The sequence below is a fragment of the Lutjanus erythropterus genome, chromosome 18, assembly GCF_056507025.1.
Source record: "Lutjanus erythropterus isolate fLutEry1 chromosome 18, fLutEry1.hap2, whole genome shotgun sequence".
Classification (NCBI taxonomy): domain Eukaryota; kingdom Metazoa; phylum Chordata; class Actinopteri; order Lutjaniformes; family Lutjanidae; genus Lutjanus; species Lutjanus erythropterus.
Window position 1 is genome coordinate 16,546,184 of NC_139334.1, and position 72,089 is coordinate 16,618,272.

The following is a 72,089-nucleotide window of genomic DNA, read 5'->3' on the forward strand; positions in this document are numbered from 1 at the left end:
GTGTGGGGTCTGAGAACAAAATGAAGAGTTGAATTTGGCCTTGATCACGTGCACAGACTGACCAGCTGAACTTGTCAAAATGTTCATCCAGCTTCACTCACTGCAACTTAATACACTGTCGTAATTGGTCAAAAATGTTGTGGTTGGTTTATTTCCATTTGAGTTGTCTCATTCCACCACAACTCGCAGGCTTCTCCTCCATCTAGCTTGAGTTAAGATTTAAAGGGATCTATTGATAGAATATGGCATAAACTGAATATAGTAAATAGTAAACCGTTGGTCAACTGAAATTGTAAGCACTCTTCAACCAATTGATGGGTCAATGTGGGCAAAAAATCTGCATGTTATCTCTAGATTAACTAAATCAGCCACAGTGCTCTCTACCTAGTTGCCTAAATAGGTGCAAATCAAAGTTACACAGCATTGCAAATAAATTCCTGAAGTTTGACCATTTCTTTTTCACATGTAGTTATGTTGTTACCTTTAGGGCATGTCTATCAAGTAAATCTATATGCAGCAGCAATACAAACACACACATGCACACATATCAGTGAGGATCTCAGAGCAGAACTGGACACAGGCTTCCATGACAACAAAGCTAACGCTAGCTGCGCAACCGCTGCAGTATGAACTTCCACAAAAGTCACAAAAAAACCTCTTTTAAGATACCAGCATCTGATCTATAGTTGGCTTCAAATGAGGCTTAATGTCCACAATTTCTCTTGACTGTCCCTCAAGAAGTTCATTTTTGCCCCAGCTTGTGGTAGTAGCCACATTAGCCATGCAACACGCTAACATAGTTTGACCAGATGTCCCTGTTTTTCTGGGGACAGTCCCTGTTTTTGGTGGCCTCTGAAAATGTTCCCAGAAATGTCTCAGTTTTTTATGGTGCATTAAAAACAGGCCACAAAGTGAAAAATATTTTATATGGCATGAAAGACCATGAAGCACAGCGAGTAGATGATGTCTCAATCGCATTGTGTTTCTTTTGGCTAAGAGAACAATACAACAACAAAATAAACACTAAAACAACATAAAATGTGGCCAAACTTGCAGCTTTCAAGTCTGATGTTGGGTCAGGGACAGCTGCTATTGATCCATTATTGAGCTTGAAGCATTTTTAGGTCTGCACATGTCCCTCTGGCCCCTGACAATAACAGATGAAGAGGCGCCTTTTTCCTAATCAAAGTTAACACCAGCAACTATCCGACCAATGAGAATTTGGTCAGACAAACAGCATATTGACCACCCAACTTGAGGGTATTAGTCTAACTTATGCTGTCTCCCAGCATTATATTCAACAGCAGCACTGGAGCCATGAAAGTACAGGAATAGGTTTGGATCCCCTCAAGCAATCGTTGGATCTTGATGTACAGACCAGACTTTGTGTGGGGTCTCAAAAAGTATGGACCCAGACTTTGTGTAATTATAAGGTCACAATCCTAATTCCACTGAGTATGAAGTCACAAAGGTCCCACTTGCAAAACAACAGCAATTACACAAGAGCATTTTGTAACTGTTATGGTCATCATCTGGTAGTCATCTGCAAATTGTTCCATAGGTCTTCATTTAGGTTAACGATTAAGGATGTAGCTCCACACTGAGAGACTGGATGTGGATCAGACTCGTTCCTCCCTGCCACTGTGGAGACAACTAGCAGACACAGTCAGTTTGTCTCTGTGCTGTCTGCAGACACTCATTCTGCTGTTTATTTGCAGTTTTGAAAACAGAGGAATGGTTTTAGAAGAGAGATTAGGGCCAGCGCTGCTTCCATTAATGGTCATCCAGTGGAAGCAAGTTCGCTGTCAGCAGTAGAGAGGCTGTAAATAATCATTCTGAGTCTGACTGCCTGACAGTCTGCTGGGCAGGCTGAAGAATGCAGTGATGTCTCTCCTGAATTAGTCAATTCGTTCATCGAAATACTGCTGTTTAAAAGGAAAGATGGAAGGCGTTATGACTAATCACATCTCGCCTCTCGCCTACACCAACTGGACTCGACCATGATCACCAAGTCTGACCTTAACTATGCTTACACAAAGCCAGATGTTTATCCTCGTTGGATGGCTACAGAATAAACGGACCGTTCCAGTCAGGGACGATGAAAACGCCACAACAATAGTGTGACCAACAGCTGGCAGCCTCTCCACCCGCCCAGCCACAGTGAACATTACAGTCAGCTTGTTTTGGCCCCGTGTGTGTGTGTGTAGTGGCCATGGGCTTTATGGCCTTCTGTGGCTTGTGTCCCACCTGCAGTACACTTGTATGACCTGCATGAGCCAGTCAAATATTCACACCCAAGGACACAGACAGGGACACCTGACAACATGAGAAGGACAACAGCAAGGTTCCCACAACGGGCAGCCACAGCGGTGTGAAACTATGGCCTTATGTCACTGACTTCCGCTGGGTATTATGTGTTTAAGGCTCTACCTCCAAGCACCATTTTACCAGATCACTGCCAGTATTTCTGCAAAATGGAACATTTAACTTTCTACCCATTGACTCACTCTACTGGACAATTTCAAGTGATTCCTCTTCCGTGAGAAAACAGAGATACAGAAGTCCTGTTCACACTCTTTCCATTTCCAAGTTGTTTTCAAAAAGACAATAGTCCTGGAATACTCTGCAGCATCTCCCTGTCATATCCTCCCTGGCTGTTAATGTTGCATTACACTAACCTTGGAAGTCGGAGGTGGGAAAGACATCACACCAAAGTTGAAGGCAGTACAAGTACAAGTTGGAGAACCAAGATGGACGCCTCCAGGAAAACCTTTGTTGCTATTTTGCTGGTACACAGTGCTAACACTTTAGCGTCATGTCCACTGACAGAAAAGTTGGACAGCACTCTGTGTGCGGCCGATTTAATGAGACACATAAGACACAAGTGCTAATAAACAGTATATTATACAGCTTTCACATACTATTCATGCACAGAGCAGCCATCTTGGATTTTGAGGTTGTTGTTGGTGAGGTTCATCTGACATCAGAGGACATTCGAGTTTAAATTTCTGACTGAGAATTTGGATATTCCAGCTTCCCAAATCAAATGGCATACACCATAAACTGCACACCTCCAGCTTGTGATGCAGATTTTCTGTCAAAAAAATTTTAGTCTCCAAATCCAAGCAACGGTAACCCTCATGACATCACGATGACAACAGTAGGGTTATTTCTTCAGACTTGACAAAAGCTCCTTCTGAGCCACAGAAAACATCATGCAAGCTGTTCTTACCAACTGTGCAGTGCTTCTTACAATGAGTAAACTGACCTATATGTTTCATAAGTGACCACATGTTAAGGTATTTTGTTACCGCTGCAAAGGAAAATGTGTAATTTTGGCTCAAACATACAGACAGAGAAACGGCTTGCAGTGGCACTTATCACAGTCTCTCCAATCTGCATTCAAATAACACAGCTTTACACTTTCTAATAGCGTGCAGTGCTACATCAAAGTTAAACTCTGTATGCAAATCTTTCCCATTAACTCCTGTGGAGAGCAGACCCATAGTTAGGTGACCTTATGTGGTTAAAATTGGAAAAAAGTTGCAGTTTAGCTAGGGTTAGGCTACAAAAGATCACGGTTTGAATCACAATAAATACTTTAAGCTGCATTAAGTTAGGTAAAGTACATGATGTTGAAACAAGTCACCAGTCTCCTGAGTAAAAATCCTTTTTTTGTTTTTTTATACTGTATCACCTGACATTGTTTACATGTGGTATTTGGGTGCATCTGCTCTACACAGAAGCTGAAGGATTTGTGCATCACCTGCACACAAAATTGGATAGTCGTTTTATTTGTACACAGATTGAAGAGACTGAACACAGATACAGACTAGAACTATGTCCAGATTGTCTTGTATTTTGCTGTATTATTGGAAGTCAGAGCAAATTTGTCTTTATGTTTAGATGTACATTTTGTGAACCAACAAAGTTAATCTCAGCAGTCAGATCCTTATGTTTCAAATGTGTTTGAATGTAATCACATCTGTAAAAGGCTCAATCAAGATATGGTATATTTTATTGTTAACCAGAATGTCACAATGTCATAGACATAAAGTTGCTTAAAAGTTTTATAAAAGAGACGAACAATGATCGTGTTCCTGGTGTGTAGGGTTTGAAATGCCTCCTAACAGCCACAATGGGCACATAGTGAATGAATCAATGAATGAAGTACGTGGGTGAGTTTCTATCTTAACACATCGGTTGCCCTCTCATGTAAAAATCAAGCGATATCATTATGCACAAACTTGAACAAGAGACTCAAACATAACTAACAAATGACCAGCACAAATCAACAATGTGCATAAAATGTCATGTCACCGCCTGGGTCGCCGGGGACAAAAGCCTGACATCTGTAGGCTGTTCAAAGCTGATAGAGAAGACTGAAGCGTCTTTGATGGAGGACAGAGTGAGGACAGGGAGCAGAGGAGGAGCAGAGGAATCCTGCAATGACACACACCAGGGATACAAAGAATTAAGTTTCAGTGTGTTTCTTGCCTCTTAATTACCCCCCCCCCCCCCCCCCAACCCCCTCCAAGATGGGCCTGCACTTGTGGATGAAAAAGATCCCCCTCGGTATACAACACTGCCTCTCCACATGACAGTATGGTGGTTTAGCCTCTCTGTCTCTGTCTCCCTCCCTCAAGATGACCTTCATTACTCTGCACTCTGTTCTGTTGTTAGCAGAAGTAAAAACAGACACTTCGCTTTGAGTGGTAAAGATGAGTGGGAGGGTTGAGATTTTGATCCTGCAGGTATGGAAACACACACATTCAGACATAGAAGCGGAACAGCTGTTTCGGCTTATTATTATATAATAGTATTTTTTTAGATCTACAACCATGCGATTTTAGCTGGTTATGAAACTGTCTCAATTTAATACGGATGCCTCGATATGACCTAAATAAGCAAAGAAGATCCGCAAGAAGATTGGCTATTTCTAGTTATTCTTAACGCCTGCCACGAGGTTGGATTCTCCAAGTAATCAGAAGGAATTAGTCTGTCTTTACATTTTCATAGGCAAAGTTAAAGTGAGTAGAGTGTTAGCCAGTTAAAAATTAGATTTTTATTCACATAATTTTATTGTGATGTTATATTTTGTTGTTATTACAGTGGAAACACTCACACTTTTGTCCACAGGGGTCTCCACAATCAAGAAAAATATAATTCTCTCGTCGTAGTTTTAACTTCCTTTGTAGCTGTGGTGCAGTCACAGCCGTGTCAGGGTGTTCCTCTGCCACCCAAAGACTGAGACACCCAAAAATCACAAATCTTTAGTTGTACTGAAACTTTTTGTCCAAAACTTAGGCTATTGTGGTTTAATTCTAATAATTGTTCATATTAAAGAAAGATAACTTATTTTTGTCAACAAACAATGTCCACTGTCATGCACAGCCTGCCTACCAAACTTATACAAGTTCATACATGTGCAAGTAGCTGAGATCCCAGTGAGCGTCATGGGAGATTAGCAGTGTAGTAAACAATACAACGCCTGAAAACTTCAGAGACTAAGTAGCCTCTCGTTCGAAAGGGAACTTACAGAGACTAATGAAATAATCAAATCATTAAGGCCAAGTCATGCCACCTTCCCATTTAAACTGCCAACTTGCACACATGGGCTTTGATCACTTTGTAAAGTGTCTGGCTGTGGTCTGCAGGCCCATTTTGTTTTATTTAATAAGCCTAAAGAATTATTTCACCATGGCATTTAAAATAACAATTGAAGAATGGACCGTACGATGACTACAGCACTTTCTATACTGTGTTATGGTTATGTTGAAAGCAAGCTAATATAATATAATAATATATAAATATGTTTTGTGGAGGTACACATCAGTCTAACCTACTGTGTTGTGGAGAAAATTACATGTAGTTTTGTTTTTATCATAAGAATAAAAAAAAATTGAGACAAATATAACTATAAAGACAAATACAATTTAAAATAATATTTTTTCATATTTATTTGTAGAATTATTCCTGTATATATTTATTTACATATATTTTTTAAATATATACATTTATTTATCTTTTGCATATAAATTACTTATTTCTCTGTTTTTAATGATTTTATTAATGAATGAATGAACACATGAATCATGTAAGTATTCTCAGCCTTCTCATTTATTTTTGCATTTTTTATTTAGATATTTTTAAAAGTATTTATCTTTTGTATAGAAATTACTGCATTTTTTTTCAAGCATTTTCAAATTTTGTATGCAATATCAATTCTTTATTTTTATCTCTTTATTTTTCCCCGCTGCTTTTGTGGGAACAAAAATGATTCGTGTGTGCAGGAAATGACTCATCTCAAACAGGAAGGGACGCCTGAGGCCAAATGATTGACAGTTTGTTCCTTCAAGGAAAACCAAAAACATTTTTATTTACTTATTTATTCTTTTATATGTTTCTCTTTATATTTCCACCTTTTTATTGACATATTCTTTTATTTATCTCTCTTTATATTTCTACATTTGTTTTTCTGTTCTTTTACAGATTTATTCTTTTTTTTATGATGGCTCCTGTGACTCCACAGTATTTGGCTGACAATAAAATAAAAAGTGGATTGAAATTTAATTGAGAGAGAAGTAGTAGAGAGGAGAGAAGAGGAGAGGAGGGGGCGCTGCTAATTATGCATGGCGATTGTTGATGGCTTGATTGTCTGCGTCCAGCTGCACGGAGGAGCGGGGAGAGGGAGAGGGAGGGCGGGGAGAGAGGCAGACTCACTGACGCCAGGCTCGGAATTCTCCCATCCATTGAAAGAGAGACCCGATTGTGTCCGGGGCCTTTCCGACAAGCACCTGATCCCTGCCCAGACACACTAGTGCATGTGTATGTGTGTGTCTGTGAGTGTGTTTTAGCACAGATTTACGCACTGAGAGCTCTGGAATCTGCAGACAAGCGCTGTCATGGGAGGAAAACACTCTTGTTGGCATTTTTTTTTTATATCCTAGAAATAGCTCCTAGTTCCTAAAAATGGAAAATTCAGGGGAAGAATCAGCCAAATCAAATGAGATAAAGTTTACGTCAACTCCACATGGTGGTCTGTAATCCCAAAACGCCTAATCTATTTAGCCAGCAGCTTGCTCGGTCAGCAAATACACAATTACAGTATATTCCCAGTTGACCTGGGAAATTCAGAGCGATATTTGTCCTCCCCTTGACATATTTAAGACAGATATTTAAGGGTCAAAGTCTTGTTTGGATACTCTGCGCCGCTCACACAATATATCACTAAAATAGCACTGGACCGAAGTCCTGTCTCACGGTTCAATATTGTGGTTTGCTCTAAAGTGAGCTGGCCGGGTGACTCGTCATATACAGGGTCAGTGGCTGTGGGGAAGATGAGGAGGGGTTTGATTGCCAAGAAGAAGGCAGTGTGACTTGAACATCTGTGAAACCTCTGCGTGATGAGGAGGAGTGATCTCCAGTCGCGTACATTTACGCACAAATGTGTCCAGATCCTCATTTTTGGAATTATGTGTTGAATTTACTGACAGCCTCGTCAAAAAATTAGAATGCATTTTAACCTAAATGGGACAGTTCAAACAGTTCTGTTCTGAGCTGCAAAATGTCACATTAATGCTACCATTCTGACACTCAAACACTCAAAAACTATTGCATGACGGAGTTAAGTTAGATTTGCATTTGTCCTGGACAGAGATGGAAGAAATACTCAGATCTTGTTCTTTGGTCAAAGTAATATTACCGCAGTGTAGAAAAACAAGTAAAAGTCATGCATTCAAAAGTTCAAAAGTAGGGGAGCCTGGGGACAGTTGTTACTGGAGCAGGATGATTTCACCACAGCAAAAGTTTTCAGTTGATTTGTGAAAGTTACTTTTTGTGCAAACATTATATTTCTTCTGTTGTCTTAAGTTTAGATGACTATGACTTTAAACTTATTTCAACTTTATCTGTAGTTACTGGTTAAAGTATTAACATGAACAAACTGCTAATATAGGTGTTTCTAGCTAACATACAAGGTTTTATCATGGCTGCAAGACTGAGGGGAAGTGGTAACACTGCTACAGTTGCCCCCTAGTCTCATGGCCCAATGTAAGAATCTTGTTTGTGTGTGTTGACATATTTTACTGTTAGAAAATCAACATATTTCACTAAATTTAAATTTTAAATTACTCTTAACTCAGTTCAGATAATTAGAATCTATTAGCACTTTAATAGTTGCCTCGTCCTCTACAAAAATAAAAACACACTTTTGCTTCGAAAGAATACAATTCCTCATATCTAAAAGAATTTGAACCCATTTTTTTTAAGTAATATTATTAAATGCTACAGCAGTAATGTGATTACTTCAAAGTATGTTTTTATAAAAGACTCAGTGTGAATATGACTCCTGTTTTCAGTGTTACAATTGCCCCCCCACAACATAATTACCCCCACCAATCACTTCAATGCTGTAGCATTGCTACTAAGCTAATTTCAACTACAGGGGAACTTATGAATTTCCCCTTAGCATAAAAGCTTTATCTTAATATATAACATTAGATCATAATGTATTGCATATTAATCCAAATCTGCAAAGTAACTACCAACGGAAGTTATCAAGTAAATGTAGTGGAGTAACAACTACAATATATTTCCTTCTGGACTTTAGTCTCTGTGTCATTTTAAAAGCTGGTTCAACATTAAAATGTGATGACTGACTGAATACTGGGTAGGTAATAAGTTTAAAGTCACTTTATTCTGTAAATCAGAACAGAACATTTATCAGCTCTAAGTTCTGAAATGACCTGAACATGAAAAACTAATTTAAATTAATTTAACTTAAGATTATTAGAGTATTTCCATTTTTTGCTGCTTTATACTTCTACTCCACTACACTGTAAAACCTCATACAGTGGAATAACTCTATGCAAACAAATACGTTTTATTAAAGTACACCTAAAATGTGCTAAAGTACAGCTGAGTAAATGTACTTGTAATGGTCACATGCTGACTGTCATTTCTCATAAACAGATTCGTCTCCGTGCAGGCCCTGTTGGCGTGTTCATCATTACACAAGTTTGGGAGTATTTGGACAGTTTTCCTCTACATTTCTCTGAGTGTAACTGCAGACGGGAGAAGGAGGTGAAGCGTGGAGAGGCGTAGATCCATGTCGGTGAGTGACAGCCCCGGTCAGCCAATGGGATCTCTGAGCGCCTCTGCTTCTCTCCCCTCTGCCGGTGGACGGGGGAGGGCGGGCCGTCTGCCAGAGAGGGGAGTGCGCGTCGGGGTGAATGGATGACGTCGGGAGGCTGGCGCCAGCATGTCTGGGACTGGCGCGTTAGATCAACACAGCTGGGCCGGGATAGGACACACAGCTGGCTCAGGCCTGCATTCCTCCACAAAACAGGATTGTGAGAAAAGGGGAAAATAAGACCCAAATAGGAGCAGAACGGGACGTGCTTTGATGTAAACTAAAAGGGAACAACATTTGGAATTGTTGAAATGTATTTTTCATAGAAAATGTTTCACTAAAGGGAGGTCAGATTTTAACAGCAAGTGACTTGATACGTTAAGTGCACCCTTAATATTCTCGGACTTTCAAATATTGTTAATTATACTACACATATGCTGTGATAGAAAGGCTACAAGTTACCAAAACATTTATAACCAGTCAATAAGTCCATGTCCAGTGACAGATCATCTTAATAACTCATGTTTAGCAATTAACTACTGTAGAAACTAGCCTGAAAAGCCATTGACCTTTTACCCATATTATAGAAATATCTCGTTTTCAACATTTTATTTTTGAATGCAGATTTTTTGGAGGTTAATAAGCCCTAAAATAAGCATATACTTTATATAAATATCTACCTATCTACACAGTATTATCTACAGTAGGAGTTCTCAAACTTTTTCATGTTAAGTTTGGGAGGATTTTGTGTTAATGAATGCCCTCTAATTAGTAGTAGTTTATTCATATCTCTTCTGTCAATGATGAAGCTAGGAACAATATAAATTACAGTCAATCAAAACAGCCAACACTATTTTTCCCTTGCTGTTCCAACAAGTTAAGATATTCTATTCCTCTTTTTGCTGGGGACCCCCCAAAACTCATTCAAGAATAAGACAATGAAATCTTTGTTAGCTGCAGACCTCAAATCATATCTAGTTATATACTTTTAAAGAAATGCTGTTTCCTTATGCTGTTTTCCTTAAATATGATATGATACATTACAATAAAATGTGGCACAATATGATACGATAAGATACAATACAACAGGATATGATTCAATATACTTTATTGTACCAGCAGGGAAATTAATGTAGAGTTAATTAGCTGCCTTTATAGTAAAAAGGGCTGAAAAACAACAGCCCAAGTCTGGGTTGTAAGCAGGCCAACGCTGCTGGATTAGCCTTCTCCACAAAAATAGGCTATAATTATATCAAATGTAACATATCTATGATAAACTGTCACAACTTTCTCTATTTTTGACATTGTGTGGTTTTCTAGCTGTTTATGAAAGTAAAAGTCAGAAAGAAACCGCAGTGAAATCTATCATAGAAACTCCTATAGGTTAATCAGCTGTAAAGTAAAAATATACTTATTCTAAACTTCTAAACTGTGCTCTACTTTGAGAACTTTTACTACCTATTTCAAATAAATTCCACCACCTGAAAAGAGGTAACCAATTGATTGACAATCCCCTCCAGGCATCCCAGCCTAATTTCCTCATTCTTTCCAACCCGTCCACAAGGTGATATCAGCCAATGAGAACGCGCTTGCTCTGTACACTGGCCAATCAGAGCGCGGTGCGAGGAAGTGGGCGTGAGCGGGCGTGCAGCGTATAAAAACCTAACTGTACGCTGCTGTCAGAGCACTGTAGCTGTTCAGGACAGAGACGAGGAGACCTTTACGAACTTCTACTCAAGCACCGAGTCGAGTCTTGCTTTTGTTGTTGTTGTTGTTGTTGTTTTTTTAAAAAAATGAAAGCCATCAGTCCCGTCCGCTCGGTGAGGAGCTGCTACAAGGCCGTGTGCTGCATCTCGGAGCAGAGTCTCACTATCAGCCGGAATAAACACTCGTGTCTGGAGGAGCCGGTGAGCGCCCTGTGCGACATGAACGACTGCTATTCCAAGCTGAAGGAGCTGGTCCCCAGCATCCCGCAGAACCAGTCCGTGAGCCAGGTGGAAATCCTCCAACACGTTATCGACTACATCTTTGACCTCCAGATAGCGCTGGAGGCGGAGGAGGACACAGCCGCGCCGGAGATGGTGCTGTCAATAAAGGTGAGGACGGAGAGAGATGCGGGCTGGTTGGACTGTGCATGCCTGTCCTTCAACATCAGCACACGACGACATTCACTATCAGCAATTCTTCTCCACTACAGACCTGAAAAGTAAAACAAAATAATAATTTAAGGTAGACTGACTAGGATTTTTCCGAGGTGTTCCTAAACGCACCGCAGACATAGTTAATTACTTGGTTTTTATTGCCAGGACGTCAAATATCGACGTTTTGGGCGGATAAAGCGCCCCTACCACAGCAAACTAAAGAGAAAATAAAAGCAGAATCAGAAGGATTTGCCCGAGCTGTTTGTGCACGCACCACAAAGATAGTTAACTGTTGAGTTTCGTTTCCAGGATGTCAAATTCTGATGTTTTTGGCTGGTAAAGTGCCGACTACAGCAACATAATAAGGAAATACAGGCATCACCACACACTTTTAGTGGGTCATAATTATACTATGAAAGTCATTATGTTTATATGCATCTATATATTGTATTTTTTAAGGAAAAATGTTGCATATTTTGCCTTGAATCTACTCTCTGTAGATTTTTATAAAGTGCTCCACTAGCATCTCAATATGCATGCATGCAAGGCTCTGATATTGTAATTTAGTCTATTGTGATGCAGTAGCAGATGATGTGTGATGTGGGAAACATGTTACACCCACGCACAGACAGTTATTTTTAATTATATGCAATTAAAATAAGAGTATTGCCAGCTTTTAACACTGCTTCCTTTTACTCTCTTTCCAGACAGCAGATCTTACTCGCAATTTCTCCAAAGAAGAAGGTCGGTTGTGCCATTAGGATCACAATGACATAGTATGGTATGTATTTATCCTTTCATAATCTATTAAATATTCACAATTTAATGAATTCTCTAGATAATTGTGCATAGAAACCTCATATCTTTAGGCAGCTTGCTTAGAATGACACCAGTGTCCTGTTTTGGCTTTCAAAATCAGATAAACTTTAAAAATAAGACCTTAAATAACAGCGAGAATAGTGTTGGCATTGATGTGCAGGGAGATGAAAGTGTCTTTACCCTCCACATTCACCATGGTTGCCAATTAGACAGGCCCAGTGAATGTGTAGCGGATTCGTTGCTATCTGCCTGGGGTTAATGAAAGTTCCATGCTAGGCGCCAGTCTGTCTGCTCTCCTCTGCAGGGAGGGAGGGGAGGGTGAGGAGAGGGTGAGGAGGGAGAGATCTGACTTCACTTTTCTTCCTTTCTCTCCATGCAGGTGCAGGGAAACACATGTCTCCACTTCACTCCGGGCAAGAGGACAAGAGGGGCAAGAAAGGGTGGGATAGGTATTTGGAAAAGAGAAGAAGGAGAAGAAGAAGGAGGAGGAGGGAGGTGGAGGGTTTTAAAGAAAGAAAAGACAAGAAAAAAGTGGAGCGTTTTCCCTAGATGAGTGGGGATCAACAGTAGTGCATGAGCAAGAAAACAGAGACTCATTCTTTGGCCCCTGGACAGACAAATCAACACACCAAAGCAGAAGAAACCAGGATTGGAAATCTGAAAGCGACCAACTTTATCCAAAAAACCCTGGGATTCCCTGTAGGTAGATGTAGAAATATTGGTACATTGTTGTTTTATTTTGCTTTTTTTTTTTTTAATGTGTTGCATTCCAAATTTTGTGGGTTAAAAACTCCACACACAACCTAAACCCTTTCTACATCAAGTCTCACATCATCTCACCTTAATTATTCCCCAATCTAATCTGATTTCTAATGATCTGGAGACTGTTACAACTTCATACGAATGTGTACATATCTGCTGTGGGTATGTAAGATGATGTTTTTCTGAATGGGAGTTTGGGGTTTTCTTAGGTATAATCAGAACTCTATACTAGAGTTAATTGTAACTGTTTGTAGGGATTGTGTTATTTCTACAGACCAATGTGCCATGAGTTTCATAAACTCTTTATTATAAAGTGTGCTTTGTATGTATGTATGTATGTATGTTCTTATGTAATGAAATAAAAAACAAAAACATGTGAAACTGTGTGGCCTTCATGCTGCATTTGTTTTGCGTTTGATCTCACAGTAGTGTTATTCATGAAGTTAAAGGCAATGCTGACGTGACACTCAGGCTTTGGATGACAATGAAATGCTGATACAACAGGATGTATTCAGATGAATCTTGAGGTTGAGTGGTTGGAAATCAAACGAAGGGAGTTTCCTGTGAGTGCTTCTAATTTTCCATAGAATGAGTTACCAGTAGTTAAAAGCAGTTGAAGGAAGGATGTCTAATTCTTATCATTCATAAATCTTGAAAGCCATGATTACCACATTTGTCAATATCAGCATGAGTATAAATATGTTTCGATGACCTAAGATGCTGAAGAGCACCACCAGTAACACAGCAGTCACGCATCATCATAATTAGGCCTAATGAAATAATAACTGTCGAAGAATACATTAGCAGGTTTTGGAAATTAACTGTTCTTACTGTACTTTGCTGATCTCAAAAGCTGGCCAAACTACTCCACCTTGTGGAATCTTAGACAATAAATGTTGACACAAATTATCAGGACCCCATCCGGATCATCAGCAACAGTTAACAAATGTTTTGTGGTTCCGTTACTTATATTGTTATTTACAGTCGTAGAAAGCTAAAATCTGTTTAAACAAGACAGTCAGACTCTCCAGTATGCTGAAGAGGTGCACAAATTGACCCAGTTCTAATGCTCAGCATATTGCCAATAATGAGGTTACACCCCCATCTAGTGGTAAGAGTGGGTTATTGAAATGTCACATTTCTCAGTCCAGTGGAGGGCTCTCAAACTGCTGGCCGAGGGGCCAGCACTTTGTGAATGTATTTCTGAATGAGTGCATATCACAATTAACTGATATTCTGTGTCCAGAAAATAACACTGGCAGTGTGGATCAACAAGTTATCAAGTGAAATTTATGATCAGTTACATGACAAAGCTTGAGTTTTCACCACATACTCTGTAACATTTGACAAAAGCACAGAAAAAACAGACAATGCTCAGCAAGCCAAATTCAGAGGTACTGAGGTATTAATGACCAATTCAAAGTGACAGAGTTGCAGTTTGTGTCCAATGTTACACATAGCTAATGTATATACAAATGTAGAGACACTGCTGTTTTTTTTTTTTTTTGTTCCTGTTATAAAGAAATTATATTAGTCATGGAAACAAAAAAGTACATTTTCAGAAATACTGCATTTTTTTTAAGTACCTGAATGTTGAAGTGGTTCTCCTATGAGATGACTGAAAGAATGCTATCCGAGGCCTCAAACCAATTTGAGTTTGAGACCCTTGATTTAGTAGAACACTTCACATAGACTGTTTATACTACTATAAACAGTAATACTATAATGTGGATAGCAGTACGTCACTTCTCACCTGTCATCAAAATGCCTCTCGAGGGACCATGTCCGGGACTACATGCAAATAAACACTATGTTTCAGTTGAATGTCAATTATGATTTAGGTTGTTGTAAGTCTACTTGAGCCTCAGGTTTTACTTGCGCTGTCAGCAGCGGGCAGGAGAGATACTCAGTGGTGCGCTGGGATTTTACCAGTGAATTGTGAACAGGACACACACTTTTATTTCCTACGATTGTGTGGAAATCCCATGTTTTCACATCACAGATTACGAAGAAAGGCATTGATGCCAAAGCCAGAGAAAATAAAAGTGTGAGTCATGCTCATGGGTATAAATTCCCAGCACACCACAGTGTTTCTCTCCTGCCTGTTCTTCACACTAAAATAATGTTTAACAGGTAAAGACACAACTGTGTAATGTGTTGCATTTAATGCCAAATTTACCAGAAAGCACAAATTATTAAGAATTGACCCAAGCTGTTCCACAAAGTTTATTAAGTTTCTCCCCACTCAGCAACTCAAAATTGTGTGACTTTTTTTTTACGTGGGTTTGGGGATATTGTAGTTACTAGTTCAGTGGTGAAATCAGCTGAAACAGACAGACAGTTTGTTCACAAACATCTGGTGTTTATCTTGGCAGGTAAGAGAGCCGAAACACATAATTTGCATCACTGTGAAACCAAATGGAAATCATGCAGTTCTTTTGTGTGTGCTCACAGGACATTAGTTGAGTGGAGTTGCTCCTGCCCCTGGTGCCCCCGTGTTCGAAAAAAAATCTTGCAAAGTGCCCTCTTGGATGCCCTGTATAGTGCCCCTCCAGTGGACAAAATGTGATAAAATGTCCTTATAAAGTGCCCCAGTGTCTAAAACAACATGATGAAATGCCTCTAGGGCACCGTTTCAATGGACAGAACATGAGAAAGTACCCTCCAGGGTGCCCTTCAAATGGATAAAACGCGATGAAGTGCATCACAGCTTTTGTCATTCTGGTGCCTCGCTGCATGCAGCTGGCAGCCTTTTTATTTTTATTTTTCAGTCTGCCACTTTCCAGGACACATTGTGTTCACGCTGCTAAAAGAATGTGGTCACATGTGGTCCAGACCACCTCTGAATGTGGTCTGATCATTCAAATCTCACCTGTACTTAGTTCTGTCCAGTTGTGATTGGATCACCCCGAAAGCATGTTAATACCAGGCGTAAACCGCCTCAGACATACTGTATAGATTAAAGAGATTTTAATGAGATAAGCTACAAGATATGAACAAAATATAATTTCACTTTGCAAGCATTTCTACCTACTTGAATGTCTTTTTTTTTATTTGTTTATTGCAGAAAAAAATCATTGGTGCTAATCCACCCTCCATTCAAGCCCTGTACATTTCCACTGCAGTCTGGTTCAACTTCTCCTTCATGGTAGGTGCATCAGAGCGCTGTACACTGAACAGTCACGACACAAAAACAGTTGCTTTCCACAAGCCATCACTCAGTCAAATCTGTAACACTGTAACACTAAAACATCCGCTGTCCCTAATTATAAACCATATGTTTACAGTTTGATACACACTGTTTTTATGTTTATTTTTATGATTGTTTTAGTTTTAACAGACATACTTAACAGGCTTCCTTTCTGACAAATTCAGTATTTTTGAGTGAAGACTCATGTAGCTTGTGTTCAGGTCTTAATGTTACCTTTATACTGTGATATCTTAAATATTAATCTTAACTTAAAATAAACAATTACACTCAGTTTTGTTTGCAGAAATTAATTAAATGTTGAGATATAAACATATATCTTTTTAAAAGAAAAAAGTTTTAAGTTAAAATCAAGAAGGCATTGTGACCCCCCTCATGAAGCTTTAGTGACCCCTAGTGGGGGTTGTAACCCTCAGGTTGGGAACCAGAGGATGTATGCATCTATTTTTCACCTACTTGCTACGTTATATTTAAATGATTTGGTGTACCTGTCTTTGTTCAGCTTTGTTGTCCTTGTTTTTAAGTGTACGTCTATGTCTAAGTATCGAGAACAGCTTGAAACCAGAGTTAAAGTTCCTTGTATCTGTACACATACTTGGATTCTTCTGATTTATGTACCCACTGTTCCAGAAGTGTTGAACTCTGTGGTAATTTCAGGTGTGTAGTTTGATCAGGTGTTGTATTGGTTTGCACTGTTTTGCAGGTCATTGTGTCATTTGCACCTCAAGTACACAAATGATGCGACAATGTACCTTGAACACTTCAAGCATATCACAGTTACAAACAATGGGCTATAAAGTAGCATAGAGGCTAGTCAACACCTAACTGACACTGTCTCAAAAGTAAACTGTGATTTTTACAAAGACATTATTTGGTGATTAATATATTTTAGTCAGAATAAATAGATAATCTGAAATGACAGCTCACACCATTTGTTTTTCCATTTTTTTATTTAATTAGCAGTCTTTTAAACAATATATACATAACAAAATGCCATACAATTACAAAGCCAAATGCTATTATTAGTCCATACAAATACATTAAAGGAAAAGATGGTTAACTGAAAGAAGAAAAACAATGCTTGTGGCTTCAGCACTGAAGAGCAGATCCCAGTCTACACCACAAGATGGGGCTGTTGGATAAAAATGCAACAACTCCTGTCCTGCTGATATGCCAGGAATGTGAGCTCTCTGGGTACAAGATAAACTTGTTGCTTTGGATTCTGCAGGTCAAGTGGTGCATTGACATAGAAATGCAACTCTTTGACCCTGCAACAAATCCAACTTTGGTTTGATCCAAGACAGAGATACGTGAGCAGAAAGTGATGAACAGAGCAACTTGGGCCTAATCCAAGGAATAAATCAGTCACATAAACTACATAAAACCAACTGGCTATTTCATGAACAAGTTGTGTAAAAAAAAAATCCTGCAGTGAACATTATACATGTTGATGTGACAGCCCTTCTTCTGTTTGTTGGGGCCCCGTAATGAGCCCCCAGTGTGAGCTATTTCACACCATATTTACAACGACTTTAAACACACATGACATATTTACTCTGCGCCATTTAAATCCCATGTGAACTTGGTGGTCAGGGTAATTTTATGTATGTAACCCAGTGTATCATTATGCTTTGCAAGCTCATATCAAAACTGGGTCCTGATCCAGCCCAAGATTTCTAAAGAAGACAAGGTAAAAGTACATTATCAGAGAGTTACCTTATCATTTTATTAGTATTTTATAATTCTGACAACTACAAAATGGTGTCACCCAATCCGGAAAAAACAGGAATCAGAACTCACATTACAACATCTCTAAAAAGTTGGACAGCATTTTGTAGTTTGGTGCGAAAGAGGAAGAAACAGAGGGTGGAGATGATTTATTACTATGACATTTCTGTTTGTAATTCTCATCTCTAACATCTGTTAAATTTTGCAATATCATGTGCTACAAAGCAAATTTCTCAACGGGCAAGACAATTAAGAATTAACTTACCTAATCCCATGTAATAAGCAGGCAACTGTGTCAGCTTTTCCCATCAGCCTTAGCTCTTTGTGTATACTGTTTATAAAGTCATTAGGTGTTAGCTGAAGTGACTAAAGCATAATTAACATTTTTAGATTTTACCATTGCATTTGAAATGTAGTTCAAATAGAGGCATGACAATAGGCTTGCTTTGGTTGGGAGTCGTCTTGGCCAATGGGGGTCAAGTCATATGGCTTGGGTCTAAAGGCTGTGGGTGGGGGAGGGGTTGTTTTCTTTCAATATCTCCTCTGAGCCAATAAGCAAGAGTGCTACTGAATTGAATCCAATTATCATCTACAAACTATCCCCAGTTAGCACCTTGTACCACCAGGCCACAATACACTTTCATCCAGTTAAATATAATATGGCTGCCTTGTCAACAATGAAACAGACCCTGTCATACTGCAGAAAATATCCAGGAAGGTCATTTTTACACACAATTACTAAATATTTATCAATTGAACACAATTGTTGGCACAATTTCTATTAAATTTCAACCAAAGTGTCTTCAAAGGAAGATAACTGAGTCGTTATTAATGGACATTTTAATAAATATTAAATGTAAAGTATGATTTGTAAATATGCTAAATATATTTTAGCATGGTTGAGTGAAAGACCAATCATCAGTATACTTCAAGGTGTGTTCATGATTAGTTAACTTAAGGTTGACTGTTTTGGAACAACAAATTTTGTACCAAGTACAGTTTAGTTGTAACTGAATTGTAGAAAAGCAGAATTTTAATTGTATCTAATACGACATTTTTATGTGCTGAAGTGGAACAACTTAAAGTTCATGGCTGCATATGTACTAATATACATGCTGAAAGAACTTTAAGTTAGCCTTGTTTGTGCTATTTTTTAAAATAAAGTTATATTGTGGTGCACTTTTTGGAAGCATATGTAGATACATTTCTAATGAAGTGAAATTCAAATACACTTTAATGAAGTCGTACAAAGGACATGTAAATAATTACACCTTTCAACAGTAAACTTACCACTATGATTATTTCATGCACTATTGCCCAATTTACAATACACTTACAAAAAAGTACACTTCTTGTAAGTACATTGAAATACCACTTTAAATATTGCAGAATTTTTAATATTTACTAAAACAAGTTTTCACAAGTTTTTGTAGTTTTTGTTTGTATCACATTGAAGTTGAACTTAATAACATCTATTTTGAAGTACATTTTTCAAAAGTAAATATACTTTAAATCAAACAAAAGTACAATTATACTTGTAATAACTTTTGTATACTTAAATTAAGTTTCTAATACACTAAAGTATACTACTTTTTTTTTTTTTACCTGAGTGTGCATTGTTTTTTTTCCCTGTATAATAAGTCTTTAGGTTAAGTTAAATCTTTTGTGGATTCACTATTACAGTCAAAATATTCCTATAATTTTCCATACTTGAAAACTCTAACCCTATTCTGGAGTTAGTGTCGATGGACAGGCAAGGAAATTTAAATTAGTTGTATGATGCAAGATATGGGCTAAAATAGGGACTTAATAATAATAGTAACCGCAAAATGTGTTTTAACAACAAGGTTACAACTCTCCTATTATACATCTGATTGTACAGACTAGACTCACTCACATTCAAAATAATAAGAGGTCATTGTCTCCATCTGCAGCCTGCAAATAAAAGAACATTATGTCCCGAAATCGTGCTACTGTCCCTTTAAGATGAGCAGGGCAACTGTTTTATGCAAATATGACAAGCCGAACGTGCCGCGCGCCAATCAGAGGCGAGTTCCAACCGCGGGAGATCTAAATTTCGCGGGACGAAGTTTGGCGCTAAAAAAGCTGTTCTTCCCCAGCTCTTGTCCCCTTGAATGGAGAGCGGAGCTGTGAGGTGGACGGACAGACAGGAGTCACAACACCGGGTCGGATTCCACATCACAAGGGAAGAAAGGGGGTCGCAATAAGCTGAAGGTTGGAATCTCAATGAAACCTAGAAACCTTCTGGTATTGGACTCTTAAAATACTGGATGTTTGATATTTTTTTTATTTATTTTAGCAGCATTTTTTTTAAAAACCTGTAAGGCAAGTTTCTCCTGCACTTTGTTACCGGACAAAGGATCAGTCCGTTGTATTTACTGATGAATATTGTGAGAAAATACAGCTGAATTATCTGTTTAACTTATGCATTTTACATTTAATAGCTCGATCTCGGCTGTGTGAATTGCTCCTGTTCGTTCTGTTATTATTAACACAGGTTAGACTTACATTTTCGCACAAAATCTTGAGTAGCAGCAACAATTTTGCAGAGCATTTGCAGTGCTCATAAGCCCCAGCACACTTCTTTTCCCCTCGCTTGCTTGACCAATCCGGTTAAATAGAGTTTACTCAGGAAAAATGATGCGGATGCCTAAAGGCGTTTCTCCGGCATCGACTCGGGCAGCAGTGGGGCTGCCGTGCTCCCAGCAGCAGAAGATGAAGGTTTTGTCCACCGCAGGAGGAGTGAAGACCGAGTTCTTCAGCAGCTCGGGACTGTCCAGCCCGCTCATGACAACGGTACCGGCCGGTTATTTCACCCAGATCTGCAACACGGCCGCGGCCGAACAAAGAGCCAACAGCCTGTACTCAACCCCCCACGGACCAGAGGCTAAACCCATCAGATCATCCTCCGGGAGACTGCCGGTAAAGAATCAAACACACACTGCCTGCACTAATACACACTTTATGATAACTACATGCCGAGTATGTCCAGTATATGGGGTTGTGTGGGCGGAATAATTCTTGATTTCCATTGGTATGCATGTTTTAACCACATTCAAATATGTTTTGACCTGATAAGCCACAGAGGAGTCACTGTGACTGCTGCTGGATGTGTTGCCAGCTTGGGTTAATGTTTTCTGCTCAGTTATTTGTCAATATCAACCCAAAATGGATAAAAACACGCCCAGATATTACCTATAATAATCAATACAAATGATCAGGAGTTCTGCAGGCCCGTAAACAGCCTAAAATTCAGTAATCTGAACTTTAGGTCTCAAAATGTATTAAAGTGTTTTTAAATATGATTTTGACAGGTCTTGAAATTTGAATTATGAAGTTAAAATTGCTTTTATAAAGTTGCATCAGTCAATGTGTTTTGGGAAAATTTGTATCAATCACACTGTAAAAACTACAAAACAAAACCGACATTGTCCCAATAATCACTAATGCAAATTGCGCTTGTACTTTTTTGTCAGTATGGACATGAAATAGGTCTTAACTTTCATTCATAATGGTCTTAAAAAGGTCTTAACTTGTTAAAAATCTACAGAAACCCTAAATGAAGTTATAAACAATAGCATCCAGTGCTGTGGTTCATCACATTTTCTTCAACATGACATAGTATTGACATAACTTTTTAAGTGTTCACAAGTTCGCTGCAAACCAGATAGGAGGAAACAATGTAAACTTTTTTTCCATTTCTGCCCTTAAAATGTACCCACCACACATACTCAGTAGAGCCTGACCGATATATTGGTTGACCAATATTATCAGCCCGATACTGGCTTATCACAGCTATATCAGTATTACGGATGTTCCTGGTGAGTAATTTCCCTGTGATGAAAAATTTAAATTAGACTAGTCTAAAAATAAGAAAACACTCAGAAAACAGTTAAAAGTGAGTACAATCTATTAATTGATAATATTAAACACTGTCCAAAAAATAGTGCGCATACTAAAAGCCATTTTAAGCCGCTAATCACACTCTTCAATAAGCAAACTGTGTAATAAATGATACTAAAATATGTGGCACTTTGCACCGTGCATTATGAACATTGCAAAATATTTTACAAAACGTTACAACAACTCACTAAATGCATCAGCTTTTCAGACCAAGCCAGATCCCAGCATCTGCAGCTAGCATTAGCTGCTACTCAGTGTGGCTAACATTAGCAGTACTAGCAGCACCAGCAGCCTGCTCTCCTTGCAGGTTAACCTCCACATGTCTGTGCTGAATGTGGTTACACTTTGCTCCAGATGAGTGTTTATATGCGACTTCATTCTGACATGGCCTACATGCAACCTTTTATTTTTAGATCAAAATATGTCTAAACTGTGCTGGTTATGCACTGTTATCTTTTTTTAACAGAACACAACGCAGAATGATTTTATTTGTTAGCTATATAGGCAGAGGTACACACAATCCCATGCTATCAACAAATAATAATGTTGTAATGTTGCAAGCATAGATGTTTCTGTCACAATGAATAGGCCGCCATATACTGTAATTTTTACTGTATTTAACAACCAGCCAACTCATGGTAAACCAGCCTGAATCCTGTCATCCCGCCCAAGCTCATTTTAACCCTCACAATACAACCCAAATCAGCCCAGTAGGCTGGAAAACTGCCCAATCTGGCGACACTGGCTGTTGATATGTGTGAACAGCGTCCTTTTCTCCTGCCATGTAAAGTTGTGTGACATCTTTCCCCGCAGTCCAGCTGTAGCCAGACAAGCTCAGACGCTGTGTGTTTGATGATTTTGGTGAGGGGTGGGGTGGAGGGGTGTAGTTGATAGTGTTTGGGGCCCCTCTGTTGTGAAAAGGAAGGGATGAGTGGCCCCCACAGTGGGAGATAGCCCGGGTGGATTTTACACAATCAAACAATGACCAGGCTGGTGAAAGACACTAATGTAAACACAGCATTTCTGCTCTCGTTTCATTCCATTAACCATTTGGTGAACTAAAAATCAGCTCTAAATGTTCTCGAGTCATCGGTAACACATGTCAGCTTTTTTTGTGATTACACCCACATGACAGCTGTTTCAACTTGCACCTGTCATTAAGGCAATACAGGACCTGTGTAACCTGTTCATATCACTGTAGGAGGGAGGGAGGGGGGTCAGAGGTCATTACAGAACAACTGGTGTGTTTTCCTGTGAGCTGATGTGTGTATGCTCAGGTGGAAACACTAAAAAACAACATTCTCATCAAGAGACATTCAGTGTAAGCTGCATTCCCGTCATATATGAACAGTGTGCATCCTATTCCTGAAGGCTTATCTGAAAAGCTTTATGATCTGAGGGGATTGGATCACACTCAGCAGCGTGTTCAGTGCCCCACACCTGCTGTTGTTTGTTATATTTGGTCTCTTCTTTCTGGCCACTCAGCCCTGTAGTCTTGTAGATTTAGTGAATTGCAGTGAGGCTAAATGGGTTAGGGGTTAGAGTGTGTACAGGGTCTCCAAATCTCAGGTTAACCCCCTGCCCTTGGAGCCTGTATTCACTAATAGGCCCTTCAAGAGGATTAGTCGCACATAAGTAAAGTGAGAAACAGGCTACCACCACCACCTGGCTTATCATATGCTAAGGTGAGCTTAAAGGGGATATCCAACACTTTTTATGTGGATATATAATCAGTATTGATGGTAAACGTAGTCAATTGAAGCAAAAAGTCCTCAGTTTGGGCCATATGAACAGAGAAAGCTGAGTTCTCCTGCTATAAAATCTGCTGTTCTTCTTGCATCCAGTGACATCTCAGTGATGTAATTGGTGGTGAAGTTCTTATGATGTCAAAGTTGACGTTTAAGCATTTTTATCATGTATTTATTACACTATATGTCACCAATATGCCAGTATCTGGCCCAACAATGGCAAAGAAGTCATTTTGTAGATATTCTTAGGTATTTCAAAGTTTGTATTTCCCTGCAAAACCATGAAACACTATTGATGACTCACAAGTGTAACCGCTAGCTGCTGTTAGTGGGCAACAGAAACAGGCTCAGCAGCTTCCCAATGAACGTGGCCGGTCACAGGGACGAACACAGTCTCCGAAACTGTCAGGGAACACAGTATCAAGGACATTTACAGAGTTTCCTGATGGAAAGATAGCTTTACTTGTTGCTATAATAAGTTAGCAACCTGCTAATTGCTGAGCTCAGTTTGCCATGACGTTGCTCTAGCATACCAGGAGCCAAAAACCCAGCAAGGAAACAACCTTAACCTATTCTCTGTTACACATAAGCAACATGCGCTATGCTAGTTGTTCCAAAGGGAAACTACAAGGTAGCCAGGGGGCATGCTAGGTGAGTATTTTTGATACTTAGCGCTATGTTTTGACCAACAGTGTAACAGGTATAGGCTATGATGTTGATAACACACTACATGAGCGTCACACCCAGTGCATCCTGGTACATGTAGGCACTGCCAGAACAGCTCTGCAACTGGGAGAACTCAGCTTTCTTGGTCAGTATAGCACGTACTGAAGAATGTATTGCTTCACTTGATTACATTTGTCATCAACACAGATTTAACATCCACAGGTCTGCAACAATTATTGATTAATTTGCCCTTCAGTTTCACGATTAATCATCTATAAAATGTCAAAAGATTGTGAACAAAGAAATGACAAAGAAAAGCAGCAAATCCTCACATTTATGAAGCTGCAACTAGCAAATTGACTAAATGATGATAAATGATCAAAATAGCTGGAAACTTGTTTTCCTTTGATCAACTAAGCAAATAATTGACAAAACCTTGCAACTCTAGACATCTACATAAAAACTGGTGAATTTTCCTTTTAATAGTAATTCAAGTAGCTCTGTATTCTCACATTTGTACATGTTGTCATAAATTGCAATTCTCCATTTTGTGAACTGACTGGTAAATGTTTTTTCCTGTTTTAATCCAGAATTAAGACCAGTTCATGTAACAGATAGTTTTCCTCTAATTGGCCCAGGCTAATAAACATTAGAGCATCCTGGACGTGGGCAGATGTGGTTTATAATATTAAGGCTATACTGCTACACTATCATCAGAAATGGTGACAAGTCAAAGATAAGGAGACAGTATACTGAGCGTGTTTTCACACTGATAATGGTGTCCATTCTTTCTCTGTGCTATACATTAAGTACATACATCCCCCCCAACGTACCACATAAGTGGCACGTTGGGGGGGGAATTTTTTGTGACCACATTAATGTCTGTTTTTACGTGACTTGGCGAAAAGCTAGTCATCGATGTTATTGCACATTGTCACAGGTGTAAGAAATCTTGATTGAGGTGAAAGAGTACTTTTGAAATTGCAGGGCAGATTTCAAAAGTCCCAGAGGCCCATGATTGTGAAACTTTCTCAGCACATTTCAGTACATTAGGTAAACTTTGAATACTCGGGGGTGAAATGCACCTTAAAGCCGTACAAATTATGCTATATGTGTGTGAAACATTAAGCTTAGTAATCTCATTTGATTCCCTTTTCAAAAAGTGACAGTGACACGCTGGGCTGTTTCCTTCCTTTCTTCTATCTGCCCCAAAAAATACAAATTCTTGGAGGAGGTGATGATCTAACTGCTTCCTCTTTTTTAGTTTTATTTCCACATATTTTGTCTTGAATTTTTAGAGAGTGCTTGGAGGTAGTCGGCACTTTCAGCCTTTTTTCTGCGTTTTTCTGGAGGCTTTATGATCTCTGAAATGCAGCTGCACATGTGGCACTGAGTCATTTGGGGTCATGTCTCAAATTCTACCACTTTTAGTCACTTATAGTCCTTAGAATCTGATTCACAGAAAGGTGCCCAAATTAAAGTGTTACGTGTAAAACTGTTTTCAGCCACAGAGCACTACTTCTGCAACTGCTGTGGTCTTCTCAGCTTGAATACAAGCCTGTCAATAAATGCCTTTTCTCTTTCTTTACCATTTTATAAAAGACCAAAACATAATTCTAGCACAGGTAGTCACTATTTATCTGGACATATATCTTGGCCAATTCTTTTTCCATATCACATGTCTAAAACAATAGACCCTTTTACAGCCAGCGTCACCAAAAACTTGTGCATGTACTTCAGCAACATTAGTAGCGGTCTCCCCCAGTCACCCAGAGGAGTTATCAAGCCGCAAATGTTGAATTAAACATTTTACCAGCACCAAAATCATCAAAATGTGTGGTTGTTGCATATATGATACATCAGAATCAATAGGGTCTTCATAATATCTGTTAATTACAGCTTCAACAGTACATAAGCTATAAAAATCTAAGTACTCATTTATGATCTCAGTCTAAAATCTAAATCTTTATTGTCTAATTTAATTTAAAGTCTTAATTGTCCTGGCTACAGTTTGATTGTCAGCACAGCATTCAGTTAACAAAAGAAAAAGTTTCTATCAATAAACAAAAAGAAAAAAACATACACCAATTTGCCAAGGACTTTTTTGTTTCTGATACTGAGTATGTTTTTTAAAAACTGGTATTGGTATCAAAGTTGAAAATTGTGGTATTGTGACAAATGTAGTCTCAGGAGCTGTTAGCGGACCATTTGGTTTGCAGGTTTTTGTTTTGTCACGACTGAGGACAGTTTGCATGCAACACATACTTGATGTGACTGAATTATAGTCGGTAATGAGAGCGAGTTCTCCATGTGCTTGCTGACACAGCAGCATCACTGCAGGTTCAGTCATGGGTTTTATTTACAGGAACTGTTGCCTCTTCATGTACAGCTCACTTCCTTCAACTTAAACAACATAATAACCACTACACTGTCTTTTTAGCTTTGTTTAACAGGATGCTTGGTTGGCTCAGCATGAACATCTGAGCTCCTTTAAGTACAAAGTAACTGAATAAATCTACACAACAGTCATGCGTAATTTCACACTTGAAAGGTTAATCCTGGATCACATGCTTTCAGAAACCCTGTGAGAAAAGGTTAATGTTTAGCTGCAGAGATCTCGTCATTACTTATTGATCATGCTAACTGTAGTAAAAGGCAGTGTATCAGCGATTGAGTTTTAACCAGGGTGTGTGGGTTGATAATCTTGTCACTTTTGTTTCTTTTCGGTGTGATAGTGATGTAAATGTGTTACAGGAGTCATGTTGCCTCCAAAGTCCGGGGAAAATCTTTCTCTCGATGACGACCATGATGTAGATGAATGTGTTTGTCTGTTTCAGATACAACAGGCATTGGTTACTGCAGCCAAATGGCAGTTTTGGCCACGACTTGCATCTGCATAATCAGCCAGAAACAATGTCCCACTTCTTCCCTGCTTATGTCACATGTGCATTCACAGATTTTAAAGGAATGTGCACAATCTGCCAAAAATGCATCGGCACTGATATTAGCTTTTATGAGTTACTCCTTCTGCTGCTTTACAGGAAACAAACCTCTTCTACAAGCTTTATTTCTTGAATCACCTTCTTGCAGCCCCCATTCAGACTGATGACACTTTGGTGTGACATTGGCCACGTTGCCAACTGTATGCGCTCACAAAGTTTCTTCTCTGTTCCTCCACCTTGTTTTACCCCAGCTTCAGCCTGGAGCATAATGTCCTCAGTAGGGGAAGTTTTGCATTTCAAAGCAGCCTGCTCCCCCCTGTCTCCACCACCAACCCAAATGGGCAGATCCACCCTTCTCTTTTACTTTTTGAGGGACACGGTGGCAATCTCATCTGCAAAGCAGCCATTGTTTTTCTTTTGACTTCCCAAGGGTGTGGTGCTAGTAAGGGGTTTGTATACAGAGGAGTAGATGTTTGCAGGCGTACTGTAACTTGCCCTTGGCTTAGATGGAATCTGAGTCCCACACAGCCCTGACAGACAAGGTTTGTTGGTTTGATGAGAGGCCTGGCTGGCTGCAGAATAAGCCCTTCACGTGACTGTGACTTTGTGTGTGAAACGCCGCCGTGGAGATTTCACCACAGACTGAGGGAATCAGCCAAAGAATGTACAGCAAACAGCAGAGGCCACGTGCAGGACTTGGGTGTAACTGGGCAGGCAGGCAGGGTGAGGTTACAGCAAATGTGAGTGGAGTGATACTGCGAGTCTTGGAGATAAAGAGCTATTAGGAGTGTATTTGTCTCAGGCCTTTCCCATGTCCTCTCACAGCGTTTAGCCCCAAAAGTGGCTCACTGCCCAGTAACTATGGAACTAACTAACATGGAAACTAATTTAAAATTGAGCAACATTTGCTGACTATTATGTCCTGTCTGTCTAAGACTAATCCAAATGATCAGATTTAATCTTACACACTGGGTTGCACCAACAAAGATTAATTTAATCTAAGATTAGTTCTAATCAGAGTGGAGCAAAACTGTGTTTAAAATGAGAAAATCCAGATTCAAAATTACTTCAAGCTCAAGTTTAGTGATGTAAACCCACATTATTAGAGTTTAATTAATATAGAGATACCTACTTACCCAAATTAAAATAAATAAATAAAAAAATAATCAGACTGCTGTCAGGACCTAGGTAGTATTTATAAAAGAGAGAAGAAAATGTTAATTTTCATCTGCTGTGCATTACTTTGTTTGCTAGCTAACTAAAAAGTTAATTGGCTAGCTAAACAGTTAACAAGATGATGCATTTTTGTTAGCTAGATAAAAATTAACAAAATAGTACATTGTTTGCTAGCTAGCTAAAAAGTAAAACAAACATCATCAAACTCAATTAGTTTGATTCTGTCCATTACTTTCTTTGAAGAACTTGGCTATTTTACACAGTCCATCTCAAAAAAGGCAGCCATTTTTAAAGTTAAATGTGTAAGTTTAAGTTTAAATGAGTTAAAAGTTTTCGTGCAACAGAACTAAATGTAATCTAGGCTTAGAGTAAAAATTAAAACTGAGGGTTAAATTAAATATGTCTTATTTTTTAAAGCAAGTTAAAAAGTGTGGTGCAACATAATTTGAAGTTAAACCATGATTTAATCAGGTTTAAAAATTAATCCTAAGGGTGTTTTCTGTATCCTGAAACGCAACTCAAGCAACATCTTGCCTATAAATTGATAGCATTTTTTCATGATTGCAATTTTCTCAGTGGTCTGTAAGCAGACTGAGTGAAAGGAGGGGAGGACAGTCTGTGTTTCCACCAGATGAAGTAGTGTTTGCTTAATATGGTTGACTCACCAGAGAAAGCCCTCATGCAAAACAGGGAGCACCCACACCCCCACCCTAACCCATACATACAGCTGCAGGGTGAAACCGTTGGTTCCCATCTTACAACATGTCACCATGCCTGTGGCTGTGACTCTCAAAATTGTAGACATTCAGGCCTGAAGAATGCAGACACGGCTGCAGCTTGATCTGCACATTTAGGTCAGGGAGGTTATGGGCCCTATTTTTAAGTAAAGGCTGCTCCTTTTATGGAGTATTTATGCTGGGACTGAATGAAGTGAATGATCAAGTAAAACCAGACGGATTTTCTCCGTCTGTTTAAACCACAGCTGTCACTGCTTGTAGACACTCCAACCCATATCATCTTGATTCCTCTCTGCGACCCCTGGTGTTGACAGCTACTGTCAGGACGAGAGCCAAGAAACAACACAGCTTTTAAAGGGATAGGTCGGATTAGTTGAAGTGGGGTTGTATGAGGTACTTATCGATTATTAGTGTGTTAGCTGTATGAGGCTAGTACGCTTCATCTTTGGAAAAGCAAAGAGGAGCACCAGCAAGGTAATTAAGTAATGTACCGCAGTGCAAAAGGTATTTTGGACACTTAAAAAAGATCCACCTAAAAAAACTTATGTGAATTTATGTGTCCACTACATTAAGAATATTTTCACTGCATTACTATGTCATCAGACGGCCTTTTCTGACAGGAAATTACCATTATATAACCCAAATATCACTCGCTCCAAACCCACCAAACTCAACAGATAAAATCAGTAAATTTACCTCACAGGACAGAGGAGTTGCTGACTTACTGCTGCTTCAATAGGTCAGTTTGTTTGTGTTATTGTGTGACTTTGGTCGATTGGAGCTATCCGAAGTCACTCAATAACACAAACAAACTAACAGCTTGAGGCAGCAGTAGTCCAGCAACTCTCGTGTTCTGCTGGGTAAAATTACCAAATTTGCCTATAAAGTTTTGTTGGTTTGGAGAGAACGATATTTGACTTAAACTAAAACTGATTTTATTTTATTTTATTTTTTTGGGTGGCGATTTCAAAGCGACTAAAATACCTTTTGTTGCTGACCCTGTTCACAGCAGCTCATTGATCATGGTTAAGTACCTCTACATGAAATAATCTGAACTAACACTTAACTGGTCACTGGCTTGACCTGTGTATTTCAGTGTCCTCATGGAGCTTCTGTATGGCTGCTGTGTGCTGTAGAGATTAAAAAGCGTCCCGCCAAAAGCACATACACTTGCTGTGCTGCTCCAGATGTCGCCAGTCAACAGGTGGACATGTCAGGGAGCAGGCTGGGACAATGGCAGCCTTCACTATCCCCACACTCACATGGGCACATCCACACGTGGTTAATTCACCACTTTTCCCATCTCTGAAAAAGTCAGTTGCCTAAACCTATTAGCCAGAGCACTGAAGGGACAAAAAGGGATTATTGTAGGCAATTATTTGCATGAAGACGTGGAGGAAAAGGCGAGTTTGTGAGACAATACAGAGCCGAAAGGATAAGAGAAGACACAAGTGTAGGTGACAGAGGTGAGGCCCCTAACCAGATGCCACAAACTGACCTTTCCTAAATCCCGCCCTTTTTGCTCTGTGCTCCAATAACAGTGGAGCAAGTATATTATAATGTGGCACCTCCGTTAGCTTTATCCTCTCCTGTGGCCTGTATATTCATGTGCTGTGCGTGAGGGCTGCAAATTTTGTGCATTTTCCTTCATCGATAGTTGAAAAAGCATTTCATCATCATTTTAATTTATTTTGTCTTTTTTTTTACTCACTCATACTTACTATTTTTTCTCATTTAAGTTAACTTATTCAACAAATACCTTCGCCAGACAAAACAATGTGAAATGAGGCGGAATTACTGTCATTTCCAGATTATCGATTAATACATTTTTAATCTGTTAAATTCTTAACAGCAATTAATGATTAATTATTAACATCACTTCTATGTTCTTATATTGAAAGAAAACCAGGTTTTTAAGATGGAAAAGATGTTGCTGAAGGACTTAGTTAGATAATGTTAGCAAAATGCTGTTTAACTGGCTAGCTAACAAAAGATGTAGATTAGCTAGCTAGATAGTTAACTTTTTGCTAATATTAGTGAGGTAACTGGCTAGCTAACGATTGATGCAGATTAGCTAGTTGTTACTTAGCTTTTTGCCAACATTTGCTATAAGATGTAACTAGCTAATTAACAGTTGATGTAGATTAGCTAGCTAGTCAATTAGCGTTTTGCCGCAGAGCAAATACTAGCTAATAAGTTCAAGGGTCATAAGCCTGTGGCTCACTGTGGCTTTGACAAAAAAATTATATGGAAATGAATAACGGTTCTTTTTTAAAAACATTCATTTGCACTGTTGTGATTCTTATATCCTCCAATAGTAAAAATGTGGACTCTACACACTGAAAAAAAATCAGAAATAATATAAAATATAACAAAATGCAGTGTGTAACATGGCCTCAGCACTTTTTTTAACTAAATTTTGTTGGTGGCTCAAATTTCCTCAGGCTACCTATGGATGCCAAATCCCCCCTAAAAAGAAAAGTCTCGTTAACGGTTGATGTAAACTAGTTAGCTAGAACTTTGCTAACTTCATCCATCTTCAAAATGAGTTTTCTTTTCATCATAGTGGTTCCAAATAGGGCAGGATTTAGGAAGGGTCAGTTACCCAGCAGCCTCAGTGACGTCCGGCTGCAATCCCACGCCTCGTTAGCTCAGTCACCAGAGTGTTTTATGTGGGCGAGCTGCGCGACGGCGGAATGATTAAAGATTGACTGCAAACTTTTTCATCCGCCGTGAACATTTGCTGGAGTTAACAATTAAATGGCAGGAATTCTGAACATTAGGGTGTCACTGGCTTCAACAAATTGTTGTTTTTCAGACAGTTGGTCATTTCTTAATCCCGAGAGGGAGACTGGGTTCACATGACTTCCACTTTTGTTTTTACTTGCCTATGTAGGTCACTGACTGGTGTGTCACGTGAGGATATTAAGTTTATATTGTGGTCCAAAGGTTGCGTGTGCTTTTGGTTGAACCTGCAGGTCTTAGTGTATGAGGCATCACACTATATTTCTGTATTTTATTTAATTTTTGCGTTTTGACTTGTAGTATTTGCTCTTATCTTTATTTATATGTTTCTACTAAATATGATTATTTTTATGCGCCAAAACACCGAGGCAGAATCCTCGTGTGTGTAAACCTACTTGGCAATAAACCTGATTCTGATCACAGTCAAGTAATCATCTTGTTTGTGTGTGTTTCTGTGGAGAGCCTGTGTGTGTGTTAAGCTGTTGGGTAAAGGTGACGGAGGGAGACTCGAGAGGGGGAGGAGAGGTCACTGGGATTTCCTTGCATTTTGCAGGCAGCGGGTTGAGAGCCGATCAACCCCCTTCCTTCTCCACCCACACACACACACACACACACCAACACACACGATCAGCCCCTCTTGAAGTGCTTGAGAAAGTGTGGGGGGGGGGTGCTTTGTTCCTGCACTTGAGGGCTGTTGGCACATTTACGACACTTTCCAACAACCCCCTATTTAGCACGTTGATGTCACAGTTTCATGGATGGGCTGGACTTGCCCTACACACTTCATTCTCATGATTCAACCTTTAATTTGCCATTATGTAAAGTCAGTGGGACTCGCTGAGCAGAAAGGATGAAAGATTGTTTCCAGCAGACCACAGACTAGAAAAGAATTGAATGGGGAATATATTCACACTATATATATTCATCATGGTGACAGAATGATTAGGTCACAGTGAACACTGCTGTGAACTTTGGTCTTATAGTCTTCTTTTTTTCTAATGTAGATGAACTCTTTTCTCTCTAGGCTAAAAGGAAGCTGGATCTAGAGGATCCTCTCTACCTGCCAGAGTTCCGCACACCAAAAGGCAAATGCAGCATCGCGGCCAGGATACCAAGTCCAAGGAGTGAGTACACCACTGTAATACAGAAACGTCAAGCAAATCCCAACTGTCTATACAACTGAGTTCATCCCATCTTTTAGGAAATCCTAAATACTCAATCCAACATCGCTAGCAACCAACACTAATTTTCTCCTGAAGCATACATATGATGATGGGCACTTGACTTCAGGACAGATGAGTTTGAGGTTTTGGTAATTTAGCATCTGTAGAAAAATCCAAAGACGTTCTTTTGGTGAAATTCACAACAACGCTAACTTGGGAGATAAAAGAGAGAGTGGGCTAAGATAGCAGATACAGTCTCCGCTGTATTCCTCAGAAAAAGCAATAAAAGAGCAGCAGATTAAACGAGTTTGCTAATACTAACTTTAGCTACTTTTAGCTAACACTGCCTTTAGCTACTGTTAGCCAACACTGCAGTTAGCTACTGTTAGCTAACTCTATCATTAGGTACTATTAGCAAACACTTACTTTAGCTATTTTTAGCTAACACTGCCTTCAGCTAATGTTAGCCAACACGACCATTAGCTACTGTTAGCTAACACTGCCTTCAGCTAATGTTAGTCAACACTACCATTAGCTACTGTTAGCTTTGTAGAATACAGAGTTATTTTAAATCTAGTTTAATTGTAAGAAGAGCAGAATGAAAAGACCAATAAAATGCTGCAAGGACAAAGACATAATTGTCAGGAAATTGTTTAATTACAGGTCTTTATAGTGTTATGAGGTAGAGGAGGGGTTGGGTGTGAGGATAAGCAGGTGGAGCAGTTAGAAAGACTGTATGAGGACGTGGAAAGTAAAAAAGTAAAGTATAAAACATCTGATGCATTATTCCTCAAATAATCATATTATGATGAGTTCAATGACAAATGTTAAACCACGTTTTATACAACATACCGTTTTCTGTTTATTGTCAAAAACCATCAGCTGCTCTAAAACCTCAGAGGAAGAAAGCAACAAACACAATCACGTTCACTGTGAGCAGGAAGCCAGCTTCTATTTTGAATGACAAATAAAAGTCACGAAAATAGAGTTGTGGTGGAAACGTACCACTAACACAGATGAAAACAAAGAACTTAAACAGAAAGCAAAAGCAGAGGCAACAAAATAATATGCTTTAGTGAGATTTACCTCAGTGAGCTGATACTGATGGTGCTGCACTGTATTGCACTTCTTAATATAGGCTACAATACTGAAAAAAACTGCGAACCATTGGTTTAAAAGATGGAGATGTTCACCCTTTATTCTGAGGTTGTGACTCCTTTGCAGCAGCCATAGGTTCAGTTCCCACCTATAGCCCTTTGCTGCATACCATGTTCCCACTCTCTCTGCCCCTTTCACTGTAATATCGTTAGCTGTCCTATAAATTAAAGGCATAAAAACCCAAATATATATATGAAAGAAAGATGGAGGGGAGCCTCTGAACAGTCCAAGACATAGTGTATTGTAAATATTGGTTACGATCAATAAATAAGATGGTAAACAAACTGCGTCGTGAGTCAGATTCACACAGAAATTAAGATAATTGACGCATTCATGTAATAGATTGTTTTCGCGATGCACTATTAACAACAGAATGAATGACTAATTTACTAAGTTTGTGAGTCAGTTCTCTGTATCATCAAGCAGATCAGCTGAATGAATTACTCAAAATAGTTTTGCACATTCAGTACTTGTTTATCTTCTTACAGCTTTTAAATTCTGTGGGAGACATTTGAAACATTTTAAATTTCTTAGTGACAACATTTTGTGTAATTAGTGTCAATATTAGAGATGCAACGATGTATTGAATATCATTATAATAAATGCCTTAATACTGTACCAGACTATGACTTATTATATTTATATAACAAAATAAAGTAGAAGGATTTTAGGTTAAAAGAAAAAAAGGAAAACTTTATATAAAAACAAATCCATAAAAAAAAAAATATCAATTCAAGTTTTCGTTTTCTTGAGCTCTTGGTGTCGTTATATGAGTGATCAGTATTCTTTGTTTTGGACTCATTTTCGTGATTGCTTAGCATTTAATCTGAAATATCTACATATCTGTGCCTGTTAATCGTTCTCCTCTCACCTGCCTTCGTCTGTATCTTTGCCCTCAGCTCCAAAGTCTCCAGGTGAGCGGACACGCTACGACACCTCACTGGGCCTGCTGACCAAGAAGTTTGTGGGTTTGATCGCAGAGTCTTCCGATGGAGTCCTTGACCTGAACTGGGCCACCGAGGTCCTGGAGGTGCAGAAGAGACGCATCTATGACATCACCAACGTCCTGGAGGGAGTCCAGCTCATCAGAAAGAAGTCCAAGAACAACATCCAGTGGCTGTGAGTAACAATAGACCATTAATCACAGCAAGCAGCCATTTTGATATGAAATAAACACTGAGCAAACACTGATGTTACCAAGGTTTTGTTCCATTCAGGAGCTCTATTGTGCATGTTGGCTCACTGGAAAGGTTCTGCTACACTAAATGGCATGAGACCTTATTCAGTATCATTAGTAACGCCTGTGTTTACTATTTTATATCATGATGCCATGAAAATGGTCTATAGATAAAAAGACATATAATATGAAGAAGACGATAAATAGATGGATATTATCTAGATTTATTGTAAAGCTGCTGTTTGCATCACAACATGTATGTGAAGCTTCAACTTAGTGTCCTTATTACCGCTTACACTCTGCTTATCTGCCCCCTAGTGGCTGTTAGGTGGCACTGCAACACATCTAGACAACAATGTAGACAACCACGTAAATTACTGTTTTGTATTTTTCATTAGTTTTGTATTTCATATTTAATTTTTGTTTTTAATTCAATTTAATTTCAGGTTAGTTTTTATTTTTTTCAAAATGTTTATTTTTTTAGTTGTAATTACAACACACACACACAGTAATTGACATCTCAGCCTCAATAAAACATCTCCTCTGCACAGGTTTTGTAAGAATACAAGTACACAGTCTAGTCTTTATTTCAGTTAACTAAAATATTTTTCATGACAACTTTAAGTTTTTAGTTTAGTTTTAGTTAACTTTAATAACCTTGGAAATCACTTTTTGTTTGTTTGTTTTTTTATTTATGTATTTGTTTACGTGTTTCCTCGTAGGGTTGGAGATGTATTTGAGGGTGGGGCAGGCGGAGGAGAGAAGGCTTGCGCCCTGAGGAAAGAGCTCGGAGAACTTGAGCGAGTCGAGAAGTCTCTGGATGAACTGATCCACTCCAGCACGACGCAGCTCAAACAACTCACAGAATATGAAGATAATCAGAGATATCCTTTACGTCCACCTGTATGTTACACACACGTTTCTCTTTTCATCCTCTGGATCTGCTTACACATGTAAATATTCACTTAGTTTCTGCTGCTGTTGTGAACCTTGACCCCACGCTTCACGTTGGGCTATGTGACGTATCAGGACATCCGCTCCATCAGCAGTCTCCGAGACCAGACGGTCATTGCCGTCAAGGCTCCTGCTGACACCAAGCTGGAGGTTCCAGACACGGCAGGGGTGAGAGAAAGAACACGTCTTTGTTTGAATTTTATATGTATTTTAAAATATAGCAGTACAATCATTAAAGACAGATTGAAGACGTATGAAATGGGTGTCCCATGATAAGTTATGTGGAGCTTGAAAAACAGCAGCCCAGATACTAAGCAAGTAATATGTAAAATATATGTTTTCTAGATTTTAAAAAGCACATGTATTAAACTGTAACATTCACAACGTACCAATCATGTAAGACTAACCAAAGTTCAAATGAAACTGAAAAACTAACCTAACCTAGACATAAAAAAACAACTTAATGGTCCTTGGACATTTTTGACCATGATATGGGATTTATATGTTTATTTTTTATAAAATCTGTAGTTTCACAAGATGACTATGAAAAGTACATTACGGTAATTTCAATAAGACTCAAATAAAGGCTGATTATAAGGTTAAAAGTGCTTTTAGTGGAAGAAAAAGCCTCAGCTTGAATATGATATACAGTATGAAGAGGAACGGTTCTAAAATGGATCCCTGTAGGATTCCATATTTGAGATTTTTGACCATTTATGTATTGTATTATATATTGCTTCATTCCATATTCATAGCATCTGAACCAACAACACTGTGCCTCTGACACCATAATGCTGTAGTTTGTTTAGAAGAACCATGAGTCAATACTGTTGATGGATGAAAGTCTCATTAAATGTTTATAAGACAAATTAGTCTGGCAAGAAGAGCGAGTAATCCTGATGGTGGGTCAGGTTCCATATTATTAACAATTGTACACACAGAAACTGTCTAAAAGACAAATAGAATATATGCAATGAAACTATGAATCATGAGCTGTATGTATATTTAAAATAACATATTTTTCTGCATTCTCTTCTCCTCACAGCAGGGTTCATTACAGATATATTTAAAGAGTAAGAACGGTCCTATCGAAGTCTACTTGTGTCCAGAGGAGGGTCTCGAAGATGCAAGCCCAGTCAAAAGTGCTGTCACTCCTAAAAAGGAGTTCCCTCAGCCCCTCGGCCCTCCAGCTACAACCCCAATGGCCCCGCCAAGCTACACCGTCAAAGAGGAGCCTGCTGAAAGTAAGCTGGGCTCTCTGTAGGATCATGTACAGTACAAGGGTGGGAGGCAAATAGCTTGGCTTAGCATGAAGAGTGGAAGCAGCCAATCCTCCGTTTTGTTTACTGAGTTAGAAATGTGTTGTTCCCCTTGTAATCCAGCATTAAGACAAGTTCATGCGACAGATAGTTGGCACATAACGGACCCAGGCTAATGAAGAATGTCCTGGATGGGGGCTGATAAAGTTTATTTTATATACGCTGTATCTATATAAGTGCTAAATTTTTCCTTTAAACTCATGGTGACAACAAGCCCAGCCGAGAAAAGGTCACAGCACGTAACTCCCAGTGAAACCACAAACCGTTTATGTTAAAGGGGAACTCCCCTGATTTTTACACATAGTTGTCCATTTACAGATCTCAGGGAAACTACAGCACATGTAAATAAATTTGCATAAAGCCTTTTGAAGCTCCAGTGGGAGCTGTGCAAAATCTGATAAAATGCCCAAAGTGATGTGACTTGAAGGAGCGTGGGTTGGTGGTGAAGACTACAAGTTTGAAACAAATCTGAGGGTGTGGAGCTGGCAGACAGAAGTGAGTTTCCCAGACATCTGTAGCCCACTACTCATCTCTGCTTGAGGCAAGGACATCAGCTAGACTAGAATAAAACACCCCAACCTGTACAGTCAAATGAATCGAGTTGCCTCGTGGGTGATGTTGGCACCAGGTTTTTTACAAGGAAGACAAACATGTTGAATTTTAAAAATGATATCTGATTCTGCAACGCTGATTTTGATCATTTTTTTCCCTTAAAAATTAGTTATTGTGAGTGTTTTAGTTATGCTTATTCAGTGGACTACTTACTAGATATTAAATGTTAATTATTTATTTATAATTATTGTATTTTTGAACTTCCAGTTTTTATGCTATGCTAAGCTAAGCTAATCGTTCCCCGGCACTAGCTCCATACTTAATTACCTTAACTTAAGTCCAGTCTCAACTTTATTTGTATTTGATAATACAGTTTAATAAAAGTATGGTTTAAAATGTGCATTTTATATACTTAAGTGCTGTTTAAAGTACCGTATATTGAAATATTAGATTGCAAAAACTAGGGCTGAACAATTAATAGAAATTTGATTGAAATCGCTGAATGGCCTACTGCAATACTACAATATTAGTTAAGGGCAAAATGTGTGTCAAAATACCATTTTAACTTCAATGTTAAAATGGTATTTAATAATAATAATAATAATTAATAATAATTGCAATTAGATATATTTCCAAAGTCATTCATCCCTCAAAAAAAAAAAAAAACGAATCATAAAATGAAAAAATAAAAAAATGCTAATTTATAAAAAAATAAATAAATCACTAAATAGACTATACATGTGACTTAAAAGGATAAATAAAAATGCAAAAACTAAAATTTATTTATTTACCCTGCTGTCTCCTTCTCTTAACCACAGCCAACATCTCTACAGCAGCTCCAGCCTCCTCCTCCTCAGCTGCGGCCTCTGGCTCCTCCCTGCTGGATGTCGAGGGTCTGCTGGGTTTGCCCCCCAGCCTGCTCCAGATCACAGAGGACCAGCTTCCCTGTACCTCCTTCACCCCGGACCCCAACACCCCCTTTGTTAGTTTCTCTCCACCTCTGGACCACGACGACTACCTGTGGAGCCTGGAGGATGGAGAGGGAGTGTCAGATTTCTTCGACACATATGATCTGGGAGATCTGTTGAAGAGCTGAGGTATAGATGAAGGCGGGGGGAGGGGATTTGGGGGATATTTAATGAAATGCCTTTGCGAGGTAGGAAATATTACACTATGAAGCCATCACTCTTTGTTTTTGCCATTCTTGTTGTTACGCCAGTGATTCCAAAGGAGGAGTTTCCCCCCTTTGCTTGTTTTAATAAAGTTAAAATCATTTGTATATATGGTTGTATAAAAGGTGATGCTTAGACTGACACTGATCTGTGTCATCTCCAAACATTAGGAAACACTGTTTAAAAAGCAAGGATTGTTTTAGGTATTCTGTCACATTTTCAAAAACATGTATAAACCCTTACAAAAGCAGAGGTTATTATGCATATCACATCACCAGCAGTGAAATCTGATACGTTTGACTATCAGGCAGTGTTTACAGTGTGACAACTCAGGAATTTCTTTTTTCTTCCTTGTTTCCAAAGTCTAAATGTGTGTGCCACTCTTTGGCCCATAGGGGGCAGCCTTGTATTATGTCAGCTTTAACTGCCGTGCAGCTTTACAGGATTCAGTCACTGGATGAGAGTAAGCTAAAGCCACCAGGAACCGTACACAGGGTGTGTTTTTAGTCCTAGTACCTTCAACATTGTCAACATTAAGCTATGAATAACCAGTCTTTGTAGATCCACAAGCGTCTACAGCGTGAACATACTGTATATCATGTGAAATCTGATTCAGAAGCTGCTCACGTTGCTTCTGTCTCATCAGGTTTGCTCTCTCTCGCCTTACGAAGCTTTATGTCAGGGCTTCTACCTGTTTGGTGCTGCGTTGTGTGCCAAAATGTGAACGGCAGCTTCTGACAGCTGATACTGGACCCAGACCCAGAGTTGAAAAACCTGGTCAGACCTGGTATTGAGTCCTGGGTGATCCTTTCATGAGTGGACAGCTCTCTTCAATATGAGGAAAATATATATACGTATATATATGTTTTGTTTTGTTTTTTAAATCAGCGCCATATTAAACTCTTAAATCTGCCTACATGAGCCTTATGTTCTACCTGCGATGCTCGATGGTGCGCTATGATTTTATACCTGAAGTATGAGCAGGACGCACACTTTTTGCTTTTTCTGAATGTGTGGAAATCTGATGTTTTCACATCACAAATGACAAAGAAAGTCATTAATGACAGAGGCAAAGAAAGTATGCGTCATGCTCAAAGTTCAGTTATAAAATCCCAGCGCACCACAGAGCTTCTCTCTCGTCTGCTTTTTACAACAATGAAATGTTTTACAAGGAAAGAAACTACTTAATGTACTGAAATTATTGCCCACTTCCCTGCTCTATATACAAATAAATACATTTGTAAAATGTGCTGTTGTTTTTAACCAGCAGCCCAACACTAGTAGCCAACACGCTGGCACAAACAGACACAATGTTTTAATGTATATACTGTATATGTATAAAATTTGCTGAATTTAAAAGAAGGGCCAAATAGTTCAGAATTTGTCAAAGACAGCGTTTTACAAAGTTTATAAACTTTCTCCCAACTCAATAACTATTAAAACTGCATAATTTTTTAAAGGAGTCTGGGGAAATTGCAGTTATTAGAGTATTCACAAACATCTGCTGCAGGTAAGTGAGCCACAACACATAATTTTGATCACAATAAAACAAATCATGGACTTACAGGACATCAGTTGAGTAGGCGGTCTTTCAGCGTGGCATATTGAGTACAGAATGCTGAAAGAATGTGGTCACATGTGGCCCAGACCGCCTCTGAATTTGGTCTGAACGACAGGATCTCAATACGTCTTTCATCCACACCTGTTCATTCTTACTGCTGTCCACTTGTGATCACTCAGGACACATGTTAATACCAGGTGTAAACAGGCTCAGTGTCTGATAATGGGTACTCTGTGAACATGTACAGTACAATCTTTACTGACCAAGAGCGTCACACTCACTCTTGTTGGTTTGGCAGCTTTATTTCAAATCCTGGTGCTCCTCTATTGATGTGAGTTTGCTGATTTTATATGATGATTTGTTTTAATATATAGTAGTTAAAAACTACTATTGTATTTCTGAGGAAATAACCCAATATTAAATGAAATGCAGCATCTGTGTTGCAGGGGGTTAATTGGATGCAATTAAGGTTTAATTCGAGTAGTTATTTTTTGCCCTCTTCTCCTAAAAAGAACGACATCTGTTGATCTAACAGCATCAAATTTCAAGCTGATGAATGCCAAGGTCAGAGCAGCCGTTGACTTTTATCTGTTCAACGTTTTTTTCAAAGCGTTCTAGACATTTGGAAATTTGAATTTCATGCTGATGTATTTTTTGGCTTTCCCTCTACACTGCAGAGATAAGCTAACTGTCCTGTCCTAACAAAACTTGAAAAACGTGTGTTTGTGTATTTGACAGCTTGGGAAACGGGTGTCATGGTGTGTTTGTGTGTGAGTTTTTACGACATAGATTAGAGAATGTGAAATCAGAATTTGTAGATTTTTTTGGATGAGCATTATTTTTCTGGTATTTGTACATAATTTGTTTTGTATTTATGCCTATTTTTCTGAATTTTTTAACATTGAGACTGGCCTTGTTCACAGAAGGCACAACTGTTTTTGTATGACTTGCAGCACTTAATATTTTGTAATATTGTGTGGTCTGTTTGAAATTATTAAATAAATACTGAAGCCATGGTTTACATTTGGAATTATGCTCCCATTTTATTTACTCACTTGCCCTGTGAGGAACCTGTAGTTCCTGTAGACATTTTTTAAAATTTAGTTTGTCTCAGCCAACATTTAGTTCAACAAATCTGCAGCGAAAAATTATCTAGATTCACATGAATTATAAAATTATTGATTTTTTTTTTTCTCCAAGCACTCTGCAATGTATTCCTTTACATGACCTGAATCTTGCTGGAAAATTGACCAATAAAAAAGCTTACGTCTTTAAAATCTATAGAAGGCGCCCGCAGGCTAACATCAAAATATGGAGTATTTTCTGTCTAAAACCAGCGAGGGTGAGGCCGCTGAGGATATTGATCTAATAAGAAGTGACATTACCCCCAGGAGAGAGAATAGGTTGACATGAGGAGGGACAATGACGTTGAATGAGCTATAAACACAACCAGACAGGTAGACAAAAACCACCCCATCGTTCTTTGTGAGATGGTTGCTTTGGAAACAAGCTCACAAAAGGGAGTGGATGCCCAGGAGGTCAAAGTTCAGTGGGTCAGTGTGGAATAGTGGTCTGGAGGGGAGAAGACATTTGCAAGAAAATACATCATAAATTTAGTAACAAATCTGTAGAAGATACAAGTTTTTGTTAAACATTACATGCAGCTGTCAGTCTCTTTAATTATGATGTGAAAAGAAATTAAATGTTCAATGACAATTTGGGAATGACTGTCTAAGCTCATATGTCCTTCCCAAGGAGAAGCTCCTTCCTCCAAATGCTCTTTAAAAGGACAGTTAACCCCAAAATCAAAGATGCAAACTTTTGCTCTTAACTGTGGTGCTACTTCTATCCATCTAGTGTTTGTTTTGTAGATATCTTCCATAGAGCTAACTTCAAAAGACATAATCTGTGATGGTATTGAGCTTTTACTGGTGCAGAGTTGTATCTCACATCAATTGATCCATTTTGTGTCACTGCATCTGAGAGGAGTTTAGCTAGAAAACGGTGGTAAAACACATTTGTCTCTACCTGATGATGTGTCATGATTAGCATGATGCTATTCAAACGGAACTGGTTGTTGAAATGATGCCTTTAAATTTGAATGTTTTTTTTACGTTGTTATATTTTGTTTTACAACGAATGAGAAAATTAAGTTGAAAAATACCTATCTTTGCAAATTACAGAACGGAAATTTTTAATTTAAGTTAACCACCGCCTCTGAGGCCCGCTAGATGGCGCTCTGAGGCCCGGCAGTGGGCCAAGGCCCAATGGTGGAGAATGGCTGATGGTAACCCCTTCATGTTTCCTGGAAAGAGAGATTGGTATTGAGTTTTTCAAGTTTTTTTTTTTTTTTATGTCACAGGAAGGATTTTGAGAATAGACCTGAAAATTGCAACGTTGCAATAAAGTGCTGACGCCATGTTACTGGAACACCAATCATGGTATTTTATGTTGATTTTTATGTGCTCTTACTTTATATACTGAACTAAAAAAATGAAAGCTTGAGCAATGTTGCTTTTTTGTCTCTTTGGTCCCAAATAAACCAACAGAACAACTGGCCCCACCCCCTTCTCTGTAGAATCCACCCAGGGATTCTAGAGAGAACCTTTTTATACTCCAGGGGGGGGTTTTTCTGGAACACACTGAGAGGGTTTTACCAAGAACCTCTGTTATATTCCAAGGGTTTTTTTCTAGAACTTACCAAGGGGGTTTTACCAAGAACCCTTTTATATTGCAAGGGTTAGGGTTAGTTCAGAACTCATTCAGGAGTTCTACAGGGTTTTTCCAAGAACCCAACCAGTGGTTCTACAGAGAGCCCTTTTATATTATGGGAAAAAAACCTTTGATGAACATTCAATAAATAGTTTTTCACTCTTTCCTCTAAGAGAGGGTACTTTGTATGAAAAGGGTTCTTTAGTCTTACAAACAACCCTTGACAAACCCTTTATTCAAAAAAGGATTCTTCAGAAACAAATGGTTCTGGGTAGCCCTTCAGGAAGAACCCTTCTGGAACCTTTATTTCTAAGAGTGTACAGACCTATAGAGGCTGTGTATGGCAACAGGAAACTCAAGGTTATTATGGTCGCCACAGTGGTCAGATGCTGCTGACACGGTTGCGAACAAGTTGTTGAGCTTGTACAAGCAGATTTTAACCTGCACCAGTAAAGTCTTGTCTCCTCATGCAGTTTTGTCAGCTGCAGCAGTTTCCGGCAGTCTCTTGTGCCTGTTTGCTTCTGAACCGACATCAGGTGTCTATTAGCGCTAAGAGTCCATTAACAGATGTTTTGCACAACAGCTCATGTGTTTAACGAGAGCTCTTAACTGAAATGTCAGACACCACGTACACATACGAACCTTTGACTGCGTGGTTTACATGCTATCTAAACAACAGACCACTTCAGTTCTGTTACATCACACCTTAAGAGCAACTGCTGTGACAACAAGGGACTGAAGTAAATATTATTAGGTGAATGCTTATGTTGCCAGAAACTGGAAAAAAGCCTCTTTGTGTGCCGGCATGGTGAGAGTGAAGTCAATGATCAGCACCAACCTGTGGCCAAAACATTGCTTGTCTTTGTTTAAGGACACATAATAGAAGTATTATTTTCTTTAAGGGTGGAAGCAATTTACTGACTACGGTTGGTGTGTTTCAAGCCACACACAATCTAATTTAGAGCTACTGAAAACCTTGAACTGACTCTGGCACCAAGTATGACTATAGATGTCTGAACAGGTTGTGTTTGCATAAAAGACCTTGGCGCACAAAATTTTCTCCTGGGAGGTATAAAGACAGAAATAATTATCCATTGAACAGATATTACATGGATAAATAGAAGTTACTTAACAGGAAGGATGAATAGTTCAAGGAAAAGCGACTCCAATTGAAGTGAATTTCTAGTTTACGTCTCGAACGACACTGTGACGCAGTGAATTTTATGTAATCCTACATTTGCAGTGGATTGTGAATCACAAACAGGTTTGACTACCTGTTCACAGCCTGGAAAAGTTTTTGTTGGCATACAGCTGTGACGTTGGAGAGGGTGTCTGTCTGCGGGAGGGGTTAGTGGACAGGCACAGCATGTATGCTGGCAGCTGAGAAGCCGTGCCACAGAAGACGTGCATCACACTGGACTGATACTGATACCACTCAGTCAAGTTAGTCAGGGTTTATGTATCATTAATGCTCTTTCTGTGGCAGAAATTTTCCCCTACTCTTCGTGTAGTTATGCAGGTTATTGAGGCAGATTGTTTAGGAAATGCTAAATACTCAATCCAACATAATTTATCAACCTTTATGCATGTTTCCCCGCACTACTTTTCTTATCTTGCAGAACTAACGTTGTAAACGTTGTTTTTTTTTGTTTTTTGTTTTTTTTAAATAATCAAAACATACTGCAACACACTTAACTTAAAGCCAGATAAGTTTTAGGTTACATCTGTAGAAAAATCAGAATTTGTTCTTTTTGGGAAATTTACAATTATGATAACTTGGGAGATAAAAGAAACAAAGTGGGCTAAGATAGCAGACACAGTCTCCATGCTATTGAGCATACATGGTGAAAAAGCAATAAAAGAGCAGCCATAGAGATTAAACAAATTAGCTAATACTACCATTAGCTACTGTTAGCTTACACTACAGAGAGGTAAAGCCCTTCCGATGGACCACAAAAAATTTGAAAGGTCAATGGCAAGACATAAATGATTTGACAAATTATTTTAAATGATAAATGATGAGATATGTTCAGAAAGTCACCATTTGTTGTAAATAATGTAAGTATAAGACTGTGAAGATTCGCAATTAGAAAGACGACACACCCAGAAGTCATTTAAGTAATATTATGACTTTCTCCTTCCAAAAGCTAATGTTAGCCACTGAAGCTACAATGCCTGTGTTTTCGTGCAGTGATGTCATCACACAAGTAACGGATCTTACTTGTTCTTTGGCTTCCCGGCTGATAAAAGCATCAGGAGCCCCAACCCACCTGTAGAGAAAGATGTTCTGTTCAGCATCAGTTGTCTACAAGCAATGAAAGGTAGCTAACACTGCAGGTAGCTACTGTTAGCGAAACTTATCATTTGCTAACCTTATTGTTTGCTAACACAACATTAGCTACTGTTAGCTGACATTACTATTACCATTACCTCCCGTTAGCTAGCGCTACCATTTGCTCCTGTAGAAAACACTACCATTAGCTATGTTTAGCTAACACTATTGTTTGGGCACTATTACACAAACACTACTGTTAGCTAGTTAAAATTAGCTTAAATTAGCTACTACTACAGGGGGGAAAAAAGAAAGTTAGGATTATTGAAGGCTTATCCTAAAGTTAGGCGAGTTCAGATTTTGGGAAATGCTTGTGTAATATGTTTTTCCTATCTTATGTTAGGATAGGAACATTGACAAAGGAACTGAATCTGTAATGTCTTTTTTCCCTAAATCAGTTCCAACCCTATTACCAGTTAAAATGGAATCCGCAAGTTAGTAAGTTCCTGTAATATGGGCCCTAGGTCTGTTTGAGACGCTGCATGTTTATTCCAGTGGGAAACTGCAGACCTGTGTTAAACAATAAATCAAAACTTCTCTCTCTCTCTCTCTCTCTAGTACCCTCTCCTATCCTCCCACTTTCAGTCATCCGTGTCGACCAGAAGAGGGGGTCTATTTTACGGTAAGCCTGGGCCTCCTGGCTTGACAGGGGTAGTAAATTGATAGCAGGACTAGTGGAGCTGAGTCAACAAGCAGAGTGGAGAGAGAGAGACAGAGATTTTATTGGGGGTGGGGGTTGGACAACCCTGTGCTGCTGCAACTCAACCGGGCTGCTGCTGGGAAGCAGCGAGGAAATCCTGGCAGCTGCAAACTTTACTGGAAGATGTCGCTACGACCTCTCTGTGCTGCTGTGTGTGTGCGTCAGGGAGAAATTTGGTGTACCTCACTTACTCACAGCCAAAACTTTTCATAAAACTTAGATTAGCTGTGGCAGGAGGGACTATGTTCATATGGGAAATTACAATGAATAGGTGGTGTTTAGGAAGGAAAAGGGTGGAGACAAGGAGGGAAAACATTAAGTGAGTCACTCCGGACGATGAAGTCTCTATCTATCTTTCTCCTTTCCGTTGTCATTCCACCTTTGTCTTCCTCCCTGTGCTGTGTATCTCCCCCTCCCTAACTACCACCTTCCAAAACTATTTCCTTCTGTTGATTTCTTCTTTCCACCCTTTCCCCTTCCTTTGGGCTTGTGTTCTCCACCATACGTTAGTGCATCGCCTGAGCAGACCGGTTTGTTCAGTTTTACAATAGGACCCAGGCTGGAAGGCTGGCAGATGCACAAAGCCTCTGCTTCTTTAGCTGCAGAGAAACTGAAGGGGGGTATTGTTGGGACACGGCAAGCCTATGCATTACATCAGCCCAGACATGCATGCAAAAAATGAGTGCATGCAAAATGAGCATGCAGACATACATTTTCTTGAACATATATTGCAACAAAAGACACCTACATGTATCTATGCACACTGTTTATCTATACGTCTTTCCCTCACTGATGTTCCCTTATACAGATACAGACATGCAACAGAAACAATGACTGAATGAGGGCCTGGTAAACTGGGTCAGTGAAGCTATTTATGTGGCTCTGCATTGTTTGGAGTTTGTCGCGTGCCCTCACGTCCTCATAAGAGTGGGTGTTTTCTTTTCTTAATGATTAATAGGCTCAAGTTAGAGTTTTCCAACTTTCCCTCTGGAGATTTGTGTGCACAATTTCCTTAACTTGTATGGAAAAAACATGAGCAGTATTTGTTTGGACTTCCAGTGAATTTTATCTTTCTCTGAGATGTGTGTGCACAATTTGAATTTCTTTAACTTGTATGGAAAAAACATGAGCGGTATTTGTTTGGACTTTTGGAATTTTATCTTTCTGTTTCCAGAGGAACATGTCTGGTAAACACTCCTTTAAGCTATAATTTTCTGTGTGTGTGCATGTGAGTACGCTGTAAGAAGATATAAAATAAAACTATTTGTTTTCACTTAAAAAGTTAGTGTCCAGGCTGCCTTAAAATTTAACTTGACTGAATTAGAAAACCCAACTAGGGGCAATTTTGTCATGATTCAAAACAAACAATCTTCCCAGGTTAAGATATTAGGTTCAACCAACAACTCATCAGTCACACTGATGAGGATTACAAATAAATTTAACATTTATTTAACATTTAACATGTAAGTGAAATTGGGAAGAGGGTGACTTAACCTTCTTCATGGATTCCAGTGTTTATACAATTGTGAAAACAAGTAACCATGACTATCTCGAAGATTATTAGACACAGCAAGATTTCATTATATATGTTTTCTTTTAAATATAAAAAGGAAAGTATTAAATTTCACACAATGCATGCTGGGAAATTTACTAAAATGCTGATCACATTTTTGAGTTGATGGAACTCTGTACAGTACATTCATTCAACTCATCATTTAAAGTCAAAAGACTTCATGTTTACGAGTTCTGAAGTGTTATGAAAATAATAGTAGAAATTTTTAGTTGAACAAATAAAACTTTCCTCTAGAGCTTTCAGCAGATTACTACCATCTCAAACCAAATGGTATGCATGCTTTGTTTACTCAATAAAGATGGGACAAAAATGTCACACACTGCCCAAAAGAGGTGATAAAATGTGGATCGAGATTATCTTACTATTTCTCACCTAAAATGATGTCAGAAATATATTTTACTGTAATGTTTAGCTATAATACAAGAAATAATCATGTGGCCACCATCTTTGCTCTAGTTCCCAACTCCCAAAACTCAGATCAAACTATCAAATTAAGCTGTGCTGATCAAATATGGATCAAGATTATGTCACTGCATTACTTACTCCTCGCTTTAAATGCTTTCAGAAACATGTTTCAGTGCACTGTTTAGCTGTAATATGAAATATATTGTGAGCAGACGAATATAATTTTGACCCTGGCTTCCAATGGAGACTCAGATTCAGCTGTCAAACCAGGCAGTGTTGATCAAAGGTGGCTCAAGATTCTGTTACTATTTGCCTATTTCTCACCTGAAATGTTTCCAGAAACACATTTTAGTGTACTGTTTGGCTGTAATATGAGACAGAGGGACTCGGGTGCACAAACTTGCACACACGGCTGTCCCAGATATACAGAGAAGCTTGGATTACAACAAATGTACAGGGAATGTGATGTCATTCTCTGCTCAGGATGCCATAACTCCACTGTATTTTTACATAGAAGTTGTTTACTGACATCTAGTGAGGCAAAATGTCATATATTGCCCCTTTAATGTGAAAAGTTTAGTTGATTCCACTAGATTCCTGTATGATTTTTTACAGTGTACACCACAGCACATGTATCAGATGCTGTGCATGTGCATTTTGGTGTGTCTGGGTTATCTGCTAAACTAAGAGACTTGCACAACAAAAACAAGTTTGTCTGTCTTTGTGATTTTAAACACAGCACTACTGTGAGCGCACAGAGTTGAGACACAACATCCATTCTGCACCATTCACTGAGTGACAGTAATAAGTAGTTACAGAAAACAGATAAAACTCTTTTACCACAAAGTGAGTCTTCTTTCCTCGGACGAATGTGGTTAAAATAACCTCTAGTTTCTATAGAGCTGGGACTAATTTTCCTTTTATAAAGCTAATGTGGGCAAATATGTGGTTTTGTGGTAACACCAAAGGGAGCCACTGTATTTAAAGCCGCTTCCTAAAATCACCCATCTGCACTTCATAGTGTATTGTATCACTGGTCTGCCTGAGGCAAGGTTCAATGATACACCTCTTTTCAGGGAGCTGACGGGCCTGACAATGCCAGGCATGCAGGAGTTATGTTCTAAACACAACTCGGGTAGTTTTTTCCACATCTCCGATGCACTCTTTCCTCTTTGTTCACTTTGTCAGATGATTTCAGGAGAAGGTCAGTGGGGAGGGACTTCAGAAATCCTCTCTCAATGAAAAATGTCTTTTCGTGAGATGAAAAGCTAAGAAGAGGAAGCTTTGGAGTCTGCAGCCAGAAAGATCAAGGTGCAAAGAACCAGAGAGGCGTTACACCTCCGAATTCCTGATTAAAAGGCAGTTTCAAAGCTGCAAAAATCCTTTCTTCAGATGCGAAAGTACACTCTAAAAACTTAAAATGATGTACTCAATATTTTTACACTTAAAAATATTGATTAAATTAATATTGATTAATATTGATTATTGTGTAGCAAAAGAAAAGCAATAGAAGAGCAGCATATGACTTTGTGAACTCTACCGTTAGCTACTGAACACTATTTTTAAGTAGTGTTGAGATGAAAGGATAACTTTTTTCATGTTATTTTTTGCACAGAGATATATTTATTTAGAGTAACCAAACTTCATTGGGAACAACATACACATGTCTTCTACTTATACCAGTACCGGTTCTTTAAAATTCTGAATGATTGAAATCAGACACAATCAGAGTGGAATCTGACGTTGTGCATGGTTATTTTTGCACCTCTGTCATGACAAAAGTAACACAGGTGCAGGATAAATTGACAACAAAACAAGAAAGGTGTTAATATTTATGTAAATGACCATGTTACGCTCAAATCTATTTATAAGGCTAATTGTGGCAATTGAATGAAACTAGTGCAATACTTCAAGCTCTCCTTAGTGTATAATCACCTTTTATGGACTGTCTCTTACATAAAACCGCCCGACATGCTCTCACACACACGTGGACTAATGAGACCTCTGTTGGTCTTCGTCACCCTAACCCTGGGAATTTCCTGCCTATATAATAGCTAATATATCTTTAATAATAGCAAAGCAACACCATGTTGTTTGTTTCGCTCCCGTTTCCATCAATATTATCCTGGCTAGAATCATATATTAAACCTTCAGTGATGCACAGCCTACAGAGATGTCTAACATAATATACATTTACAGTCTTCAACAAATAAACATTACCTCAAAAACAGAAAACATGCTTGATTTATATTTTTTACTTTCCCAAGTAAAAATACCAGTTTTCCTACCATAACGCCACAAAAAACTGATTGGAACGAAGTGATTTTACCTGTGTGCTCAATGACAGGGTGAACCTCCTGCAGACTTCCTTGCAAGAAAAATGGCAAGTTGCAACAGTCCCTGCATTCTTTTGTCCCTGCTCTCCCCTTTGACATGACATTAAGTCTAAATTCAACCTGTTTTTTTTTAGCAAAAGACAAGCGTAACAATGCGTTTTGTGCAAAAACCCAAATCTGAGTACATAATAGAAAATAGTCCTTTTGCATATTTTTGGTGAATAATCAGAACTTTGAGTTATTCAGTGAGACTCTGATAAAGCCTCTGCAGTGCAAGGCTCTCCTTCATCCCCTCATCCATTGAAATTCCTCTCCTTCAGTTTGGTCTGTGAATGAGGCATTCTGCGCATCCATGGCGACCACACTGCCAACTCTCTGGAGTTTGCATAGAAATGAGAAGTAAGAATGAAAAGAAACGAAGGCAAGGACACGCACACACACACACACACACACACACACACACACACTTTCTTTTCTGTCTCTGCAGTGTGCCAGAAAGCACAAACATTCCCACGTGATGATGAAGGAGTTTGCTCCCTCCCTCCTCCCTCCTCAATGGGCGGACAATAGCGCGCTGCCTGGCGCACCTCCACATGCACGCAGTCACAGAGTCTCAACTCGGTCAAGACGCACAGGAAACTTTTCACCTTATTAAGGACGCGTTCAGGGACCAACACTCTGAGGAATACGCTCTATTTTCTGCCGCTTTCCTGCACATAATGGAGGAGTAAACCCTTCATTTCTTCTTCAAATGGGAATTACATGCGCTGGTGAAACTTTGGCTCACTTTTTCGCTCAGTGATTGTCAGAAACGTTTCGCTCCAAAGATGCCGGAGCGAATCAGCATTTCGGACTTCGTGGTCCTGACAAACGAGGACTTGTCTTCGCCGGGGACGTCAAGTTTTCAGTCCAAAATGAGCGACTGTCGGAGCACAGTTTCAACCGTGGAGGAGGTGAGAGGGGTGGAGGAGAGGTGGTGCAGAGAGACGTGCACCTTTGTCTGTTGTTTACCTGTGTATATAGCATTATGCAGTATATGTGTGTTAGCTCTGGACACTCACCTGTAGGCTAGTTTCCTTTTCACGGTGTCAGCTCTGTGGGTTTTTACAGCTCTGTGAACATGAACCTTTAAAAGTCGTTAAAAAGTTCCTTTGAAGTTGTTCCACATTGTTTCCAGGTGAGCACAGAGAGAAACTTGGAGACTTTGAACCTGTTTTTTCCCCCTAAACAGTCATTTCATTACAAAAGCTGCACACAGGGACAGGTGCAAGGTGTTTTTATTGGCACAGACTGGTGTTGGGGCAACATACAAACACTCCCTGACCATATTGTACCAGCTACACCTATACAACTTAATGGAATCCAGTGCAACAGCTCTGGCACATACTATTTCACATTTATACATCTTGCAATGGCCAGTTTTTATTAAAATTTCCCAAGGGGTGTTAATTGAAGAATGAGCAATATATGGATATCATGATATGAGAGTATATAATCTTGGATTTTGGATATCGTTATATCATGATATGGCATAAGTATTGTCTTTTCCTGGTTTCAAAGGTTGTATTATAGTAAAGTGATGAAATTTGAACTCACCAGATTGTTCTAGATTAGTATATGTTTAAACTATTTGAAAATTGAAAATGTGTATATCATGATATATATCGCAGGCTAGTCTAAAAATATGGAGATATAATTTATAATCCATTTGCCCAGCCCTCCTATACCGTATGTTTATTATTGATGTTATAATTGGTGTTGTTGTTCTGGACTGAACTGTATTCAAGTGTGTTTCTAATATTCTTCCGCCTTCGTTGTTGTAAATTTGGTCGACAAAACATTAGAAACACTTAATACAGTGTAGACCATATTGTATTATTCACGATAGTTTCATTCAATGAAATAAATCATATAATAGTGGAAATGTTATGACTTCCTGACAAAGTGATGTCACACTGTTACACACAGCAAGAATAAGCGAGGCTTAAAGTGAAACTAACATTGCTACCGGCTCCAAGGTGGAGGAGTTTCAAAAAAATTAGGAACTTCAGTATTGTGGAGGTGGTTTGGTTACAGATGATCAGTAAAACATAGTAATATGTAGGAAGTGCAAGATGACTGTAATGACAAAAAGGAGCAATACAACAACCTAATTTCACCGCCTTAACCAACAATACTTTTTTGCTTTGTAAAAGAATGTAGTTATCGCTGAATACCCTGAAATATTGTGATATTATTTAAGGGCTGCATCACCCATCCCTTTTCAACAACACTACAAAGTACAACCTCAGTACCAAAGGTGGAAATAAAGGCAGAACAGTTCAGATTGCATTAGATTTTACAGGTTTACCTAATAAAGTGGCAACTGACTGTATATGGACATGCATGTCTGTAGTGTGCTGATTTTGGGGTGACTCGGGTTCTCTTAACTCCTGCTAGGACATGGGACTAAGATTCTCGTCCACGACTGGACTATTTGACAGTTCATAAGTGTTTTTGCATCATCTTGCCCAGAACCCAGAACCACAAAACTGCGCATTTAACACTGCTTGTCAAGCTATGTGTGTGTGTTTTGTGTGGTGGGTGCTGCACAAGTCTTCAGAAAAGGCTGGATGTTAGCACTCCTGGTGATGAAGTGCAGGCTGACCTGGTTCAGCAGGAAAGTAAAGGTTACATGAGGCAATGTAGCATACAGAGAGAGTTTACTTGGCCTTGTCTTGCATCTCATGGGAGTTGGATTTAGATGGGACACAAACAGAACACACACGGCCCAGCAGACAGTGTGGCCCTCTGACAGAGCAAGGTATTGTTTATGTGAGTGTAAGCGTGCGTGCTCGTGTTTGTCCATGCTTGTGCGCATGTCTGTGAAGGCCAGTTTGTGCATTTGGTCCGTTTGAACTGGTACTTTGGCTCAAGGCCTGTTTGAGGTCTTTGTGTGTTTTTGTTTGAAATCTGTTCTCCCAAAGCTCCTCGGGCAAAGGAGGAAACAGAGTGAGGCTGCCATGAACTCTGCTGCCATAAAACAAATAAACCAAGTGTGCACACAATCCGTCCTTCCTTGTGACATAACAACGTGTCACTGTAGAGCTGCAACGATCAGTCGATTAATCGTTTAGCAGATTGAAAGAAAATTATTAAATAATAACTCAAACTTACAAACGTAATATTTTTTTGTAAATATACACTCGTTCTATATTTTAGTGCCTACAACACATTCCAAAAAAGTTGGGACAGCGGCAGTGCTTACTGTGATTCATCGTCTTTTCTTTTTAAAAACATTCAGCAAGATTTTGGGAACCAAGAACACTGATTCAACAGCCTGTGGCATATTTTGCGTCACACATTGTCACTGGGAGACAGGGCGTACTACCTGAACTTCTTTAGTATGAAGCCACATGTTGAAACACATGTATGGCAGCATGTCACTGCAAAACCTGTAATAACCTTTCATTATTAATAGGGTCTTCACAGATGTGACAGATAGCCGTGCCTTGGGCACAAACACACCGTCCATGCCATCACACATGCTGGCTTTTGAAGTTAGTGCTGGCAAGAGTCTGGATGGTCTTTCTCCTCTTTAGCCCAGAGGTCACATCGTCAATAACTTCCAAAAACAATCTGTTCTGTTCTTTTCCACTTTGCATCAGACCATCTCAGATGAGCTCAGGTCCAAAGAAGTCAGCAGCATTTCTGGATGTTGTTGATAAACACAATGCCTTTCTCTTTGCTTACCTTTCATTTCAAATTGAAAAGTATTTGCAGATGATTGCCTTTTGTTTTCATTTTCCTTTACACAATGTCCCAACTTTTTTAGAATCAGGGTGGTATTTTGATAAATGACGCAATTTGAAGGTATCACTCTGGGCTATTTTTCTTTTTTTACATTAAAGACTAAACAATTTGAGAACATCTGCAGATGAATCGATAATGAAAATAATTGCTAGTTGCAGCCCTAGTCCACTGGAACCCAAGACGAAGTACAGTTTTTCAGTTAAAGCTCTCATTAGTTTGAATCACTGTGGTTTTGCTGTTACTAATTGAAAACTGAGGATAATTAGATATGTGAGGAAAATATAGTTTTCTATGTAAGGGTTGTTTAATTCACTATATAGATCAAATATTTTGATATTTCACTGATAATCTAATTGATACATGACCCAACAATGAAGAGAGCCATAAACATAGATGAAAGGTCTTCGATCTTGGATAGAAACAGACTGCTGAGCAGAACTGGAGACAGCAGAGTGCAGGAATTATAAAGAGACCCATTTTAGACAGCTGTCTGATGTATTTATCTTGGCCTAATGTCCTTATTTATGACCATGACACACTGGAAAATACATAGCTGGAATAGCTGCTCTGGGGAGGGACATGTTGGAATCCTACACATGTGCACACAGACAGACAGACAGACGGACGCGCACACAGATGTAAATGCAACAGTCCCTTTATAGATAGATCTATGGTTATTATGTTTAGTCTGTTCAGCTGGGACCGGCTTGATTAATGGCTAGGGCGATGTGTGGGCATGTGTGTGGTTTACGACGGCAAGCAGCGAGACAGAGACTCCATTTACCGCCACACACACTCGATTCCTTGTTGCTTATTACTCCTAATTAGAGGCAGCGATGAAGGGAGAAAGAAAGACAGATAAGGAATGGTTTCGTTTCCAATCACTATAAACTGTAATGGCCTCTATGCCGTTTCCATAAAAGTTTTTTAAGGCGACTCTAGTTTTCTTCTGTGTTGATGGTGAAATTAAACACTGTAGATTTTCCCGTGGCGAAGTGTGTCATCATGCCTAGTTACCGAGGTAAATAAGGATCAAATGTCTGTTAGTCATGAAATATTATGCTCTGCGCCAGCAGGCACACACACACCCTGACAGCAGGTGTACACAACCTCACGTACACGCACAAAAAGGCTGCACTGTAAAAGACAGAGAAAGCTCGTTTTTCCATCATCAGCACACGTACAGGTGGAGCTCTTTGTCCTTTCCAGACATGCAGTGTCCTTTGTCTCGATAAGCGATGACTCGATACGAGAAATTTAGTAGTTGATACCAGTACCAGTGAAATTCCAGGATTCTTTGATCTTCTTTGATAACTCGATCAGAAACAAAAACAATAACAAAATTCTGCCATTGTTATTTCCTGTTGCTACCTGAAATAATAATAATAAAAAAAAACTCTTCTGAGCTTCTAGGACAAAAGACTGAGGGAGATATTTACTAAGCCTGACACAAATCACTGTCAGGGGAGCGTGTTGCAGATGTCTGGAAAGTAATGGAGTGCAAAAGTGATTTCTGCTCCTGAACTTTGAATATAAGTTGAACTCAGAGTGCAAACAGTAGTTTGAATTTACTGACTGTATATTTTTTAGACAGATGACAGATTGGAGTCAGGACCAATACAGTATTCTGCTACAAGCTGTGGTTACATTATGTTAGCCTAAACATAGTAGCATTTACCGTTTAGTAATTGCAAACATTTTATATTTCAAGATAAGGATAGCAAGGATAACACCTGGATATACGGTTGGGCAATATTATACATTTTTCAAACTGGCCACAGGAGTCTCAGGAGTTCGCTAGGTTAGGTATGCAGTGTATGCTTGCTACATCTAATCAACAAAACAAACATAAAGTGTCAAGAAGTGAAACATTTTTACACCTATACTCCTTACTAAACATTAGAAGTCAACTGTACATCTTCTGTATCCAAGTTTCTCTCGTTCACTGAATCAAGATGAGTTTAACTGCCTTGTTAACTTATAATAAAACATATTTTATTCAAATTCAATAGAAAAACAAGGTAAAACTCACCAAAAACTAAATTTTATACAGGGGCAATGGACATGGTTTGTTTTGTTTTTTGGTTCTGTATATTTTTTTAAATAATACTTAAATAAGACAGTCATAGATTCAGACCATCCTAGTCAGATAAAGGATGAATGAGGCAGATTAGACTAACATATTCAATTTACATACTTTATTTGATAGGAACAGCACATATTTATGAAAAGAAGCCCAAACGTACAAGATGTAAACATGCTGGATTTTAGCAAAAACGCTAATTTACATGAGTAGTCTCTAGGCAGGTAACAAAAAGAGAGACATTACAAATGACAATGTACAAATACAAATTATACAATACACAACTAAACAATCCCTCTGGCCCTGCACTCTCCCTGCCACTGGGAAATGGAAAGAGGGGCGTGTTGGTTCTGGTGACATCCCTAGTATCAGCTGATGGATGGGCTGTCTGTCTGTCTGTCTGTGTCCATGTGCCCTGATTTATTTCACAAACTTCAACAAACGCAACCTTTTTTTTTGATGACCTGCACCAGCTTGTTTCCATGTTTATGTCATGTCTGCCAACTAACTTAGCAAGCAGAGGAAAATCCAGCAGCAGTAGCAGAATCAGCGAGTAACTCCCATCTCCAGCCTCGACTAAATCACTTTCCCATTCATTGTCTGCAGAGTCACATTACACAGCACCCACACTGCCTTTTAATTAGTGAACCAACACTTAGGGAGTGGACTTGACCAGGAAAGACCGGGGTGTGTAAACAACACCAGCTAACAAGGCAGAGTCTCTGTTACGTCTAGATTACCGGCTCATTAAAACTATTTCTGGTGGCACAGAGGTGGAGTGCAGCAGCATGGTAGCAGCTCCGTGAAACAAGTGGCCTGTGTGAGAGGAGGATAAATAAACAGGATGTAGTTTGAGACCTTGTTGGTTTGGAAGAGATTGGTTGCTTCAGTACAATTAAGCCTTTTTGCATCATGTCTGCGTCATGTCTCACGTTTATAGGAAGGCTTGTTTTTCCTGCAAAAAACCCCAGTCTGATTTCAGTCTGAGAAAGTGTTGTTTCAGCCTGGAAAGTGACAGCCAGTCAGACAGGTGGAATAAATACAGTGACATCACTTAGGGTTATACATGACAACGCAAGATTGTCTTCCTGCTTACTGCTGACTCACCTGTTCACCTTAGTCACACAGCGTGAGAAAATAAGGCATAATTGAACACAGACAGACACATGCCTGTACAGTAAAGCAAACATGAATACTAATTCTTATGTCTATGACTGAATGTAACCCGTAATCTGCATGTAGGACAAAGGGAAGAGCCTTGAATGGAGTTGGATTCACTGATAAGAGGATATATTTGTCAACCATCCAAACTTTTCCTGCACAGCTTATGCTGATGTAGTTATCCTTTTAACATCTATATAATTGTATTATTAGGCCATTGCAAGCAATGCTGCAAAGTTTTTTTCGTTTTGTTTTTTGCATTAATGTGATGTGTGTATTTTGCTTAAACTGTAGTTTAGATTAGCCAAAAAACACAGATTCTTAAAGTTTGGATGTAAAATATGTTTTGTCATATTTGTTTGGTTGTTTTGGTGTGTTTTGTCATTATTTATGTGAAACAGTGTACATCTTGGGAGGCAAGACAAATTTTAGAAGAATATTCTGACAATGAAGTGAAATTAATTCAAAGCAGCTGAAGAAAATGTACAATATTACAAACTATATTTATCAAATTATAAAATGACATATATTGTGAGTCAGGTGCAGATGTCTTTGTTTTGATAATTAATTTCATGTGCTTATCTTTGTCTCACTGTTTTCATGCAGTCTCTGGAGATGGACCACACAACTCTACAGAAGATGAAGAAGATAATCAAAACTATACACACATCTGGACTCTGTAAGTGTCACATAATATAATCTCACTCATACAATCCTTCACTAGTTTCAGGAAACAATCCCAACTCAAGACTCACTGACGTCTTAGCTATTTATGGAACCTTTAATATTTTTACATTACTCTTTATCAGCCCAGCTGGCTTTTGAGATGGCGTGGGGACCAGTGTTGAGACACTGAAGGGGTCTGAGGGGGGTGAATCTGTGGGATGAATGATTGACAATATTACTCCTGTATGTAGCTGTACTATGTACCCTTGTTTGTTTTATATTTTTTTCCTTCTTGATTTCTAACACAGGTCTTGCTTCTTATCTACCTCAATCTATCAAACACTTATAACTGTAGTAGTACTTCGACAAAACATTTTCAACACAAGGTCTACTTAGTAGCTTTTCTGCATGAGCCAGGTGATGCAGAAGAAAGCGCCACAAAAACACAATATTAAGCTGTGATTGTTTTGGGGAACTATTATTTAACAAAAATGAGTTTTCAACTAGAAATATTATAGAAAAAATGTAGTGCACTAACTATGGATGGGTGATATTTAGGGTATTCTTAGATAATGATATAACATTTGGTTTAGTACTCAGAATCAGCTATTGGGCTCTCCTTGTACTCAGCCGGATGCCTCTGCTTGAAGTGGTGAAACTACTTTTTGTCTTTCCCCCTTGTGCTGTCTTCTTGCTGCTCTCTTTGGACCTGATCCCTCCACTGTGGAGCCTGTAGAAAGGTTACTTTCACTTTCAGCCATGCTAGTTGTTGCTGTGTGTAATGTGATGTCATTATGTCAGCAAGTCATAATCTTGATGTTAGTTATCACAATATGATTTTTTTATCATGAAAAAAGTATAATGATATTTTGTGAACAGTAAGACATGGCACATCCATAGTACTAGTACATCACTACACTGTAACAAGTATGTCAGTCCTCACCAATGAAGCATGTAAACCTGGTATTTAGCCTTTAAATTAAGGTCAGCCTGCTGCAGGATGAGGTGTTCAGTCCATAGGGGAGCCTCAGCATCACTCACTGCACACGCCTGGTTGAAATGACCTCATCAAGCTCATGTGGCCAGTAGTGTTTATGAGTGAGGCCCCTTGTTATGGGATCAGGCTGCGTGGGATGATGGGTGATTGTGTTTATATCCATACAGAGTGTGTGTATGGTTTTGAGGTGTACGTGTGAGTCTGTGTTAAAGTAAATGGTATGTGCGGTTTTGGCCACAACGAGCTGCCATAAAGTGACCTAACAGATCCACGGGGTCACTTAGTGAATTGTTTTTGTGAGTGTGTGTGTGTGTGTCTTGGATCCATCAGAGTTGAACATGCATAAGATGTGAGTGTTCACCTCAAAAATGCGCGGGAGAAACAGACGAACTGCGCAACATATCCTGAAGTTGTTTTTCTGCACTCGCTTACAAGCCTGCTTCCCATTTCGAGGCTTCAACTCATAGTTTTAGTAAAACGTGAGTCAGAGAGGCAGCTGCCCAGAATTAGGCAACCAGAATACGGTCAGCAGCGACACTGTAGCTGCAGAAGAAGTGCTCCACACGTCTTCAGTCTACTTCTTTATATCTTTTTCTGTAAGTAGAATCATATGGGTTAGTTCCAGTAATGCGACAATGGGACGGCCCCCCGTCCTGTCATTATGTTGTTGAACTCTTAAATTGGTCCTGATGTTCATCAACAGCCTGACTCACCATGCATACAGACACACTGGTATGCCCACTCCTCCCCCACGCAGTCGGATGGTCTGTTACTGTGTCGCACATGGCGAGATGTTCTCTGCTTTCGTTCTCTCTTCCCATAAACTGCTAAGTACCACTTTTCTGCCAAGATGCTGCGGCCTGCGAGGCTGTGTGTGTTCTGGCAGAGGACTGAGAGGAGTTGAGTTGCTCTGCTGGTATCTGGTAGCTAAAGGTCAGCTGTAAAATCATCCTCTGTGACTCAGCTGTTTGTTGTTTGATAGATGCATGAATGTTGTTTGTTGTAATGCTTTCTTTAATGACCAAGCAGCCACAGCAGCTCAGATCTCCTGCTCCCCATTGATTTTGTCTCCTCTGTCCTGCAGTGTGTCTGCATTCTTTCCCCATATTCACATTTTTGCTGTCATCCAAAATCTTCCACATTTGCTTTTCAGCCAGTTGGTACAGCTGTGTCAGTCTGTCTCCCAGCTACAGTCAGTTTACCATTTTATATTTGTCTTAAAGTGGAACCTGGAACAGAAGACTTGAACTTACTTTACTCTTTGTGCTTATTCTGCTTTTGTCTGTTTAGTCTGCTTCGAGAGCTTCTGCAGATGTCTGATCCATATGTTCCTTTACTGCTTCCATCAATTGTTACAAAGCAGCCAACAACAAATGATTTCATTTTTACCTGAAGTGACCAGTGTGTAGGATATAGAGTAGTGAGATTGTTCCGATGTAAGACAAATGGATAGTACTGCCACCTAAGATATAACTGTTGAGTGGTGATGGTCTAAAAGATTGTTTTGTTGTAGAAGATTTGAGTTGCTGAAGTATAAAAGACAGATTAGAAATCTAAATAAAATCTTAAAAAAAAAGGATACAGAACCCAGAACTAAGTTTTTATAAGCTGGCAAAAAGAAAAACTGAGCCTTGAAGAAGACAATAACGTGAGCAGGAAGAATGAGAAAACTGTGGGATTTTACAGCAGAGGTCTGAGGTGAATCTAACTAAATAAAAAGCTATAAAAGGCCTGGTTTTGATCTTTGTCAGGATTGTTAGAATGATGATCTTACCTGGTGATTTAATCAAATAGTTGTATATATCAAAGTATTTGATTTCTGGCCATTCAGTAGTATCATTTACAAAAAAATTAGCAAAGTAAGAAGAAGGGATGCTGAGACAGACCGACAATATTGAGTTTGTCAATATATTTTTTCCTCTCTGGTAGACATAGGATGCTAAAATAGTCATTTGATATGCTGGAACCTAATGTTTTTAGGTAGCTACTGATATGTGTTTCACCCCTTGGTTGCATAGTGTGGAGCCACTTGCTTTCCCCTCCAGTGGTGCACTGTCTTTTATATTCTGCCATTAAATCCCTGTAAAACTTACACACTGGACCTTTAATGTTGTGATTCCCTAAAGTCAGCTAAGATGTTTCAGTATTACTTTGTTGAACAGACATTTGGTTTTAATTGTTCATCAGTTTCCCATCTTTGTTGATTTGAAAGTGATGACTTCCATGGCTTTAACTGTAGCTTGTGTTTTTTGATGTCCTCATCTAAGCCTTACTTTAAAATAGCTGTAGGGTAAAACCTCATTCAGTGCAATGTAAAACCAAAGTGGTGCCAGTCGGAGCTCAGATTCTTTTCCATCAGCCTTTTTCCACATAAACTCAGCAGACTGGGAGCCCACTAAGGTCGTGACCCTTGGGAAAGTGACCTATAAGCCTCAGAGAAACATGGCTCCCTCTATGTTTGCCTGTCTCCTGCTGCACGATGGGTGGAAACCAGCGCTAATTTATCCCACATGCTTGTCTTGTTAAATACTCTCACTGCAACAGGGCAAGCCAATCTGCCGTCTTCAGATTTTCTGCACATGTAACTCAAGTCTGAGTCACCTTAACCGTCTGTGACTGTACTGACTGTGCGCGTTGTTTTTCAGCCCACGTCGACAATAAGGAGCAGTATATCGAGATGCTGGAGAACCTGGGGAACAGCCACCTGACCCAGGACAACAACGAAGTCTCCACAGGTTTCCTCAACCTGGCTGTGTTCACCAGAGAGGTCACGGCCCTCTTCAAAAATCTGGTGAGGAAAGAGGCGGAGAGGGTGGAGGGAAAGGGGAAGGGAAAGGAGAGGTTTCCTCAAATTAACTGCCATTACTAGAGAGTTCAAACCACACACACAAAACCTGGACAACTGAGGGAGGAGGGATGGAAATACAGATATTACATGGCTCTAAAATACTTAAATGATGGTAAAAAGAAGAAAGAAAGCCTCAAATCTCTCCTGATAAGATGTTGTCTGTATGTGTGAGTAATAAGTGTTTGTACAGCCACATACATGCATGACTGGTCGGAGGAAAGGGGTTTCAGCAGCTGCATGCTCGTGCCTCTGGACTCCAGGATCTGGGGCAGTCCGGAACCCTCCCACTGATAGTTTCTATGGCGATGATAATTCATCCCAGACCTCCATGTGCGAGTCAACACACACCATCTCACACCATGTGTCAATCAAAGCGTCACAGGGGAGACGGGGCCTTACACATGTGAAGAGGAAGTGGGTCCAAGAGACTAACAGGAGGTTGATTTAAGGAGTTGTACTGCTGAATCAACCCGAGCGTGTCCCTTAGTGCAGGAGTCTTCAACATTTTTCAGACCATGGACGCCTTAGACAGAGCAGGGACCCCCAGCTACATAAATTTCATTGAATATTTTCAGGTCTTGTTTGCACCTAGCCTTAGCTGCTAAGGCCACACTCAGACAGAATCAGGCATTGCAGCAATTAACTGTAGGGTTGTGTGGCATTGTCGGGGGGTGTTTATTTGTGGTTAGAACATAACTGCTGTGAAACAGTTAGGATTCACTGATCTTCTTGCTACCAGTGTTCCTTCACCTCATTCAGTGTGCACCTTGCACAACCACAGCCGTGAACTGCCTCCCTTTCTCTCACACACAAACCAAAAAAAGCTTCTTGGTGCCGCTATTTTGCAGCATAAAGTGCAGCCAGACTCAGACGTTGAAGTAAGTTACACAAAATCAACAAAGCACAGACACAACGTGGAGTGAAATCCGCGCCCAGTTTCAGTCATATTTCAGGCTGACTGTGGAACAGTCTGATTGCCGGCTTGTGATCAGCCTCCGCAGTGACACTGGGTTGACTCTGATTCAACTTTTTTGCTGCAAGCTATTGCATTTTTTTTATTGGCGTCTTCTGCATCCCCCACCATTACAGTCTAAAGGCACTACCCTTATTCAGAATGAATGAGATGACTGATGTTTTTGTCTGAATAGCAGTAAGTCAGTAGCAGTTGCAGCAGGGCTAATGTTAGCTGTGTTAGCCTCACCCTCACCCCAAGACTTGTTAAACAATAATTTAGTGGCTCTTGTGCTGTAAGGCCAGAGATAGACTTGCTTTTAACTACGTGTTCACCTATGCATCCATACACATCATGACTGCCTCACATGTCCTGTATCCAATGGTTGTGCACATCTTAAAATCAATGCTACGGGCACACAAACACAAGCACATGGTTAAAAAGCAGATATGTCTCTGGTCTAACTCTGACGACTCCCTTGGGATTGCAGGCCTCTGTTGAAGCCCCGGCTTTAGTGCCGTGTGTGTGTGATTGACTGTTTGTCCCACTGCCTCAGTGTGCACACAGGCTTGCATGCATTGATCCGTGTCGTCTGTACACGTGTTGACACTTTGGGAGTTGGTATTTCCCTGTGTCAGAACTCGGTGTATTATCTATTAGTTACCTCAGCTTTTGGATGCCAACCAAAACAATCTGACCAGTCCCCAGGCCTCTGTGTAAATATATAAAGGTCAGCTTTGCAGTTGGCTCAAGGAAGTGGTTGGACATTATTTATGTTAAGAGCCGGGCGCAGCTTGGTCATAATCCAACAGGATCCATGGAAAACACTGCAGGAACATTCATAAACAGACTTTGTGAATTTCGACTGTGGTCAACGGGAGATTTGTGGACGGGAGATGAAGGATAAAATACATAGCCATGCAGCATGCACAAGTTAAGATGTGATGCATTTCCATGAGGGTTAATTATGTATTACTGTAAAGCGCAACCTGTTGGGGTTGAGCTGACTGCTTTGTGATTCATTCTCTCCACATCCTCGATAGACTTAGTCCATCTCATTTCCATCCAAACCCCAAATTAATCTCAACTTCCATTTTCCTGAACACAAACAGTCAGAAAAATCATTGCGTCATTCTCCGACTTGGATAAAAAAAAAAAATCTTAATGGTGCAGATTATTGCCCAGTGTTTTCTTTCAATGAATCACTAGTTCAAAATGACTGACTCACCGTGTTTTTGGGTTATTCGAACTCTTTCCCAGAAATGTAGGTCCATAGAGAGATATGAGTGTGCAGGACAGTGTGTGTGTGTGTGTGTGTGTGTGTGTGTGTGTGTGTGTGTGTGTGTGTGTGTGTGTGTGTGTGTGTGTGTGTGTGTGTGTGTGTGTGTGTGTGTGTTTGCTCACACTGTAAGAGATAAGAGCCACCTGTAAACGTTATCTGGAATGTTTAAACTCATTTGCTCTGCTCTTATGCTTTTCAGGTGCAAAACCTCAACAACATCATGGCATTTCCTCTGGAAAATGTGCTGAAGTCAGAACTCCGGGACGGCAGACTAGTGAGTCTAGATTTTTATCACAAATGCATAAAATACTAATAAAACTGTTGGCTGAACTGGTAAACACATGATGAAGATTTGTTTTCACTGTCAGGGTTTAGGACAGAGAGACTGCACCTTCATAAAGTAAAAATCCACCCTAAAGATAGAAGATAATTAAAAGACTCAGGTTTTGTTCATCCTCAGTTCCTGGCATATAAAATACCAGTAGTGCAGCTGTTGACATGTTCTTCACAGATCTCTCCAAAATGTGTACAGCAAGTCACTGTTGCCAGTTTATCCATTTTCTCCCTTTCAGATTCAATCAGTTGAACGTTTCCTTCATTGTCATCGTTTATGATGTTGATGGTTAGTCAAACATTAACCCCACAGTCAAACCACTGAATTTGCCTTGCCATTATCTCTAAGGCTGGAGATATTTGATGCACATAAATACATATGCAAATGTGTATCTAAAAGCAAAGCTGCCTTGTGTAACCTGTCTCCATTTAAATGTGGACATCCTCAGAAATTAATGGTACGCGTACGTGAATGCAAACGTGTGGTTGAAAAGCAAATGTATCTTTGGCCTCAAGCAGATGCACATGTTAATAAAGACACCAGTGCACATGCAGCATTGTTTGTTTCAGATTCTAATTCTGGTTATGACTAACAGCTTTATTTAAATATAACTCATGCAGTAGTAATAAAACATACATTTATTTTGGGTTGCACATTTTGCTGTTTGCCGTCAGCAGCTGTTACTATCAAGCCCTCAGTTCACAGGAACTTGATTTTCTATGAACCAGCTACAAACAGGATATTCTGATGACTTCATGAACATTGCTCTGATATGCAGCTCAGGAATACAGACGTCTTCCTTTGTACGTGGTGACCTTACTGTCCAAAACAACTTTAATATGACAGTGAAAAAAACAGTTTTAGGGTGGATTTCCCCTTTTAAGCACATTAAGCTATCTGTCTGTGTTGCAGACACAGCTGAGCCTCCTAAGATACTGGATAAGATGAGGCTGTTTATGCGGATTACTATGTAAGACCGAGCTACGGTCCAATACCGAAACGATCTGTCTTGCCCAGTTATTTGGCCTCTTGCTTCGCTGTGCCAACAGACGAGTGAGTAATAACAGACTAATGCTCCTGTAAGCTCCTGTCACTGCCCTGTCTTTGAAACAGCTGATTTGATGGATGAACATTGCTTCACTGTAATTGTGAACGAAGGCAAACAGCTACTGAAATCCTGTTCAGCCAGATATCAGACCAGTTAGTATAACGTGAGTAATCATGTCTCTGTGCATTAACTGTCTGGCTCCACCTAAATCTACAAAGTTAATAACCAACACACCAGGCGGTACTGTGAAATACCTATTTTTCAACCTGAATCTTATTTATGCATGATTTTGTGTTTACACTCTTAGAAAGAAAGGCCTCAAAAAGGTTCTTCCTGAAGGGCCGGGGTTCTACACAGAACCAGTGGCTTCTGAGGAACCTATTGTTGAAGAAAGGTTTGTCAAGGGTTGTTTGTACAATGGAAGGATCCATTTTAGAACCCTTTTCGGAGAACTTTTTCATCAAAGGTTCTTTGTACCGTAATACAAAAAAGATCTCTGTAGAACCCCTGTGGGTTCTCAAAAAAACTTCAAATATAAAAATAGCTCCCTGTTTTCTATTTCTCAACAGAAACAAAATAAAACTGACCAAAAACATTTTGACTCTTCTTTCTGCTGCTCCAACAACCACCAACTCTGGTTTAGTCAAAATAAACCCTTAATTCATCATGTTAGATTTGAAAATATTCCAGCTGTACTCCTCTCCCAATATTTACACATCTAACACGGTGAATTAAGAGTTTATTTTGACTGAACCAGAGTTGGTGATTGTTGGTGCAGTGGAAATATGAGCCAGGATGTTTTTGGTGAGTTTTCTGTCATGTTTGAATGACCATGACATTAATAAAATTACAGTTTCTGCAAAGGTAGCTGTTTCTGGTAAAACAAAACATATGTTTATGTAAGAAAAAAAGGTCCATCTCTGTAGCTATCCTTTCCATACACTGTAGCTTTGTTTTGCTTCTGCCGGCTGCAGCAAAACTTGTCCATCCAGGTCAAAATGTAGCAAAGTTTCTCTTCAACAATGTCATGTAAATGCTACTGTCTTTTTTTTTTATAGTATATCTGTGGGCTTTTCACTTCAGCTGTCTTTATCAAATAAAGGCATGCAGACAGAGAAGGGAGGACATGCAGCAAAGCGTCACAGTCTGGAATTGAACACATGGCCGCTGCAGAAGACTGACAGCCTCAGTGTATGGGGTGTATGCTTTACCAACTGAGCTACAGGGGCGCCCCAAAGTGCTACTGTCTTGACAGTAACATGCAGTAACTTCCCTGTGGTGCATTTAGTCTTCATTAAACAGCTCTTTTCTTCTTCTCTACAGGAGCTCAAGAAGCAGATGGAGAAGAGCTGGAAGGAGTACGACATAAAAATGTAATTAACCAATACTCTCACACTTTAGTTTGTTGCCTCACATTCAGCTCTTCATCTTTAAGGCTCACTGTGTCATGAATACAAAGAGACCAACGCTTGAGACAGATGTTGTTGCCTGAGGAGAATCACACAGCACATTTACAGCTCTTGCTAGTCTTTTACTGGGTCCACAGACGGTGGTGCAACAGCAGAGGTTAATAGGATAATAGTTCATCTCCCTCGGCCGTTCTCTCATTACATTGCTGAGAAATGAAACTGAGGCACTGCACTCTGCAGCAATCATTTGATCTCACTCTGATGTTGGTTTAAAGTGTTTTATGATACTGTAAGGAGAGTTCACCTCTCCCTCATTGTTTTTCATCCGACTTCCTCTCCCCTCCGTCTCTCTGTGAGGAAGGTGAGTCAGTTGAGAATAAGTGCAGAAAGAAATTCCCAGACATAAGACATGTTGGGATGTGGTGGTAAATGTGAGTAAAAACAGATTTCCGAATCTTTTTTGACCTATATTTAACTGACTACTGTACAAAGACAAGATATGTAATGTTCAACCTAATGAACTTGCTTTTTTGTAAATATTTACTCATTCTGAATTTGATGCCTGTTCCAAAGAAGATGGGACAGAGGCATATTTACCACTGTGGTACACAGTAACATTCTTTCGTATTCTTGCTCTTGCTTAAATTCCTTGGAACTGCGTATCGAGAAACCTTCTTAAATTGTTGGACTCTTTTCCCATGCTGCGGTGGTGAACCTTGCCCCGTCCTTGCTTGTGAATGACTGAGCCTTTCGAGGATGCTCCTTTCATACCCAATCAACTTTTCTGAAACGTGTTGCAGGCATCAAATTTAGAATGAGTGTACATTTAAAACAAAACTTTGTCAGTTTGAACATTAAATGTCTTACTGCACTGTATTCCTCTGAATATACAGCACCAGTCAAAAGTTTTACTTTTTATTTGTATTATTTTTCTACATTGTAGATTAATACCGGAGACAATAATGGAGACATCAAAACTATGAAATAATATGTTTAACTATGTAGTAAGCACAAAATATGAAAACAAAGCTAAATGTTTTATAGTTTAGATTCCTCAAAAGCAAAATACCCTTTGTCAACCCTTGGTCTTCTCTCATACTCCTGACAATCTATGGGTATGCAAAAGCTTTTGCTCTTTTTTAGTTCCCTTTTGCTTTGATGACAGCTTTCCCCGCTGTTGGTATAATCTGAGCCATGTTATAAAAGTACAGAAAAAACATTTCTTGAGAAGGTGTGACTGGTACTCTATGTTGAAAAGTATTTGACAAGTATTGCACTCTGCTTGTATTTACATTTTCCACAGCATCCCAGCTTTTTCGTAATTGGAGATGGAGATTACAGTATAGTGAAGTGCATCATAAACAGAAATGTCTAAAGATGACCGTCTTTGTTTCTTACTTGCCCTTTTTTTCTTTCCCTCCCCCTTCTTCCTGGTCAGAGGGAAGCTGGAGAAGGAGAGGAAGGAGAAGAGCAGGCAGCTGGGGCTGATCAGGACAGAGGGATCAGACGGAGGAGGGGAGGACATGGAGCGAGAGAGAAGGACCTTTCAGCTGCAAATGTGTGAGGTAGGGGATTAGTGCCAGTCAAAATACCCAGATCCAGACACCTTTCACATACCTGAGAAGGGCTTGACTTAGTTCACATGGGTGGTCTGCACTGTGTATTTCCATATTCCATCCATGGTCAGCTGCATGGCCGGGCTCAATCCCTTTTGTATCCCTCCAGTAATTCCTATGATGGAAAAATATGTTTTATAAAGTCAAACATGAGCTTAATGGGTTGAGTCTCGCAGAGCTGGGTCATGTACATTAGAACGTGCAGTGAAAATGCTTCGTGACTCACAAGTGACTGCCACATTTGGGGGAAATTCTTGTGAAATACACTGGCAGCGCTGTTACATACAGGTGGTGCAGTCTCAGCTAATGTTAGTGCACATGTAGCTGGAGAAAAGCCTGAGAAAAAACAGTCTAATGCTGACTGAGACCAGCTGTCGAGACAAAGAGGAGAGGCAGGGAAAATGGAATTTCCACTTGTTGCAAGCTGCTCCACCCCTCCGTCTCTCTGAATGTCTTTCTTTTGCTCTGCATACATAAAAACACACACAAACTCACATAAATATACAGAGAACAGAAACACTTCACTGAGCCTGAGTCTCTGCTTCAGCTACAGAGAAACAGATGGATTAAGAGTTGGGTTTTATAGAGCAAAGACAACGCAGTCATTCCTTCCACACACAGCTAAAAAACCCCTGACAGTTTTTCCTCAAAGCTTTTAAAAATATGAAGTTGGACTTGAGGCGGGATGGAAATTATTCACAATAAGGCCTCCCTATGTGTCTGTGTTATTTATTTTTTTTCCAGTTTCAGTCTGCAAGGTTCACCGACTGGCTGGTGTGTTGAAATGAACTTTGAAACAACATGAAGAAGTGTCCTGGAAAGCCACACACTAAAAACATGCCCCTCAAAACAGGATATTAAAGGGATAGTTTGGAATATTTGGTCAGGCTTAGTTAGTCAGTGTATTATCTACAGAAAATCAACCTTAAAAAGGCCCACCTAAAATAAAATCAATAATTAATGAATACTAGTTGAAGTGTACACTGTATTTTCACTGCTTTACCTTGAAGCCAGATAGCCTTTTTTGATGGGAGCTAAAATATTGCTCTTCAACCAGACTCCATTGGTGAAATCAGGAATTTTACCTTGCAGAACAGGGGAGTTGCTGGTCTGCTGCTGCCTCAGTTAGTCTGTTTGCATTACTGTGTGATTTCACTGAATCCGAACTAACCTTTTAAAATACAATAACACAAATGAACCAAGAAGTCAAGGCACTACCTTAGACCAGCAGCGCACATATTGTGCAAGTTAAAATAAAGGATTTCACCAGTGGAGTTTGGTTGGTTTGGAGAGTGATATTTGACTTGTATAACGACGTATAGCAGAAAAGGCCGTATGACAGTAAGTTAAAGTGCTGAATGTACTATACACTTAAAGTGATATTGATTTTTTTAGATTGGCCCTTTTTTAAGTGGCTAAAATATGTTTTGCTGCTGACCCTGTCCACAGCAGTGCATTGCTTAATTTCTTTGCAGGGTCTCCCTCTCTGCTTCTCCAAACTACTCTAGAAAATACATGGATTATGTACCTCACACGACCCCACTTCAGATAGTCTTATTATCTATCTCATATTCAGGCTCCATGTTTTTGTGGAGCATCTTCCCGTTAAGAGCCGCTATTTCTGGAGTGTTTTTAACCATCTGTTTGTTTATGCTTTCAGTATCTTTTGAAGATCCAGGAGCTGAAGGTGCGTCAGGGCCCTGATCTTCTCCAGAGCCTTATCAAGTATTTCCAGGCCCAACTCAGGTCAGTCTCAGCCAACAGCACCTTTCCTTTCCTTTTTTTGCTGTCTTGCCATTTTGCTTTCTGTGTGAAATAAGAACAAGGAAAAAAAAAAGGACTGACTTTTTCCTGGCCCGAAAAGCATGTGGATTTGATTTCTACCTCAGCGTTTCCGTGAAGGTTTGTGCATAATAGTTGAGGTTCTCTGGTTTTCACTTTTCTTCTACAAGCTATCATTACTGCTGTTAACCATTTATCCATTTTAATCATACTGAGGGTTTTATGTGGGAATGGAGTTGCTTATACAGCCTCAGCATGTGATGTTTTGGTTGGTGTGAACTAGGATGTTTGGTTTCAAGCACGATCATGACTCAGCATTTGTTCTGTTTCTGTTCTCAGTTTCTTTCAGGACGGGCTGAAAGCTGCAGAGAATCTCGCTCCTTTTATTGAGAAGCTCGCTGCGTCCGTTCACACGGTAAATACACAGAGGCTCTGTCTACCTGCGTTATAGCACTCAGTGTTTATAGGGGTAAATGTTAGTCACCTTTACTGTATGTCTGCAAACACTATTGTTATAATCCAGGTTTGTTATGATTTCAGGAGAATATTTGTTATGATTAAGAAGGCAAAGTGTAAAGTCGGTGGTCCTGTTGTCCTAAATGACTCAAAGTGATGTTATCACAGAACACACACACACACACACACGTTTTTTTCTTGTATTCTACATTTGTCATCAGCTGCTCAGTCACAACAACAGGTAAAAGAGGGCACTTACAGCACTTACAGTAAAGCTTTGATTGTTTTTAGTACCTCCTATAAAGTGGTGAAAAGAGGACTGGAAATCTGCTTTTACTGTATTTAGTTTGGATTTTACAGCCACAAATTCTTCAAGCAGCGCAGTCTTTAGCTCCAACATTAGCAGTATAGCGATGTCTTTTTCTCCAACAAGGTGAGGATTTTGCCTTTCAGGTCCGCCATCATCTGGTTGGGGCGGAGTCAGTGCTGCTGCTGGTAGATGAATCATTTGAGCTTTAGGCCCAAAAGTGGAGGTTCATCTTCGCCTTCAGCATGGCAATTTCAAAACTAAACGAATTAAAAGTGAAAACAAACAAACAAACTTAGACCAGTATTTCGTACGGTCTTAACATCGTTTGTAGAGACCAGTGTTGGAGCTGCAGTATCGAGGTCCTGCACATCCTGACTTTAAACAGCTGATCAACCCACAGTGTCGGACTCGTCATCATTTGTTATCGTTAAAGTTTAATGTTGTGCTCGTCTTGCACTTGTGCAGGTTGAGTGTCCCTGCAGCCTGCAGACATTCTGCCTGAACTTCATG

General features: G+C 39.4%; 3 protein-coding genes across 4 annotated transcripts in view; all 3 read left to right on the top strand.

Moving 5' to 3' along the window:
* Window positions 1-10,806: 10,806 nt before the first annotated feature.
* id3 (inhibitor of DNA binding 3) lies at window positions 10,807-13,236 on the top strand. The gene is made up of 3 exons (XM_084742778.1): window positions 10,807-11,229; window positions 11,982-12,055; window positions 12,473-13,236. The coding sequence occupies exons 1-2, from the start codon at window positions 10,927-10,929 to the stop codon at window positions 12,033-12,035; spliced, it is 357 nt and encodes a 118-aa protein (XP_084598904.1). The 5' UTR covers window positions 10,807-10,926; the 3' UTR covers window positions 12,036-12,055; window positions 12,473-13,236.
* A 6,397-nt stretch (window positions 13,237-19,633) lies between these two features.
* e2f2 (E2F transcription factor 2) lies at window positions 19,634-41,815 on the top strand. Its single transcript, XM_084742904.1, has 7 exons — window positions 19,634-20,734; window positions 32,754-32,853; window positions 34,950-35,169; window positions 35,950-36,111; window positions 36,235-36,349; window positions 37,227-37,425; window positions 38,871-41,815. Exons 1-7 carry the CDS (start codon window positions 20,450-20,452, stop codon window positions 39,146-39,148), a joined length of 1,359 nt encoding a protein of 452 aa, XP_084599030.1. The 5' UTR covers window positions 19,634-20,449; the 3' UTR covers window positions 39,149-41,815.
* A 9,609-nt stretch (window positions 41,816-51,424) lies between these two features.
* asap3 (ArfGAP with SH3 domain, ankyrin repeat and PH domain 3) overlaps window positions 51,425-72,089 on the top strand; it is a 60,361-nt gene continuing 39,696 nt past the window's right edge. Inside the window, exons 1-8 of one of the 2 annotated variants that reach the window (XM_084741976.1) lie at window positions 51,425-51,796; window positions 58,486-58,558; window positions 62,188-62,333; window positions 64,824-64,898; window positions 67,330-67,379; window positions 68,854-68,980; window positions 70,692-70,777; window positions 71,153-71,228. In XM_084741976.1, the coding sequence (XP_084598102.1) occupies window positions 51,671-51,796; window positions 58,486-58,558; window positions 62,188-62,333; window positions 64,824-64,898; window positions 67,330-67,379; window positions 68,854-68,980; window positions 70,692-70,777; window positions 71,153-71,228 (759 nt within the window). In that variant the 5' untranslated portion in view covers window positions 51,425-51,670. The remainder of the gene's footprint in view (window positions 51,797-58,485; window positions 58,559-62,187; window positions 62,334-64,823; window positions 64,899-67,329; window positions 67,380-68,853; window positions 68,981-70,691; window positions 70,778-71,152; window positions 71,229-72,089) is intronic. The other variant, XM_084741975.1, reaches the window with a different exon arrangement.

Excerpts from the sequence above, each read along its gene's own strand:
- e2f2 (XM_084742904.1), top strand. The coding sequence starts at position 20,450 with ATGATGCGGATGCCTAAAGGCGTTTCTCCGGCATCGACTCGGGCAGCA. Across the intron at positions 36,112-36,234 it reads GAATATGAAGATAATCAGAG|GTTGGGCTATGTGACGTATC; the intron begins ATATCCTTTACG and ends CCCACGCTTCAC. Across the intron at positions 37,426-38,870 it reads CAAAGAGGAGCCTGCTGAAA|CCAACATCTCTACAGCAGCT; the intron begins GTAAGCTGGGCT and ends TCTTAACCACAG.
- id3 (XM_084742778.1), top strand. The coding sequence starts at position 10,927 with ATGAAAGCCATCAGTCCCGTCCGCTCGGTGAGGAGCTGCTACAAGGCC. Across the intron at positions 11,230-11,981 it reads AGATGGTGCTGTCAATAAAG|ACAGCAGATCTTACTCGCAA; the intron begins GTGAGGACGGAG and ends CTCTCTTTCCAG.